At 45.8% G+C, this 60948-nt stretch overlaps 1 protein-coding gene and 2 pseudogenes across 1 annotated transcript; 2 read left to right on the top strand and 1 right to left on the bottom strand.

Annotated features, from left to right (window-relative positions):
* The first annotated feature begins 2704 nt into the window (after positions 1 to 2704).
* On the top strand, positions 2705 to 3646 carry LOC142451506 (glyceraldehyde-3-phosphate dehydrogenase-like; annotated as a pseudogene).
* Positions 3647 to 16964: 13318 nt separating this feature from the next.
* On the top strand, positions 16965 to 30552 carry TMT1A (thiol methyltransferase 1A). The gene is made up of 3 exons (XM_075551683.1): positions 16965 to 17060; positions 17571 to 18073; positions 28856 to 30552. Exons 2-3 carry the CDS (start codon positions 17576 to 17578, stop codon positions 29090 to 29092), a joined length of 735 nt encoding a protein of 244 aa, XP_075407798.1. The 5' UTR covers positions 16965 to 17060; positions 17571 to 17575; the 3' UTR covers positions 29093 to 30552.
* Positions 30553 to 34675: 4123 nt separating this feature from the next.
* LOC142451505 (U11/U12 small nuclear ribonucleoprotein 25 kDa protein pseudogene) lies at positions 34676 to 43484 on the bottom strand (annotated as a pseudogene).
* Positions 43485 to 60948: the final 17464 nt, after the last annotated feature.

Here is a 60948-nt window from a genome sequence, read left to right as displayed (position 1 = left end):
AGTAGCTAAGTCTGCAAAAGACCTTCTACTCTCAAAAAGAGTTACAGTCTTGGAAACCCACAGAAGCAGTTCTACCCTGTTCTAGATGGTCGCTATGAATTGACCTTATTCGATGACAGTGACTTTGTGTGCTTTGTGAAACCTGTAACAAGGTGGCTACCCATACAATGGGATTACTAGTTATTAAAGGTAATGGAAGTACTAGACAATGTTAGAACATAGGTAAACCTCAGGAACATGCTAAATTGAAGCCAGGCATAAAGGAAAATAGGGATAGAGTTAATCTTGACAGGTGATACGGGAAGAACTGAGGTTTCTTTTAGGCGTTGACATCAAAGGCAATTGATCTGCAAAACATTTCTGCTACTTAAAAAATGCCCTTTCTACATTCTCCTCAATGCAAGTAAAATTTTGCTGAAGATCATCCAGCATAAGTTGTATCAATACATTGACAGGAATACCAGAGGATCAGACCAGATTCAGAAGAGGATGTGGAACAAGGGATATCATTGCTGATGTCAGATGGATCTTGGCTGCAAGCAGAGAATATCAGAAAGATGTTTACTTGTGATTTATTGACAATGCAAAGGCATTTGACTGTGTGAATCATAACAAGCTATGGATCACCTCACTGGGCTCATATGGAACCTGTATATGCATCAAGAGGCAGTTGTGGGAACAGAACAAGGGAATGCCGCATGGTTTAAAATCAGAAAAGGTGTGTATCAGGGTTGTATCTTCTCCTTATACTTATGTTCAATTTATATGCTGAGCAAATCCTCAGAGAAGTTGGATTATGTGAAGAGGAATGCAGTATTGGGATTGGAGCAAGTTTATCAACAACCTGCAATATGCAGATGACACAACCTTGTTTGCTGAAAGTGAGAAGGAATTGCAGTACTTGCTGATGAAGGTCAAGAATTGGAGCCTCCAGTATGAATTACAACTCAATATAAAGGAGACCAAAGTCCTTACTGCAAATAGGAGGTAACATCATGATAAATGAAGAAAAGATTGAAGTTGTCAAGGGTTTCATCTTGCTTGGATGCACAATCATTGCGCATGGAAGCAGCAAAGGAGGCATTGCATTGGGTAAATCTGTGGCACACCCCAGTGGGTGAAACACAAAGGGAGTGAAACAGAGCAGCAAGGGGAGCAAAGTGACCCAGTCTCAGAGGATTCCTGAAAATAGACTTGATTTGTGGAACAGGGCTTGGCACCTCAACAGACTTAATCAGAAAAGATGCATAAGGGCTGACCCTTTTTTTTTTCTCCTTGTTTTGTTTTGCTTCCTGGTTTGTTTTTGTTCTTGTTTTTCTTTTGCCCTATGTCTATACATAAGATAGGCAGGATGAACAATCCTGAGGAGAAAACAATGGGGCCAGTGGTTCCAGGGGGACATGGGAGAGGAGGGGGTGAGGAGGGGGAGTGGGGAGCCAACAAAGTCAGGGATAAGGGAACAACAAGCAATCTAAAATTGATGGTGAGGCAGCTGTGTAATACCTGGTGGGGTTTATAATCAAGTGCATTGTATCCGAGAGGAATTACTGAGAGCAGAATGGAGGGTGAGCATGATAGTGGGAGAGGAAGAAGGTGAAAGGAAATAGAGAAAAGAAATAGGAGGCAAAGCTATTTATAGAAGTTTATCTACAGGCATGTAAGTATGTAAATATACTAATTTATAATGAAAGGGATAGAGGCCAATGTACATATATTTATATGTTAAGTATTAAGATAGCAGATGGACTTTGGACCTTTACTCTAGGCCTCCATTAACACAAGAACACTTTGTTCTGAAAACCTGGTACTCTTTGATACTCACCTTCCCAACACCATTGCTGAAGGCAAAATGGGTGCAAATGTGGTGAAGAATGCGGATACCACCCAGCTATCATAAGATACAGCATCTGGGATCTTTAAGGCTTGAGGTTAAACAAGCGGCTATCCATCAGAGAAGCAAATCAGCCCACATGGAAGAAGCACACTAGGAGGGTGATCAGGAGCTGTCCACAGGATCAGTGTCAGGTATCAAAAGACTCAAAACAAACAACTCTATCCATGCAAAGAAAGGGGTTTGGAGTGGAGACCCAAAGCCCATCTGTAGAGAATTGGATATCCCCTCACAGAATCGTTATAAGGAAGCGATGATTCAACCAGGGTGCAGTGTACATCATCCCTCTATTTCCTGAATGCTTCCTCCTCCCCACTACCATGACCCAGTTCTCTTACAATCTGGCTAGAGTGTCTCTTGACACTTGGAATTCAGGACAGATAGACCTCTCAGGAACAATAGTGGGAGTAGCGATAACATGAGGGAAGAGGGATAGTCGGGGAGGGGGGTGGGGAGAAAGGAGGAATCCATCACAAGGATATATAGCACTCCCCCCACCCAAAGAGGACATTTAAATGTGGGTAAAGGGAGACAATGGACAATGTAAGATACGAAATAATAATAACAATATATAATTGATCACGAGGATGGGAGGATAGGGGAGGGAGGGGGAAAAGAGCTGATACCAAGGGCTCAAATAGAAAATGTTTTGGAAATGATGATGGCAACATATGTACAAATATGCTTGACACAGTTGATGTGTGGAATGTTATAAGAGCTGTAAGAGCCTACAATAAGCTCGCTGCTCCTCCTCGTGCGACAGGCAGCCGCCTCTCCCGGTCCGTGCAGTCCCAGCCGCATCCCGGAGACTCGATGGTGAAGGTCGGAGAGAACAGATTCGACCGCACTGGGCGTCCGGTCACCAGGGCTGCTTTCCACTCGGCCAAAGGAGCCATTGTTGCCATCAGTGACTCCTTCATTGACCTGAACTACATGGTTCCTGTATGATTCCACCCACGGCAAGTTCAATGGCACTGTCAAGGCTGAGGATGGGAAGCTTATCGTCGATGGAAAGGTCATCTCCATCTTCCAAGAGCGAGATCCCACCAACATCAAGTGGGGTGAGGCCGGTGCTGAGTATGTCAGAGAGTCCACCGGTGTCTTCACCACCATGGAGAAGGCTGGGACTCACCTGAAGGACGGTGTCCAAAGGGTGATCATTTCTGCCCCTCATGCTGATGCCCCATGTTTGTGATGAGCGTGAACCACGAGAAGTACGACAACTCCCTCAAGATTGTCAGCAATGCCTCCTGCGCCACCAACTGCTTGGCCCCCCTGGCCAAGGTCATCCATGGCAATTTTGGCCTCGTGGAAGGACTCATGACCACAGTCCATGCCATCACTGCCACCCAGAAGACCGTGGACGGCCCCTCTGGGAAACGCTGGCGTGATGGCCGTGGGGCTGCCCAGAACATCATCCCCACATCTTCTGGTGTTGCCAAGGCTGTGGGCAAGGTGGAGAAATCTGCCAAGTACGATGACATCAAGAAGGTGGTGAAGCAGGCATCTGATGGTCCCCTAAAGGGCATCCTGGGCTACACCGAGGACCAGGTTGACTCTGATGACCACAACAGTGACCCCCACTCTTCCACCTTTGAAGCTGGGGCTGGCATTGCCCTCAACGACCACTTTGTCAAGCTCATTTCCTGGTATGACAATGAATTTGGCAACAGCAACAGGGTGGTGGACCTCATGGTCCACATGGCCTCCAAGGAGTCAGAGCCCCCTGAGCCAGCAGCCCAGCAACAGCACTAGGGGAAGAGAGGATCTCAGCTGCTGTGGAGTCTTTGCCCCCAATTCAATCCCCCAACACACTGAAAATATTCCATCCAGATCCCCTGAAGGAAGGGGAGGGGCTTAGAGAGCCCGACTTTGTCAAGCACCATCAATAAAGTATACTGTACCCCTCCCCCAAAGAGCCTCCAATAAAATGACTTACAAAGAAAACACACACACACACACACACACACACAATCAGTGGCAAAAGACCTCTTTAAAGTGTTGAAAAGCAAGGATGTTACTTTAAAAAAAGTCATTTTATTGGGGCTCATACAACTCTTATCACAATCCATAGATACATCCATTGTGTCAAGCACATTTGTACATTTGTTGTCCTCATCATTCACAAAACATTTGCTTTCTACTTGAGCCCTTGGTATCAGCTCCTCAGTTTTCCTCTCCCTTCCTGTTACCCCTCCCTCATGAACCCTTGATAATTTATAAATTATTATTTTATCATATCTTACACTGCCCAATGTCTCCCTTCACCCACTTTTCTGTTGTCCATCCCCCAGAGAGTAGGTTATATGTAGAGCCTTGTAATCAGTTCCCAGCAAGGATGTTACGTTGAGGACTAGGGTGTGCCTGACCCAAGCCATGGTACATTTAACTACCTCGTATGCACGTGAAAGTTAGACATTGAAAAAAGAAGACCAAAAAAATGTGAATTAGGGTGCTGGTGAAGAATACTGAAAGTACCATGGACTTCCAAAAGAACAAACAAATCCTTCTTGAAAGAAGTACAGCCTTAGCTCCTTAGAAGCAAAGATAGTGAGATTTCGCCTCATGTAGCTTGGACATTTTATTAGGAGAGTCCAGTCCCTGAAGAAAGCAGTCATCCTCGGTAAAGAGGAGGAGCAGCGACAAAGGGGAAGACCCTCGGCAAGCAGGATTGACTCGGCGGCTGCAACAAGGGCTCAACCACAAGAACAATCATGGGGATGGCGCTGGACTGGGCAGGGTGTCGTTCCCTTGGACAGAAGGTTGGAACCAATTCTAGCCCCTCACAGCGCACTTCCCTTAAGCAGCGAGGGACACAGTTGTAAGAGCCATAAACTGGAAACAACTCTGTAGTGAATTTGAGGAACTTCAGGGTTGGTGAAGAAAAGAGATATGACCATAAGATAGCAGTGTTGTACAATAAACTATTTTTTGGCGGGGCGGGGGGGGGGGCAGATTCAACACATTGACAGGGGTACAAAAGAGATGACTACCTATAGGGGCAGGTCTTCCAAAAGGAAGGGTCAAAGGGGGTCACCAAAGTGGAAATTGGTGCGACACTCCCCTGGGCCTCTGGAAACTGGAGAAAGGACTGAAGGAGACTCAGTGTCTTCCTGCAGCAACATTGGGAGTCTCTAGATCCAAGTTCCAAAGTCAATGTTGCCTTAAAGGCATTATTGTCTGAGGGGTGTATCTTATCTAGGGGCTAGCAGATGCTGGGTGAAGTTTCCCGGGCTATGTAAAGCAGATCGGCTCTATCTAAGTGGCAAAAAGTACATTTATTTGGGGTATTTTTTTAAAGATCATTTTATTGGGGGCTCTTACAGCTCTTAAAACAATTGTATCATTGTATCAAGTATATTTGTACATATGTTGCCATCATTATTTTTTAAACATTTACTTTCTACTGAGCTCTTGATATAAGCTCCTCTTCCCCACCCCCATGACCCCTTGATAAATTATAAATGATTACATTTTCATCTTATACCAACCACTGTCTCTCTTCCCCCATGGTTTCAAATGTTCATCCCCCTGGTGTGTATGTTGTGTTGTGTGTGTGTGTGTGTGGTTATATGTTGATCATTGCAATCAGCTCCCTCTTCCTCCCCTCCTCTCTCCACCTTCCCTCTACCCTCCTGGTATTGCTATTCCCATTCCTGTTCCTGAATTTCGTGTGTTGTTACCTCCCATGCACTAGCCTGCAGTGAAAGGCAGGACTTGGGTCATGATAGTGGGGGGTGAGGAAGCCTCAAGAAACCAGAATAATATTGTTTCATGGGTGCTATATTGCACTCTGGTTGACTCATTCCTTCCTGTGACCCTTTTATGAGGACATGTCCCATTGTCTAGAGATGAGTTTTAGGTCTCTGCTCCAACCCACCTCGTTGTCAACAATATAGTTTTGTTTATTTGTTTGGTCTTCTGATGCCTGTTACCTGATTCTATTGACATCTCATGAATGCAATGCTGGTGTGCTTCTTCCATGTGGGCTTGTTACTTCTTTGCTAGAAGTCTACTTGTTTAACTTCAAGCCTTCAAGACCCAGATACTATATCTTTTGATAGCCAGGCACCATCCACTTTCTTCACCACATTTGCTTATGCACTCATTTTGTCTTCAGTGATCAGGAAGGTGAGCATCACAGAATGCCAGGTTGTTAGAACAAAGTGTTCTTGCGTTGAGGGAGCACATAAGCAGAGGCCCAAAGGCCATCCACTACCTCAGTGTATTGCCATATGTACAAAGGCCAATACCTCTATTTTTATGAATTAATGTATTTACATATGTACACATCTATGCGTGTACCTTATCCATAGCTTTGCTTCCAAGATCTTTCCCCTGTTTCCTTTTACCTTCCTCCTGCCCCACCATCATGCCTGCCTGTCTTCTGCCTCTTAGTAATTCCCCTCAGCTAGATTGCTGTTGCTCCAACACCCCCAGGATCTATACATCCTCCTCAATGTTGTTTTAATTCCCTAGTTGTTCCCCTGTCTATGGTGTTTGATCACCAAATCCTTCCCCCACCCTTTCCTCCCCCCAAATCCTTCCAGAACTGTTAGTCCATTGTTTTGAGCTTGCTTGCTTCCTATGCCTATCTTATATAAGCAGGCAAACAAACACTAACAAAGACCAAACAAAAAGAAAAAGATTGAATAAAAAGAGAGAAAAATAAAGATGATAACTAGCAACAAGCAAACAAACATAAAGCATACATGATTCCAGGTCTGTCCACTGACCTTTATGACTATCTCCCTACTGGTCCTTGGGGAATTCCAGGAGCTGCCCCTCCTAACTTGAAGTCTGTTTTGGGAGGATCCGCGGGGGCTTTGTGGCTTTGCTTTGCTCCCATTGACGATCTGTTTTGTTTCCTTCTGTGGAGTGTTCAGACTGGACTAACCCCCTTGTGTGTCCCAGTATTGTCCTCTGTTGTGGTGTGCTTCAGTGAGGAGACATCCTGTCTTGAGCTGTTGTCAACCCTCTGTCCTCTCTGTGCCTTAGCAGCTCCTTCATGGACGCCGTCCTCAGGGCTGGTGTGCCAGTATGGGGTCTAGTCCCTCACTCTCTCTTTTTCCTTCCTAGTTTGCTTCCATGTGGGCATGGCAGGCTGGCCCCTCTCCCCAATCAGTGTTGTCCTCTGTAGCACATTCTTCTAGGGAGGGGGTCAGTTTGGCTCAGATTGAGGCTGGCCCTGTATCCCACTTGTTCATGAGCTGCTCCACGTGGTTACGTTGCCCTCAAGGTTTGGCATGCTGTGGTGGGGTCGGCATGCACACTCCCAATTCTGTGGAGACATAACCAATACTCTCCCCCTGAGTGGGTTAGTGCCTCCTCCCCTTGGGCCATCATCCCCCCGTCCCCTTTTCTCCCTCCCTTTTCTCCCCTTCCCCCTTCTTTGTGTTGGAATAACATGTACCTCCTTGGGTTTGGCCTGACCCCCACCAGCTGCCTGTACCTTAACCCGTATAGTGTGAGATAAGTGGATTTTCTTCTATATCTGCTGTGCTGGTTATACTGACCTCAGGGGACTCATGTTGTACTTGTCCTTTTGTGATTGGCTAACTTTGCTTAGCACAATTTCCTCCAACGCTTCCCATGAAACGATGTGCTTCTTGTGATCATCAGTGCTTTTTAGTGATGCATAATATTTATTTATTTTTTTAAAACAACTGGATGCATGCCAATTTGAATTTGTCATGCTGACTTTTTGTAGGTAAGGGGGTTCAACTTGCCATGTAGACATAATTAAAGAGTCAATATATGGAAGTCACTTTTGGACTCATTTTTATAACAAATGCCTATGTTCATTAGCTGGTTAATGGATAAACAAGTTATTATATTAAAGAGAAAACTAAATTTACTGCCATCCAGTGGATGCTGACTCAAAGTGACCCTTCAGGCCAGGATAGAACTGTCCCTGTGAGTTGATGAGACTGTAACTCTGGACTGGAGTAGAAAGCTCTTTTTCCCTTGGAGCAGCTGGTGGCTTCAAATCGCTGACCTTGCAGTTAGTTAGTACCCCACTACGTAACTGCTATCTTACTAGAACTCCATGAATTGGTACAGATGCACACAAGGGAATCGTACTCAGTAATAAAACTGACTGGGCTATTGAAATGTGGAACCGTGAGGGAGAGTCTCAAAAATAATTATGCCGAGAGAAAGAAGCCAGACACTGCCTCCCGAAGTAGATGATCTTACATGCAAATCTAGAAGATGCAAGCTAATCTCTAGTGACAGATCTGTGTTGCCTGGGGATTGGTGATGACAGGTAAAGCAATGACAGGGGTAAACAGAGGCCTTGGAGAGTGATGGAGATGTCACCTGGATTGAGGCGCTAGGTTTTTTTGGATATCTGTGTTTGTCAAAGGTTTTCAAACTGCGTGCTTTAAATATGTATCATTCATTATATGCTAATTCTGCCTAAAGAAAGGTTGTTTGAAAATGGAGTACATAAGATACTCGTTAAAAATATGCAGGCCTAAGAGCGTGAAGCATCAGGATGTTCCCTGTGTTGATCACTTTGTTTTGAAACGTAAATGCTATCACTGTTTGGTTTCTGATGGTTTTTGTTTCTGTAATTAATGTTTCCCTGGTCACGCTACAGTGCAGGCTTTTCTTATCAAAGAGAGATAGCTATAGGGTCGCTACAAGGCAGCATTGGGAGTCATGCCATAGGGTGATGACACATAATGTTCCCTGAAATAAAACGACAGTAATGTCTCTATAATGAACCAGAGACATATATAAGCCATAGATACATGAATGAATTTGGGGCTTGTGCTTGCTTCTAGCCCCAATCTAAGAACAATTAGTTCTTATGACATGGCCCTACTTGATGCTCTCCCTCATGAAGAGATCACTCAAGAAAGGTATGGGTGCTGCAGCAAAGTGTGGTGAAGAAACTAGATGGTGCCCGGCTGTCAGAAGGAATGGCATCTGGGGTCTTAAAGGCTTGTCTAAAACTAACAGCCATCCAAGTGAGGTGTCAACTAAGTCCACATGGAAGAAGCACACCAGCTTGTGCGATTCAAGGATTTTAAATAACAAAACCCAAATCCAACGGCGGGAATACTATCTGAGCTTAAATTGTGAACACCCAGTTTGCAGAAGGCTATGGATGACAGTGGAAGTCCAAAATCCATTTTCATAGTCCATACATGGATTAAGTCTATGGTGAACCCCCTTTGACCATCATTAAGGGATGTGGATAGCCTAATTATTAGACAGAGAGTGTGGGAAACAAAGATTTCTTCCAAATCATCTCCCCCAATACTTAGACTTGGGACATTGCTTGCAGCTAATGGTAAATGATTGTCAAGTTACCTCCCTGAAGGCAGTCAGTTGCCAGACTGGAGCCCACTTCCTGCTGTTAAGGACAATGGGCTACTTCTCCCTAAAGGCTTTTGGTCATTAATCTGGTTCCTGTAGATGGGGTTTACATCCTACTGATAATGGTTTCTATGGAGATCCAGAGAACAGGTCAAACCTGCTCAATGACATCCAAAGTTAGGCTGCCATCCTGAATCTAGGATCCGCCTATCTTGTAACATGTAAACCCCCAATCAATCCCTTCTCTTCCTACTGCATGTATATCCCTAGATTGGCCCCTTCCCATTACTGTATTACCTATAGCACAACCTCTTCCTGTGACGTATGTCCTCACCTGTAATTAGGGGGCTTGCATGTCCCCAGAGAACATAAAAACTTTGGTTAGCAATAAATCTCTCTCTCTCTCTCTCTCTCTCTCTCTCTCTCTCTCTCTCTCTCTCTCTCTCTCTCTCTCTCTCTCTCTCTCTCTCTCTCCAACTGCGCCTATCGGACCTCTGATGAAGTGTTAGGGGCTGGTTATCCTCACATATGGCACTTAATACGTGGGGGCCTAGTAGGAAAAGAACTCCCGTGTAACAATTGTATGACCTCATCGGACAGAGAGGGTAAATTGGGGAAAATGTTTTTTGAGATTATTTTTTTAAGTGTGGTTTTTTAATCTGAGTGAGATATGGGTCGGGCAAAGAGCAAGGATGCAGAGTACAATATGACACTTTGCCACCTCTTGAAGAAGCAAACTGTAGTGGTGGGAATAAGAGAATAAAAGAGTTTCTTCAAGTGGTAAAGAAATTCAATCCTTCTTCTCCAGAGTCAGGAACTTTTGATATGGAGATCTGGGATAAGGTCGCCATTAACTTAAGAAAAGCCCACAGGGAAGGACAGAGCATGCCCATGGAGACCTGGGAGCTGTGGGTGCAGATTAAAGCAGTGCTGGAGCCGCTGCAGGGTGAGAGAACAAAGGAATAAGACAAGCAGGGTAGTGAGAAGCCTCTAAGCTACGCAGACTTAGGTCAGGTGAGCAACAAACAGCATGAGTATCAGGCAGATGAGAAGGTTGGGCATAGCAGAGAAAACGAAGTTTGAATCAGGAGATAGCAGAGTGGAAGCATCTGTGCCACCACCAGGGTAGAGTGTAGGGAATCACAATACTATCAAGCAAGTCAGTGCTGGAGGGAGAAATGAGATTAGATCCAAAGAAATGCAAACGGAAAGGCTTACTATAGAAGGTGAGGCTCAGGAAGTAAAAAGCAAAGAGTCAGGGAGTAGGAAGGCACCTCTGCTCTCACGGGTGGAGGAGAGTATAGCTCAAGAAACAGATTTAGAATTCAGAATGTCTTATCCTATTAGAATTATAGACAGGGAGCCCGACGAGCAGCACCCCGGAGGGAGTCAAGAAAGGCGATATACTGCCTTTCCCTTTAAGCTACCAAAAGATCTCAAACCAGCAGTATCTAGTTATGGTCCAGATTCGCCATTTGTAATTAGTATGGTAAAATCTCTGTCGGAAATGGAATATTGGATCCTATCCTACTGGAAACTGCTGATGAAGCCGTGTCTTTCCCTTTCGGAATCTTTGCAATATCAGATGCTGTGGACTGAAGCGACTCTTGCACGAGCATGCAAACATGCAGAAGAGAGCACAGACACAGGGGCTCATCAGCTGCTAGGAGATGAGAATGACATCACAATTGAGGCACAATTAAACTCTGATGAGCAGACTTTCTCACAGTATTAGAAGTCTGAGAAAATAATACCATCAGGGAGCAGACGGCCAAGTTACACGGCAGCGAAGCAAAGGAGTGATGAGCCTTAGATAGATCTTATATCCAGGTTGCAGGATGCTGTCCACAAGAATGTGACAGTCAAAGGGCAGCGGATAATCTTATTCCTACATTAGCGTTTGAGAACTCGAATACATCATGTCAAGCTGCCAAACGCCCATTCAAGGAACAGAGCACGCTGTTAGATTATATCAGGATATGCAGGGATGTAGGGACAGATGAGCACAGAGCCAACCTCACGGCTGCTCCTTTGGCAAACCACGCCATACCTAAAGGGAGATGCTTTACATGTGGAGCAGAGGGACAAAACCAGAGAGACTGCAGGCAGATGTCACAAAAGAACAGGAAAATTCACAGTGGAAAAGACCCAGGGGAAGAGTCCAAGGAAACTGGACTTTGCCCCTGCTGTGATAGAGGCAGACACTGGGCAGAACATTGTCATTCAAAGTTTAGCAATAGAGGACATTTACCTGGAAATAACACCCAGCCAACAAAACGCACAGTGGAGCATGCTCCGAGCCCCTTTGAATGGAGTGCAGGTAATAGAGGAAGGACCTTGATCCGGGCCCCGCCCAGTAAAACTCAGAAGGCAAAGCCTCTGGCCAACCCAGCAAGAGAATCTTTGATTGACAGAGATGGCAGGTATCCCCCAGCCTCACAGCAGGAGACCAGACCTGGCCAAACTTGCAAAAGCCCAGCCTCTGTCCGCGCTGCAGTAAGTTTAATGAACCAAGTAAAGGCTCAGAAGTCCTCACAACAGTTTGCTTGTTATAAAAAACAGGAGCCTCTTATTAAAAGAGTAATACAGTTTTATCAGAAGGATCTAACCCAAGTGCTCAAGGAATGCAAGTTGATACTGGAGTTGATTAGAGTTGTGAGAAAAAGCCAAAAGCTGTAATTACATCAGGGGGTGCGGGCACCTAACTGGAGCCTTAACCCAGTATACTAGGCCCGACCCTACCTCTCCAACAGAGGCTACCGTGCTGGCCACTTATTTCATAACACAGTCAGCCACCAATTTTAAAAAGAAACTTTAAAAAGCCGAGGATGGCCTTCAGACCCCCAATTGTGACCTGGTAAACATGACATTTAAAGTTTTAACACCCAAGAAGAACAGGTTGAAACAGCTTACGAATCCCGAGCCTACCAAGGGGCAAGCTGGCAAGCCCAGGTCTTGATTGCCCCTGAAGCTGGCTGGAGGGAGGGGTCAAAAGACCTCAGGAAACAGCAACTACAACAGTAAATAACCACCCGCGACTGGGACCCTGCTAAACATGTAGCCAGGAAGGGCACTAGGTTAAGTATTGCCCACATCCCTGGCCACCCACTAAGCCTTGCCCATCGTGAGGTCAGTAGGGCCACTGGAGAAGTGCCTGCCCCTCGGCACCCAGCTGAAGAGGATCAGTCTCTCCAAACCTTGAACCGCCATTAACACTGCTTGAGCTGTCCACTGATGACAACTGACGAAGAAGCCCCTCACTCAGCAACCTCAGTAACATCCCCCCGCCCCCGCTGTGCCCAGGGTAGCGATCGGGGCAGCAGGTAAGCCGGTTTTCTTTTGGTGGAATGGTACAGCTGTCTTTTCAGTCCTCTCTTCCTTCTCAGGCCAAACTTCCCCCTCCCCGGTCTCCGTTATGGGAATTGGCCGTCCCTCCAAGCCTTTAGTCACCCCACCTTTCATGACGCCTTTTTTACCATCCCCCTTAACCCAGGTTGTCAACATTCTTTTGCCTTTACGTGCAGCCTCTCCTAAAACAGTTCTAAAGCAGACACAGCCCAACTCCCTTAACTTCTCTCTGCCTCCAAGACACACTATCTCATTCCGCTGCTGTTTGAGCCTGTGCCCCACCCCCACCACTCAGAGTTCAACTCTAAATAAACACTCAGTCATAAAGAACCCCAACCACTGGCTTTGAGTGAACAAATACGTGACATTAAATCCCCAGTTTCTCCCTTATAAGCAGCCTTCATGAGCTGCAGCCAAAATGACTCCCAGCAGACCTTTAACCCTTTGCTGACACCTGGTTAACACAGTTTCACATTCAGTGAAAAATACGTGAAGGACATAAAGCTGATAGTTCCCCGGGAACACAGGGAAGCGACAAAGCAGACAAGGTCACTAACTCAAACCGGCCACCCCTGCCAGCCCTCTAGACTCTCCCCAATTAATCAAAGCAACCTTTTAACAAACTCCTCCAGTCTCCGCTGTTACATTTACCAAGCCCTGTAAACCTTTCTTTCTCTACATGGATAAAAGGCAGGGTACAGCAGCGGCAGTCCTGACTCAGCCCCTGGGGCCCACCCACTCTCCAGTATCCTGACTCAGCCCCTGGGGCCCACCCACTCTCCAGTAGCTTATCTGTCCCAACAGGTGGATATGACAGTCAGGCTGGCAGCCGTGCCTCTGGGCCCTGGCAGCAGCTGCCGCCCTGACTAAAGAAGCTCTCAAACAACACAGAGCCTATCCAGATGTTATCTACCCACAAACTGCAGAACCTCCTCTCACACCCAGTCCTGTCTTTACTGTCTCCCAACCGCCTACGAAAAATCCACCTCATGTTTATTGAAAACCCTAACATAACCCTGCACCAACCAGGCTCCCTCTCTAAACCCAGCAACTCTCTTGCCTCAGCTCCTGGACTTGCCAGAACCTAGTAGTCACTCCTGCCCATAAGCAATGGAAGAACTAACACTTCCTCGACCTAAACTTTTAAATCAGCCCTATCCTGACCCAGTTCTAACTTTGATTGCTGTTAACAGTTGTGTCCTAGACACCCAGGGACAGCAACGAGCCGCCTATGCTGTAGTTTCACTTGATCCGGTCTGGGAAGCTGCACATCTCCCATGCGGAACCACTTCTCAGACAGCAGAACTCATTGCTCTCACTTGAGCACCTCACTTAACTAAAGAGGATTTCTAACAACCAAAGTGTGCCCCCATCATGAACAGTAAGTGAATAGCTCTCCCCGCCAACCAAGCCGAAGATCTGATCCATCAAGTCCATCGTTCCCTGCATCCAGAGCCCTGCGCTCATCTTCAGCGACTACAGCCTGTGCGTCGTGTCCCAAATCACACACTGTCATTCGCACTCTGTAAGTGGCACTTACATAGTCCGGACAGGCCTTACTCCTCTCGAAAATTTAAAAAGATGAATGGAATTATAAAAGGTCATCTGTCTAAACTAACTCTAAAACCCACCTGCTTCCATTAGCCCTAACTTGAATCCACATCACTCCTCACTCTCCCTCTTTCCTAAGCCCCTTCACGTTGATGTATGGCAGCCTAATTTAATGAACCATACCTTTCCAGTCACACTACCACCACTGGCAAACTGCTTACCCTATAGTTCTCTCAACCTATACCTCTTCAACTCAGAAGACTGTTCTGCTGAAAAATCTCCATCCTTGACCCTTGCAACCCAAGTAAAAAACCGCACATCGTCGTCCTGACAACTCCCAGAGCAACCAAAATCCTCGAAGACCCTAATGGGCACCATCTGACTTGGGTGAAATGAACCCCTAACCCACATCATGACCATTACTCCCCTCAGACGGTGGGCTTACCACCTTATGCTTTACTAAAACTTCTTCTACTTAACTTCTTACTCAATTCTGTTACACCCGATCCCTCCCTAGTCTCAGACACGTACATATAGCAATTCACAGTTCAGGCAACAATCCCTGAGCAAAGCCTGCTAACAGACTGCACAGTTATTATAAAAGCCAAACCAAAGTCATCACTACAGTCTGTCTGTTACTTCACAAATCAGGATGAAAATAGCTTTTCTCTACATAAAGTTTACAAACACAACATAACTGTTAATACAGCAGCTCATTCTTACACTCCTATGTTCACACAACAACTCGTTCTCATGCTCACATTCTCACACTCCTATATCCACTATTCATACATTCATTTACATTCCATGCACATGCCAGACACACTCACACACCCATGTGCTCACTCACACTGATTGGTACAAACCTGCTCACTTATGTTCATGTATCCGCATGCCCACTTCTGCACACTCACCCATTAGGGCACAGCATGCTCCACTCAAGTACTCCCTCAATACAAGGACACTTTGTTCTATTAAACTGGCATTCCATGATGCCCACCTTCCCAACACTATTGCTGAAGAAAAATGGGTGCATAAACAAATGTGGTGAAGAAAGCTGAGGGTGCCTTGCTATCAAAAGATATAGCGTCTGGGGTCTACAAGACTTGAAGGTAACCAAACGGCCATCTAGTTCAGAAGCAACACAGCGCACATAGAGGAAGCACACCAGCTTGTGTGATCATGAGGTGTCGAAGGGATCAGGTATCAGGCATCAGAGAACAAAAAAATCATATCATTGTGAATGAGGGGGAGTGCAGATTGGGGACCCAAAGGCCACCTGTAGGCAAGTGGACATCCCCTTACAGGAGGGTCGCGGGGAGGAGTTAGTGTGCAATGTAGCAACAATGAAACATATCTTTCCTCTAGTTCTTAAATGCTTCCCCATCCTGCCCCTCCCCCGCTATCACGATCCCAATTCTACCTTACAACTCTGGCTAGACCCGAGGATGTACACTGGTACAGATAGGAACTGGAAACACAGGGAATCCAGGGCAGATGATCCTTTCAGGACCAGTGCTGAGAGTGGCGATACCAGGAGGGTGGCGGGAAGGTGGGGTGGAAAGGGGGAAGTGATTACAGGGATCCACATATAATCTTCTCCCTGGGGGATGGACAACAGAAAAGAGGGGGAAGAGAGACATCAGACAGTGTAAGATATAACAAAATAATAATTTATAAATTATCTAAGGTTCATTAGGGATGGGGTGTGGGGAGGGAGGGGAAAAATGAAGAGCTGATGCCGGGGCTTACATGGAGAGCAAATGTTTTGAGAATGATGAGGATAATAAATGTTACTGATGTGCTTTACACAATTGATGCATGTATGGATTGTGATGAGTTATATGAGCCCCCAGTAAAATGATGAAAAAAACAAAACAAAAAAAGAAGGAGCAGAAGCAAGGAGCCAATTTTTGGCCTTAACAAAGCATACCCACACCCACACACACAAATGAGGAACTGATACCAAGGGCTCAAGTAGAAGGCAAATGTTTTGAGAAGGATGAGGGCAATAAATGTACACATGTATTTGACACAATGGATGTATGTATGGATTGTGATAAGAGTTGTATGAGCCCCTAATAAAATGATTTAAAATAAAAAATAATGATGGAAACATATGTGCAATTGATGGATGGATTGTTCCAAGAGCTATAAGAGTCCTCAATAAAATGTTTAATAAAAAATAACACCATGTTGTTTGATCTCTCTTTTGATCCATTTAAAACTTGTTCTAGGTTTCAATATTTCTGAGATATTTATTTGTTTTATTTAATTATTGTTATTAAGTTTTAAAAAAATGTTTTTCTGTATATGAAATCAAGGATAGGTAAATCTGTAGAGACAATAACTGGATTCATGATTCCTCAGGGCTATGGCTGGAGAGGTTGGAGGAAAATGGGAAGCTAGTAACGCCAAGGACAAGAATAAAGATGTTCTAAAATTGAGTGTGGGGTGATTGGACAACTCTTTTTGATGTGATTGAACTGTTGAATTGTACGATATATGAATTACATGCCAACTAAACTGATTAGCAATCCAGCACACAAATGGGTGTTTGTAGCTATTTTCTGAATACTTCACACGTGAAGATGTTGGGACGTGTACTCAGACGCATTGCCACTGAGTGGATCCTGACTCATTGCTTACCTATAGGAGGAAGCCTCATCTTCCTCTGGAAGGGCGGCTGGTACTTTCGAACGTGTGACCTCACAGTTAGCAGCACAAGGAGTAACCACGATGCCACCAGGGGTCCTTAAGTAGTGTAGTAGATAAGCACAATATGCACGTTGAAACTTGCCCTTTAAAAGACAATGACTTTAAAATGATCTTGTTCAGCTAGTTAGGTCTGAGAGCTGCTGCCCGGAATGCCAGAGGATGGTTCTCCAGGACAGGGAGTGACCAGACCGGCATGGACTTTCAGTTTCTACTACAGAAACTGGTGTGTGGGGGGTGGGGGGTGGGGGGGTAGGGTGGGGGGCAGCGGGCACTGACGCGGGGAGGTGGGAAGGAGTGTGCTGTGATAGAACGGACTAGGCAATGGAGTGTGGGCTGAGCAGGCTCCAGGGGCAGATTCTGTTTTCTGTTCCGAGGTCTCAGGACGGGCGGGGCGGGGTCTAAGTGCACTGGGCGAGTAGACAGGGCAGCAGAAAAACAGAAATCGTCCCAAGCCCAGAATAGGCGAAGCGGGAATACAGTTGGGTCTAAAGGGGGTGTAATCAACATTCCCTCTAAGAAAAAGGTGCACAGCTTGTCGTTTCGCTGCACAGAAGTAAGCTCTGTGCCAACTTCCACACAAGCATCTATTACATGGGGGAAGGGGAGGGGCATTGCCCTGCTAGGCAGAGCTGCACCCCTGCCGCTGATTGGCTGCCCAGTGTGGCCTGAAGGCTGCTCCCTGCTACGGAAAGGAGTCCAAAGGAGTCGGGTCGCTGTTGTTTTTCCTCTGCAGGCGCGATGGAGCTTGCCGTCTTCCTTCTCAGGCTGATTCTGGGCATCCTGGCATTCCCCGTGTACCTGCTGCACTTCCTGGGCCTCTGGAGCAGGATATGCAAACAATTCTTTCCCTACTTCATGGTGAGGTTCACTGCGATGTACAACGAGCAAATGGCGAGCAGAAAGCGGGAGCTTTTCAGCAACCTGCAGGAGTTTGCCGGCCCCTCTGGGAAGCTCTCCCTGCTGGAACTGGGCTGTGGCTCGGGGGCCAACTTCAAGTTCTACCCACCCGGATGCAGGGTGACCTGTGTGGACCCCAATCCCAACTTTGAGAAGTTCTTGATCAAAAGCGTCGCTGAGAGCCGTCACCTGCAGTTCGAACGCTTCGTGGTGGCTCCTGGGGAGGACATGCACCAGGTGGCAGATGGCTCTGTGGATGTGGTCGTCTGCACCCTGGTGCTGTGCTCCGTCAAAGACCAGGCGCAGATCCTCAAAGAAGTGCGCAGGGTGCTGAGACCGGTAAGTGGCGGCGGGCGGGGCAAGATGCTCGCTGTGCATAAATTCGGCACAATTTACAGAAAAGCAGGAGTGGGAGTGGAACAAACTTGCTTTCAAAAGCCTTAAGAATAGAAATGGAAAGCTACTGTGGAGTAGAAAATAAGTTATAAAGGGGAAGGCTGATAAATTTGAATTCCTAGACATTTTAACGCCTGTAAAGAAAAAAATTAAAAAAGTTCTATAGACAAAGAGCTGCTCTCATGTTTATCTTACCTTTCTGATCATGTTGGATAGCCTTCGTGTCTCCTAGCGGTTCAATAAATATTTGAATTAACAAAAAAATTCCAGGGCTTTGTTTCCCAAATATGTACATACCAGTTGTACTTTAATATAAATAATTACTTGAATGGAATGTTATGTAAATTAATTTTATATCAACATGAAAAAAAAGATGGTTGGTCTTTAAAAATAAACTTTGACGTCCAAATCTGAAGGAGGGGATAGTCCCAGAGTTTACATTGTGAACACCTGATTTGCAGGGACTGTGGATGACAGTGAGCAGAAGCCTTAAATCCATTTTCAGGGTCCTCACACGGATTAAAGGAGCCCTGGTGGCACAGTGGCTACAAATTGGGCTGGGGTCCCCAAGATTGGTTCAAAACTACCTGCCTGTCTCAGGAGAAAGACAGAGCTTTCCATTCCCATCAGCAGTGCCAGAATCTCACAGGGCGGTTCTCCCTGTCCTCTGGGCTCCTTAAGAGTTGGCAATGACTTGGTGGCAGTGAGTTTGGTTTTGAGTTTACTCGGATTAACCGTCCTGTGAATCCCCTCTGACCGACCACAGGCGAGGGCTGTGGACAGCCTTGCCATCACATTGAGCACTGTGAACTCAATTACGGCAGGTGTAATTGGATTAAAATGTAACACCTGATCACTTAATCTTCCTTTTGACCCATGTTAATTTTTTTCTAGTTTTTAGTATTTCCTGCTTTCTTTTATAATGAGGTTTTTCTCTGGTTTATTTTGTTATTTTAACTTTTAATATTTTAAATCCAGGATTGGTAAATCTGTAGCAACAGTAATAGGATTAATGGTTTATTGAGGGCATGGCAGGCGAGGTTGGAGGAAAATGTGGAATAACAATGAGTACAAGAAGGAAGAAAATGTTCTAGAACTGATTGGAGCGATAATTGTAACGCTCTGTTGACACTGCTGAACTACTGAAGCGTGTGACAAGTAAATTATATATCAATAGAGCTATTTTTTTTAAAGAAAGGGGAATGCATGAGGCTATGTAATAAGCTTCCCCCAACCCCTGCCCCTGTATAACAGAAAGTGAGCAGGATAATTAGAATGAGTAAAAGGGCAAAATAACAACATCTGGCTGGAGTTTAATTTCAGGATCAGCGGCTCATCTAGCTGATGCGATTATTTAATCCAGTGGCTTGTCATTGATTCCAAAATGCAGGTTGGAATAAGGAAAAGAGGAGATACCTTATATACATCTCAAACGATGGTCCCAAAGCGCTTTCATCTTGTTCATGGTTTCATGTGTGTGTTCACTTGTGAAATCCTTTAGGGCTTCTGTGTACACGTTAAGAGCCCTGGTGGAGTAGTGGGTAAAAAGTTGGGCGGCTCCCCACCAGGACAGCAGTTTGAACCACCACCGGCCGGTCCTCTGGAGAAAGATCGGCCATCTCCTCTGGTCATGGCCTGCAGCCTCGGCAGCCCTCAGGAGCAGCTCTGCTCTGGCTTACAAGGGGTTCTTTGTCAGGGCTCACAAGGCGGCAGTTGGGTTTGGGTTTAGAGGTTGAATGTATGGTCTTTTAAAAACTTGCTTTAAAAAAGAAAAACACTCAGTAGAAAAGGCATCCGAAGTGCAGAATATGGTGGAAACTGTAGTCCTGTTTGTGTGGAAGAAAAGGGTCTCCGTGGATAGGTACTAATTACTGACTCCTACACCCACTGATAGAATAAAATATCGAATGCAAAAATGTCGCCATGAATTCAATAGTGCTTTGAGATGAATTTGCATCTTGATTAATTGTAGCATTGAGATAAAAAATACGGGTTTTTAAAATACGAGAATGATACGCAAACTATTAACATGGTTCCCTCCCGAGTCTGGGACTAGATGTCTATAAAGAAAGGAATTTTATATCTTTGTATAGTTTGAAACTTATTCATTTTCACATGCTCTTTTATTGCATATAGTTTAAAAAATTTGCTTTAAATGGTTTTATTCTATAACACATTTAGTTCTTCACAGGTTCTTTATTCCTGGAGCATCAGAAAGAGAAGGAGAGTCCGGAAAAGGAGGAGGCCATGGGCCCCTTGTGGCATAGTGGGTTACGCTTTGGGCTGCTAACTGCAAGGCCAGCAGTTCAAAACCACCCGCAGCTCCAAGGAAGATGACGTGGTCTCCTCTAAGGAATATTTTTAGTCTGGGGAACCCGCAGAGGCAGCTCCACTCTGTCTTGTAGGGCTGCCGTGAGTCAGAATCGACTTACTGGCCAGACATTTGGATTTTTGAGCTAATGTGACGGGCTGCTAACCGTACGGTCAGTAGTTCCAAACCACCAGCTGCTCTGGGGCTTTCTGTCACAGTCTTGGGCATTCAAAGGGGGCAGGTCTGCCTGGCTTATAGGGCATAATGATACGGTGGGGTCACTCTGAGCCTGTATCAACTCCATGACAGTGAGGGGCTTTTGGTGTGTGTGGCTAATGACACAATGTGTTGCCTCCCATTATAACAACTTTTTTTTTTTTGCCATAAGATCAGACAAACTGGATGATGGTGTCTGGCTACCATGCCTGAACTATTTTTTTTAATTAATCATTTTATTGGGGGGCTCTTATGAATCTTATGACAGTCTATCATTTAACTGTATAAAGCACACTTGTACATATATTGCCATCAACATTTCCAAAATATTTTCTTTCTACTTGAGCCCTTGGTATCAGCTCCTCTTTTTCCCCCCCTCTTCCTCCCCCTCCTGAATCCTTGATCAATTATATATTATTGTTGTTATTTTGTGTCTTACCCTGTATGTTGTCTCCCTTCACGCACATTTCTGTTATTTGTCCCCCTGGGGGGTGGCTATATGTCCAACCTTGTGATGGATTCTCCTTTCTTCCCCCTACCCCCCACCTCCACTATCCCTTACCCTCATGATATCTCTCTACTCTCACGACTGTTTCTGAGGGTTTTATCTGTCCTGAATTCCATGTGTCCAGAGCTCTTATCTGTACTAATGTGTGTACTCCTGTCTAGCCAGATTTGTAAGGTAGAGTTGGGTCATGGTAGTGGGGGTGGGGAACAGTCATGAGCTAGAGGAATGATGTGTGTTTTGTCAGTGCTATACTGCATCCTGGTTGAACTGTCCCTTCCTTGTAATCCTTCTGTGGGGGGACGTCCAATTGTCTACAGATGGGCTTTGGGTCACCACTCCAACCCTCCTCATTCACATTGATATAGTTGTTTCTTTTGGATCCTTTGAGTCATGATACCTGATCCCGTCGACACCTCATGATCACACAGGCTGGTGTGCTTCTTCCATGTGGGCTTATTTGCTTCCCTGCTAGATAACTGCTTGTTTAATTTCAAGTCTTTAAGACCCCAGATACTATATCTTTTGATAGCCAGGCACCACCCACTTTCTTCACCACTGTTGCTTATGCACCCGCTTTGTCTTCAGCAATGGTGTTGGGAAGTGAGTGTGAAAGAGTGCCAGGTTATCAGAGCAAAATGTTCTTGTGTTTAGGGAGGTCTTGAGTAGAGAGGTCCAAAGTCTGTGTGCTATCTTAATATTTAATATATAAATATATGTATATCAGCCTTGATCCCTTTCATTATAAATTAATATATTTACTGAACATTTTAATTTAAAATGTTATAGAAGAATCCTCATCAAAAGGGGGGAATTCAGAACAAATTTTCAAAATCTCAAAATGTCCTAGATTGTAGACTCTCTGGCCCTAACAAGACTGAATGAACTTCTAACTAACATTACTGCCCTGAGATCATCTTTAAACTTTAAACCAAAATATTCTCAGAGCATAAAACCCCAAAATAATATAGCCGAACTATAAGGGAACCCTGGTGGCATAGTGGTGGTTATCTGTTGGGCTGTGACCCCCTAGGTTGGGAGCTGACACTGCTAGCCTGCTCCTGCAGGGAGGCGGGTGGGAGGCAGGGCTTTTTAGTCCTGTGAACAGTTACCAATTAGTGTCCCAAGCAGGGACACTTCTACCTTCTTCTATAGGGCCACTATGAATTGGCGTCGACTCATGCCAATGAGTTTGGTTTGGGTTCTGTTTTTTTTCCCTTGAGGAATGAGGTCTCTCACGATCCAGCTACACAGGATCACATTGGCAGCAGCAAGTCGAAAGACTAGAAGGAATCTTCAGGGGCAGTGAGTCTTTGATGAGGAGGAGGAACCACTCTGAAAGGAGGACAGATGGTTGCCCACCTCCACGAGTGTCATCAGTGTCACTGAGTTGTAGACACTGTGAACGCAGTCTGTGCTTTCCCGTGTGTATTCTCTACAAAAATGTTCATTGTACAAGTGAAAGGGAATGTTTCCTTTACAACATGGTTGAACATACCAGAAGTGTGATTAGTTTAACACTGAACCAGACTATTCGGTGGGAAAGGGATGTTCTGCATGCCCCAATTTTCTTTTCTATTTTTCAAAATAAATCATTTTATTGAGGATTCATAGAGCTCTTATCACAATCCATACATCAATTGTATTAAGCACATTTGTATATATGTTGCCATCATCAGTTTCAAAACATTGTCTTTCTACTTGAGCCCTTGGGATCAGTTCCTCTTTTTTTCCCTCCTGTTGGGATCCCTGTTGACCCCTTGATGAGTTATAAATTATTATTTTCATATCTTACTCTGTCAAGTGTCTCCTTTCATCCATGTTTAAGTTGTTTGTCCCCCTTGGGTGGTGTGAGGGGTTATAGGTCGATCATTGCGATTGATTTCCCCTTTCTCCCCCCTCTCCTTCCACCTTCCATGGTATTGCTACTTGCATTATTGTTCCTGAGGGGCCCAGTTTTATTTTCTAACAGAGGAAATCCCTCTGGAAAAAAGGCACTTGGAGATAGGGTTTAGCAACAATGATCTAATCCTGCCTTTGACCTGGAGTCCCTGGGTACTGCCAATGATAGATCTAGTCTTCTGCTAACAGAAAGTTTGTAGGTCTGAGTTCATCTGAGGTGAAAAACCTACAGATCATCTTCCAAAAAGTCAGCTATCGAAAACCTCGTGGAGCATAAACCTGTCCTGACACACACAGGCTCACCAGGAGCCAAGAACGAGTTGCTGTTGACAACTGACTCTCTAGGTTTTGACTGAAGGATGGGAAGATGTCAACATAGTACATGGCAGAAACTGACTCCTGTAGCCAGAAGCTGCCTTCTTGGGTCCTGTGCCCAAGACGGGGCACTAGCTGGACGCAGTGCGATGGTGTGCTTACAGGGTCAATAATTTCACAACACTCCTGCAAAGTAGGTCACGATCATCCCTGTATTTGTGTACTAATCATAATGAGGACACACTGAACTCCTAGGGAGATCGTTTTTCTTGGTAGTCTTTCTTGGTGCCTCTGGAAGAAGGGAACTTGGAGATGGGGTTTCGCAGCAGCTCTCTAACCCTGCCTTCGGCCTGGAGTGTCTATGATCTATGACACAGACACTCCAGGGACTTTATTACATTCTCATTTCACCCCTGCAACAATCCTTTGAAACCTGTGAGATCCAGAACTTGACTGGTGGGTTTTATGATCCTTCAAGAGTGTAGTCTTACTACTTAGCTATTGCTCATTTTAGTAGAATATATTTTGACTTACCCTTCTTGGACAGGCTTTCCCTTCACACAAGTGGTCACCAGTTTGGGTGTATTCTCTTTATGTAAGGAAATTGACTCGGAGAGGGTAAGAGCCATGCCCAAAGTGACACAGCTAGGAGGTCTAACACTCTTTCATGCACATGTGTGGGTATGACACCTCCAGCTTTGTTCGTAGAGGTTTTTAGCCTCTCATCTCTACCTCCCTTGCTGGCTGCTCTCCCTCTGCTCAACTCTAAACACTGGGATTCCTAACTCCGCTCTCATTTCACATGTACACCCTGCATGGGCAATCTCAAACACTCCCCCCCCAAATTACCATGTGTACATGGATGGGGGTCAAATCTCAACATCTAGCCCAGATCTCTCTTCCAACCTCAAACCTTCATACCTGCCACCAGTGACCTGGATCGATAGAAGCCTGGTTGGCTTTAAAACATGCTAGACTGCATGACATCCCACCTTCAAGAGGGTAAAGACCACCCCTTTTTCAAACATTTGGATGAACCTTTATGATGGCCTTGTCAAGTGAAATGCTTCAGAAGTGATGATGCTGAGAGATTTTTGCAGCTGGGTTAGAAAGTACCAAGACCTTTCTAGATGTTCTCTCTGGTTAGCTTCAGTCAGAGTGGGAGAAGCCCGGCTCCCATAAGGCCGCCCTGTGAAAAGACCTTCGAGAACGATAACACAGGAGGCAACGCTCACGGCCCACACCTACCCTTCTTCCTATATCTCCTGCAATGTCCCCAGAATTCTGTTTCTTTCTTCTTTTAATCACAAAATTCTACATTTTCCAGGCTGGAACATGGGTCTACATTTACCCATGTCATTTTAGGAGCCTCGCTCTCTAAGCATTCTGTCTGGGGAAGCCAAGACTAGGGGAGCTAAAGAGTCTGAGGAGAGTGGGACGGTCGCCAAGTGTTTTGGAGGTGGCTGCCGAGGTCCCTTCCTTTCTATCCCCTCAAAGGTGGGAAGCCTCTGGCTTAGCTGCTCCTACTGTGCCTATTCTTGATCTAAATTTACAAGTCGTCCCCGATGTAAGACAGGGTTTCATTTCAGTGGTTGTTAGAATGCAGTTCTTATGGAAGTCAAATACCACTAACTGAGAAACAACAAAGTCAACATGGAAGAAGCACATCAGCTTGTGTGATCACGAGGCTTCGAAGGGATCAGGTATCAGACATCAAAGGACAAAAAAATCTTATCATTGGGAATGAGTGGGAGTGCAGAGTGGAGACCCAAAGCCCATATGTAGGTAACGGGACATCTCCTTACAGAAGTTGAGGGGAGGAGACGAGCCAGTCAGGGTGCAGTGTAGCAACGATGAAACATACAATTTTCTTCTAATTTATTCAATGCTTCCTCCCCCCCCCCCACCCCACTATCATGATCCCAATTCTACCTTACAAATCTGGCTAGACCAGAGGATGTACACTGGTACAGATAGGAACTGGAAACACAGGGAATCCAGGTCAGATGATCCCCTCAGGACCAGTGGTGAGAGTGGCGATACCGGGAGAGTGGAGGGATGGTGGGGTAGAAAGGGGGAACTGACTATAAGGATCTACATATAATCTCCTCCCTGGGGGATGGACAACAGGAAAGTGGGTGAAGGGAGATGTGGGACAGTGTAAGATAGGACAAAATAATAATAATTTATAAATTATCAAGGGTTCATGGGGGAGGGGGAATGGGGAGGGAGGGGGAAAATGAGGAGCTGATACCAAGGGCTCAAGTAGAAAGCAAATGTTTTGAGAATGGTGGCAACAAATGTACAAAAGTGCTTGACACAATGGATGGATGAATGGATTGTGATAAGAGTTGTACAAGCCCCCAATAAAATGATTTAAAACTATATATATATGTATATATATATATATATATATATATATGTATATATATATATATATATATATATATATATATATATATATATAAATTATCAGCACCTTTACAAATCGGTTGTCTTTGGTGGTTGGAAATAGTTCATATAAACTTATAGGTCTACCTGAATACATACTTATATACACAAAAAATTCCCAAATCATTAAAACTCCATTCTGACAATGATGAGAAGTTACTATTTTTTCAGTTGTCATCTTAATTCCACCTGTGGAAGATTCTGCACCATCTGGGTTATCCCTGAAAATGGATCTTTCACAGTCATGTCTAACTACTGCTGGGACCCTCGTATGGGCTTAGCAAAGCAAGCAGCATGTGACTCCATGTATTTGTGAGGTTTCTGGAGTGGGTCCTACCTCGGTTCTTGGCTTCACATGAGAAAGCATTCACATCCAAGCCTGGCTTGTGATTCAAGTGAGCTTTTATGAGGGTCGGGACAAGTTTCAGGTTTCAGTCTCAGAAGAGTACACGCTATTTTCAGGGAAATGTGTCAAACTGCACGGAAGCCACGCTAGGTCCCACATAGGAACAGAGCACCCTCATGGGACTGCGCACCGACCAGTGGTGAACTGAGGCCAGAGAGAGTGCGGCTGGGCCAAGCGGGCACAGGAGCAGGGTCACAAGAGGAAGCGAGAAGGGAGGGAGAGGCTGTGGCCCGGAATAGGCCTGGCCAGGACTGTGTCCCCTTCCTCACCTGCCTCTGACCAGGTGCAGGTAAAAGAGGACGACCGCCCCTCAGGCAGGATATTTAAAGCCTCTGGCTGGGGAGGCGGGGTTGATGGTACTGGTTGACCTCCTTGGCTGAATGAAGCCCACTTGGGTCTAGTTTGGGCCGCCCAGGTGTACCTCCCAGCTGACTCCGAGGCCTGAATTGGAGCATGCCCAGTTCAGGGGTCTTCATGGCTAGCTAATGCTCACCTGCTTCCTTCCCGACTCCCTCTAGGGTTGTAGTTCGCAACCTGTGAGTCGTGACCCGTTTGGGAGTGTAATGACCCTCTCACAGGGGTCCCCCGATTCATAACAGTAGCAAAAGGAACGTGATGAAGTCTATGGTTGGGGGTCCCCACCCCATGAGGCACTGTATGAAAGGGTCGCGGCATGAGGAAGGTGGAGAACCACTGCTCTAGGGGATCTGTACAGGCATGAGAGGGACAACCCCCTGGCCCTGTCTCTAGCTACCTAATGTAGTCAAGCAACTGACACCCTGATTTACTTTAGAAAACAACTTCAGTCAATCCTTTCCCTGAAAAAAAAGTTGACAAGTTCACGTGTTCTTCTTCCTCAGATTTCTTGCCTCTTCACATCCAATCATGCCTAATTTTTCAGTCCCCACCTTAGTGATATGTGAGCGGGTGCACGTGGGAAATCAAGCTCTAAGTTCAGCGCACTTGCCTCATGAACGGCATTCTACTGCGTCTTTCCAACACGTGGTCCAGATCTAACGTTTGGCGAACGTCACGTAGCTCAGCAGGTTTTCTCTATCACAGGTGTGGAAAACGGAACTGGGAAGAGAGTACGTGCCAACAAATTCTATCTATCGATCGATCTAATATATATAACATAAAATAAAAGTAATTAATATTTTAATTTTATTTTATTGGGGATTCTTACACAATCTCTTATCAAAATCCATGCATATGTCCGTTTTGTAAAACACATCTTTACATTGGTTGTCATCATCTTTTTCTTAAATTGTTTTATTGGGGACTCATACAACTCATCACAATCCATACAGACATCAATTGTGTAAAGCACATCTGTACATTCTTTGCCCTCATCATTCTCAAATCATTTGCTCTCCACCTAAGCCCCTGGGTTTGTTAACACTACTACCTTTCTCCCGACCTTTTCCTCTCTCATGTCCCCCCAGAACTGTCGGTCCCATTGTTTTCTCCTCCAGATTGTTCATCCAGCCTATCTTATTTAGACAGACCTGCAGAGATGATAACATGCACAAAAACAAGACAGAGCAAAACCAAACAACAATATACAACAAAACAGCAACAACAACAAACTAATGACCAAAAAACACAACACATCAAGAGAGAAGAGCTTGTAGTTAGTTCAAGGATTGTTTGTTGGTCTTTAGGAGTGTTTTCCAGTCCAGTCTGCTGGGGCACCACACCCTGGCCCCAAAGTCCACCTTCAGCATTCCCTGGGGACCTCACCACTCCATTCCCTTGCTGTTCTGTTACATCCCCTTAGTGTAGAAATACACTTTTAATGGTGAAAAATGATAGATAACCAAAAAGAATGATTAAAGACATGATGGTATCTTCAACAGTGGGAAATACTATGTAAACTTTTTAAAATCGTTTTCAGAATGTTATAATACATAAATTAAAATAAAGCCAGCTACAAACTGAATGTACATGACCATCCAGTTATAGGAAAAACATGCATATCCATGTAAAGTTATGCACAGCAAAACATTAACCATGATTATTCCTAGGCATGGGGTGGTGTTGGTGGTTTTTGCTTTTTGAAAACGTTTCTGTATTTTCCACATTTTCTAAAATAAGCATGTGGGTAGCATGCCAGCTGAGGAGGCAGACTGCTGAGGTTTAACGTGTGGTTTTGACCGTTATAAGCTGTGTGACTCTGGGCAAGTTAACTTCCCCTCTATGGGACTTGTTCTCTCTGTGTCTTCAAGGGTAAACTAAGGAGGATAATTCTAATATTTAGCTATTAAGCTTATTATGAGTAATAGATGACTCCATTCATGATCTGCATTTAAGGACAGCACGCAGCATGCAGTGAATGCTTAAAATTAAGCTATTATTTTGTATGACTTTTATGGTCAATTTATTTCAATTCTTTAAATTGGTCAGAGCTTGGCAGCCACTCTATAAATTCTGATGAGGAATGAAACTCTGACTGATATAATGTCTTGTAAATCTCAACGCATCCCCATCACTGTCTGCTTGTGAAGTCGGCCTGGGCGGTCCCTGAAAAATTGAAACATGAATCATCTGTTCAACCATGTTATCCCCCTGCTCCCCCACCCCCACCCCAAACTGATCAGTCTTGTTTGTCTTTCTCAGGGAGGAGCGTTTTATTTCTTGGAGCATGTCGCTGCTAAGCCTTCCACCTGGAACTACTTCTGGCAGCGGGTCCTGGATCCTGTCTGGTTCCTTCTGTTTGATGGGTGCAACCTGACCCGCCAGAGCTGGAAGTCCCTGGAGCAGGCCGGGTTTTCTCAGCTGCAGCTGCAGCATGTGCAGGCCCCCCTCTCCTGGGAAATGGTGCGCCCCCACATCTTCGGGTTCGCGGTGAAATAGCTTAAAGCTTGCGGTGATGCGGCCCAGTGGCTCAAGGAATGTTAAGTTTTAGCTTTATAATTGTGTAATTTACTAATTGGGAGATGAAAACCTGTTTTTAGTTAAACCATACTGTCATCCTTGAAGATGTTCTGTTATATTCTGTAAAGCTATATTCTATTGTGTCCCAAAGAATTAAAAACAAAAAAGCTTTGAATATTCCCTTGAAAACAAACAAACAAGAAGCTGTCACAATTGAAGTCCATCAATACCCTCGCCTGTACTTTATTCAGCAATGCCAACTCCCTCTGCCTCCCATTTCTATCATTTAAATAGTTAGCCAGCAGATTTCAGATTTTAATTCCATCTCTTCTTTGCAAAAATGGAGCTAATAAACAGTTAAATTGCTCCCCCCACCAAAAAAAGATTTTTTAAGGGACAAGTGAAAAGACCAGAATCATTCACCAAGTGAATAATCACTAAAAGATGGAAAATCCATGTCTACAATGCACGAACTTTAACACTTTCTGGGAAAACACTTGTTTGGCACCCCCCACGCATTAAGGTGATCAGGATGGTTTCCAGTTCTGCCCAGTGTTTTCTGTCTGCATTCCAGGACTCCACCAAAGTGCATTTTTCTGCACTCGAGTCCTCGGTTGTTCAGATAAAGTTTGTACTGGTCGTATTACCTACACCAAACACCAAACACCAGCCCATTGCTGTAGAGCAGAGCCAACTCTCGGCAACCCCATAGCAGCACAGAGCTTCTCCCGTAAATTCTTTTCAATGTTGACCTTCCCATTCGTAGCCCAACTGGCAGCCCGCCGGCCGCCGTGGCAGCAGGGTCCTGGCAGCAATCCTGTGGGGCAGCGCAAGGAGCTGCAGCAGCGCTGTTTGGTCAGACTCGATGTCCCAACGCACAGGATGCCCCCTCTGTCTCCTGTAGGGTGGCTGTTGACTTCAAACTGCCACCCTTTCGGTCGATCACTTACCACTCTGACATAAGGGCTCCTTGCTGGACACGTTAGGCTCTCAATAATGCTAGAGACAAATAAGGTGTAGGGTTCAGTTCCCTTACTGAATTTTGCTGACTGTAGTGGATTGCAGATGAGGATACAATAGGGCCCACGGTAACTGGACAAACCTTGTATAATATACAATGTAAGAGCCATTAAAAACCAGGCAACCTGAGAATATAAAAAGAGGAAGTAGATAAGCACTTTTTGGATTATTCTGATCAAATTACACTTCTATTCCAACATGATTTCTTTGTCCTTTGCAACTATGAAAACCTGCAAAAAATATTTTTAAGTGCACTGAAACAAGGGTTCAGTTAGTTAGTCAGATGGTGTAACCATAGCAGTTTTAAGAATTGTATGTATCTTCATAAATTGGTTTTTTTCTGAGATGATTTTGCAAAGGGATTGTTTTAAGAATCAAATTAATATATTCACATTTATGTTCTGAATGGAAATAAAATAAGTGACTTACATATTTGCAAGTTTGCTTTTTTTCCTCCTTCTGACTGTCTCTAGGGGAGTTTCTCCTTCATGGTGGAAAATTCATCTACAGATTGTTCTTCCTAGAGCGCTCATTACACTCATTGCCATTGAGTTGATTTCCACTCTGTAAACACTCACTCACTGCCATTGAGTTGATTCTGACTCATAGCAATCTTATAGGACAAAGCAGAGCTGCCCCTGTGGGTTTCCCCAGGAGCCCTGGTGACCTAGTGGTTATGGACTGCTAACAGAAAGGTCAACAGTTCAAAACCATCAGTTGCTTCTTGGGAGAAAGATGAGGCTTCTCCCCTAAATAGTTACAGCTTTTGAAGTCCTACAGGTTTACTATGAGTCAAAATTGATGTGATAGTTAGGTTTATTGTGCCAACCTGGTCAATAGGAACATGTGGGTGGAGATTAATTAGGTCACAGTTTGATTGAAGGGCAAAGAGATGAATGGCTCTGAAAGGCCCGCCTTGGTTTCACTTGCTCTCTGGTGAATGGACCAGCGTGCTGCTGCTTTAGCTAGTTCTCTGCCTCATCCTGTGAGTTACAATACCTGTGGAAAAGTCTCTAGAGCTTGTCTAGATCGTGGAGTGTGTCTGTAGAACTCGAGGCTTCTTTGAGACCTGCTTCCCCAAAGATGCTGATGCATACACCTGAGGCTGGTGGGTCCTGTTGCCTCCCATTGCTTGAGTTTCATATCCTATGGGGCCTGCTTCGCTAAGCTCCCCTGCTACTGACTGCTGTTGACAGTTGTTGACCCACCCTGCTGTCTGCTGCTTGTGGGTAGACTCTGCCTGTTTTGCCTGAGGGAAGACTCAGCTGTCTGCTTCCTTGACCTTGGACTGAAGCCTCCTTCATGAGATGGACTTTGAGTACATTAACTGTTCCACAAAAGTGAGTTGAACTGAGTCCTCTGTCCTGCTGTGTGGTCTGATTGTCTGTTACATTCCTTCTTGCTGTATACAGCTATCCATTTATATATATTCATAAATGTCCTGGTTTTGTTTCTCTAGAGAACTCTATCTAACACAATTAACTTTATGGCGATAAATTTGATTTTTTTTCATGGGCTCAGAGATTGAATATTAACAGGAGTAGACAGTCTTATCTTTCTCCCAAGGAGTGACTGGTGAGTTCATACTTCTGACCTTGTGGTTAGCAACTGATGCTAATCCACTAAGTCACCAGAGTTCCTCAATTATACACACAGCTGGTAGATTTTAGAATATGTACTCTTGTAAGAATTAGGATGGGGTTTGAAAAAGTTCAAGTCCCAAAACCCCACTGGTGAAATCCACAGAAGAACAAGAAAGGAAGTATAATTCTTCTAATGACCTCTTTAGAAGGAATCACTGTCCTAACGGCTATTGTTGAAGTTAGGATGCTCCTCTGAGGGTTCCTGAGCTCTGCAGCACAAATCTCCTCCCTCTGCTGTCTCCCAAATGAAGGAACTTCTTCATCTACCCACCTCACTATTAGTTACATCAGCCAAATGCCTGAGAACATGAAAACCCACCAGCTGGCATGGTAGAATATTATCAGAATGTTGGGAAATAGGTAACACTGAAGTACAAAGTCCTAGACACATTCTTATCAAATTCTCATTGTCTTAAGTTATCCTCAGTTTATATAGAGAAGTCTGGAATGAAATTAGTGCTATGTTTTTGTATGTTCTACAAGTTATTGAGCAAGTCTGGAAAGCTCTGATTCTCTGAAGCTCAAAATCTGCTCTGACATCAATCACATCGCATCGATGTCTTCAAAAGGACCAAAGAACATACGTTTATCATCATTCAAAGAGCCTGATGAGCTTATCAAAGCCTATGAAAAATTGAAACAGAAAAGAAAGACATGCCCTGTGTTGATTAGAATTCCTCTGATTGCAAGTGACGGAATTCCCAAACCAAACTGACTGAAATAGAAAAAATACTTGATTGACTCAAATTACTGAGTAGCATGAGACAGGAAGCCTGTGCATGGCATGAGCAGAACTCAGATCATGTCAAGCCTGCCCTCCTCTCTGTCCTACCAGGTGACGGTGAAGCAGAGTTGGTGGCAGTAGCTCCAAGCTCTATGTTTCTAGAGTCTAAGGCAGGAAAAGAGCAAGCCCACTTTTGCAAAAATTCCCATTGTAGTCCTGAATTCAGTTACGTAGGCTCTGATGGATTATTTGGAGTCATGATCCCATCCCTGTAGCAATCACCATGGGAAGAGAAGATGAGAGGGATGGATTGGGCTAACCAACTCAAATGTAGATCACAATTCTTTATCCCAAGGCGGAACCTCCTCAGACCATGTGGGCGTAGATGAGCAGGTTGCATGTCTTCCAAATGAAAATAGGGCCAACTCCTGGAAGAAGACGGGCCAACGTTAGGAAGGCAATACAACAGATGTCCTGCATCAGCCCCTCTGTCTCTCTTCCTACGGGCAATCACAGAGAGTGGTGTTGGGAACACTGCTTCTCAGTGGGATGACTACATGGCACAAGGAACATCTCAGACAACATGAAACACCAGTTTATCAAGGTGATCTAGATCATACACTGCCTGTGCCATTTGTTGACTGTGTAACTTTCAGTAATTAATTACTCATCTAGTCTCAGAGTCCTTGCCTAATAATAGCTACTTAGAGGGTTATTGTGAAGGGAAATGAAATTAAGCACTTAGCACTTGTTTCTGTTGTCTTCATTCAAAAAAATATTCATTGAGTGCTTATTGTGTGCTTCTTTTTGGTGCTTGGCTAGAGGCCCGAGAAGGAGCACGTGGTGAGCCTTCAGAGAACGTACGAGGGCTTTTCAGGAGGCTCATGGAAATTCTCTTTATGTAAAAATATGCATGGAATTCTTTTTTTTGTACCAAAATTAATTTTTCAAAAATAATTTTATCGGGGGCTCATACAACTCTTATCACAATCCATCAATGGTATAAAGCACATTTATACATTGGTTACCCGCATCATTCTCAAAACATTTGCTCTCCATGTAAGCTCCTGGTACCAAAATTAATTTGTACCAACTTGTTGTAGCATGAGCACTCTTCCCAGGGTCTCCTTGGAGGCACTAAAATGGGTAAGATATCCGTTTGGAAAGGAGCGCCTATACAAGTAACAGAAGTTTTGCTAAAATTGGAGCAAAAACAAACACCAAATTTAAGGGAAATCATGGTGGAAATATGGAAATCACTGATGCTTTACGAAAAGTTTACAAAATGCCATTGACTTGTTTCTCTAAACCTCAGATTTCCCTTATGCCCCAAAGAAAGCAAGCATCAGTTTGCAAATGGATAACGCATTTTAAGAAGGGACCAGAGGAAGTGGAAGATAAAATTGCAAGTACGGACTATTCGCATCGAGTTTCAAGGAAAAACATAATCTTGTTCATGTTCTCATTAAAGAGGCCCAACGATCAGCAACAGAAACAGTCGCCAGCGCCATAGACATCTCAAATGGTTCAGCTTATGTATTTCTGACGGGCAGAATTCAAGATGAGCAAACTTTCTGGTCCATAGGTGCCAGAATACTTGCACGTAGATCCGCTGAAGACAAGAACAGAACTTGCGATGGAAATTTGAAACACATGGGATCGAGATCCTGAAGCATTTCTTGGAAGACTTGCAACAGGAGACGAAACACGGCTTTACCAGTGTGATCCTGAAGTCGAAGCACGGTCAAAGCCATGGCTGCCAGTGTGTAGCAGTGGTCGGGTCCGCACAGAAGCGGACGAGTCCAAAGCAAACGTCACAGCTGCAGTTCTTTTGGGTGCTCGGGGAACTTTGCTTGTTGGCTCTCTGGAGGGCTAAATGATAGCATCTGCTTCATGTGACAGTGTTTTCAGAACATAAGCCAAAGTCTTAGCAGGAAAAATGCCTGGGAAAGCTTCACCAGAGCCCTTCCCCTAGACCAGGCTCTTGGCTGTTCTCTTCACAAAGGGCAGCTGTCTGCGCATTCCAATGGGACATCACTAGATTTCTACCTCCTATCCTGACTTCCCCCCTTCTGATTGCCTTTTATTTCTTAGACTTTTTTTTTTTTACTTTAACACCAAAGAAACCTATATAGATTTTTTTGTATACAGGGTATACACAGCCCTGTGGGGTCCACATGTGCCAGGTTTAGGTCTTGGAAGGGGGTGGGGGGCCGGGCCGAGTGAACAAGAGAAGCATGAGGGCTGATTTTGTCAGATGGAGGAGGCAGAGCCTGCAGGGGAGGCTGTAACCTGGTGTCTGAAGGAGGCAGTACCAGGGCAGTGACCCGCTTAGCCCCCACCCCTCTGTTGTCCTGGCAGGGGTTAGGGTGGGGGGGTGTTCATTTTTGCCTCAGTTTTTTGATGAAAGAGACTTCATCCCGATTCGGGATGCCGTAATCTAGGAGCTGCTTCGTGTCCTCCGTGAGCTTCTCTCCTGTGAAGGTCAGGTGGTAGGTTCTCCACACAAAGGACCAGCTGATGTGCCGGATGCCACCTTCTCGCTCCTGGCGGAGCTGCATGTATCTCTGAATGGCCTTCTTCAGGTCCAGGACCGTGGCATTCTGCACCACGACCACAGGCATGACCTCTCCGTCCATCTTGCACACGCGGACTGTCATGGCCTGGCCGTACTCCAGCGCTATCTGGGAGTTGACCTCTTCTAAAGTAACCTCCGAGTGCGGCAGTGCCTCGTCGTTGTCCTCATCGTCCTCGGGCCGCGCCGCGGCCTCTGCCCGCTCCAGGTCCGCGTCTGCCGCCAGGCTCTGGATCCCGGCAGTCTGGGTCCGGGTGCTCCCGCCGGGAAACTGTCTATTTCTTAGACTTTTAAAAAGCTTTAACAGGGACTCATTTTTCTTCGGTTAATGTAAAAAATAGACACCATTGGCATGGCTAAATTCCTAGGACCTTTTTTTTTTTAAGGGATGGACTGAATGGCCGGTATGTGTCATGACCTTGATGGGGCTTATTTTGAGAAATGAAGCTTATATTTTTAAAAAATTTATCTTTTGATTTCATGTTTCCACAGCCTTTCTGAAGCTCCCTCAAACACTTGTGTCACATGCCATCTGAAGGCTTCTCCCTCACAATCTGACCTGGGTTGCTCAATAAGGAAGGCACACATGGGTCCAATTGTACCTTCCCACCAGAGTACAATTTCACCTGTCTCCACCACATCAGAGATGTGTATGTGTGTGTAATTGTTCATCACAGGTCAGCAAGTAAGCACAGTTAACTACACTTACGTTTACCCTGTTCAGTGCAAACCTGTGCACATTACGTTTACTGGTTAATCCACCCTTCTTCATAGCAGGAGGGAATCAGGAGATGTAACCTGTATCTTACCCCGTGGGAAAGAAGATGGGGATGCCAGAGGTTTCCTTGAGTAAGTAACATCTGAGCTGAACTCCAAAATATGAGTAGAGTATCGCAGCCCAATGGACAGCTTGTGCCAAAGCCGAAGAAAGAGTGGGGCACGATATGATTCCATAACTGAAAGTATGTGGCTGATGTACCATTGTGTCTTCCTACTGCTTGTTGCAGATCTTCAGTCAGTGCACCCAGTGCTGATTTTATTGGTGCGCGTGCGTGCGCGCGCACACACACACACACACACACACACACACACACATCCTGTTCCTAATGTTCTAATCCTCAAGCTGTCCCCTTTGAATGCCTACACAGTATGTACTTGAACAGAGAGTGAGGCAAACATTGCATAAGAGCTTTCCTTGCACTCTTGACCCGTCACAAGCCGTTCTCTTGGGTACTGCTATGGAACACAAAGGACTTAACATAACTGAAACTTGATTTTGTTTATCTGCTCGGGTCATTGAAGGCTTGAAAACGCATAGCAGTCTAATGTCAACAAAAGCACAAGAGAAAGCTGCTCAGTAAGTGTCACTTCCACAGTCTCAGTATGAAAACCCAAGGCAAGTAGACTCTGGGAAAGAATGGCGCAAAGACCCTGCTGCTCTGTGGGCTCGGTGCTGGGGCATTCGGGCCAAAGTTCCCGCGAACCGAGGCCCACAATGACTGGAAGGTGACCGACCTGCCTGTTTGCAGCTCAGTTAAAAATACGCAGTAATGTGAAGACCCAGTGAGAGCGCAGTATTTTGGAACTCTTTCTTGTGGTTTAGGTGAAAGTTTACAGATCATATTAGCTTCCCACCAAGGATTCCTTTCCCGAGTTACAATCCCCTCACACTGCCTACTTCCTCCCTGCTTTCCAGTGTTCCACCTCCTGGCCCTTCCCGCTTCTGAACACAGTTTCGGAGCCATTGCTGTCCCTTCGGTCTGTGCGTCCGATTGTTCTAAGGAGCCCACGCCTCCCTGGTGCTGCTGTGCACTGTTTGCCTGAGAGGTGGTCTCTGGGCGTGGGTTCAGCTCCAGTGTGAAGGGTGAGTAAGAGCCATCGTTTCTGGTGCTCCACCGGCCTCCATTGGAGCAGTGCGTCCTTTCTCTAGCAAGGTATTCTTGTGATGCTTCGACTGGGTAACCGCTCCAAGCTCGAACTCTCCATTACTCAATCAGCAAAATTCTGCTGGCCATTCCATAGTTGAGCCAAAGCTCCAACTTGAACAAAAAACCTGTACAGGCTGAGTGTGAGTCACGCATCGAGTTTCACTTTGGACACAAAGGGGTGATACTTCAGGTCCAAGCATCTGGCTCATTCAGACAACGGATATTGCTTGTGCCAGTGGGTGAAAATATTCATCACTGTAGGTTTGTATGGGCTCTGCTTGGGTAAAATATCATAACCACAGCTCAGACAAAAGGTAGTGACACCGGATGTAAAGCTAAGAGTAAAACTGTGACAAAGAACTAAAGCACGTGAAAGGTGAATTCGGCTGTTGCTTGTGTGACTTGGGGCCTACAGACAGCATAGCTAAGCAAGGAGCCCCGGTGGTGTCGTGCTTACGCATTGGGCTGTGGCCTGTATGGTCTGCGGTTCAGAAGCACCAGCAGCTCTGCGGAGGAAGACCGGGCTTTCTACTCCGGTAAACAGTACAGTTGGGAAACCCACGGGGTCCCTGCATCTCCATTGACTCAACGGCCAGTGAGAGTCAGCATCAACTTTGTGTGTGTGTGTGGGCGGGGGGAGGGAGGGCGAGGGCGGGGCCGAGGGTTGTGATTTAAGAGGCTCATGTAGCCCAAGGTGTGTAATTGTTAACCATGAACGCAAGAGCTCAGACCTTCAAAGAGGTAGGCAAGTTACTATGAATTTGGATAAGGCAGAAACCACTGGATGGGGAGAGCGTGCAGCAGACAGTGAGCTGCAGGAAGGTTGAAAGCCTCCTCAGAGAGTTAATGAAAATGGTGGGGGAGGGAGTGCCCAGCAGCCCAAGTGTCCATCCAGCCATGCTGGGGTGAAGCCTTCACCCAGAGGGCAGGCGTGCCCCGTGTAGTGAGGCCCGGAGGGCGGGGCCTTGTCCCATGCCGGAATGGCTGCCTTTGCTGAGTGTGAGGAGGAGGCTGAGGGCTTCGTCCGCAGCAAGCGTTCAACCGCAGGGTAGCCAGGCTTCACTGCGGAAAATGCCCCAAAGGACCTTCGGTAGTAACGTGGAAACGGCATGGCCAGGCCACAGCTGAGGAGAGGCTGGCCCACCCTGTTGTCTGAGGGAAAGCTAGCGGGGATTTTCAAGTGAAGCCCATGGAAATGTGCCCACTGGTTTTTAAACCACAAAGCCTAATGAAAATTAAGCTCATTTATTTACTGCATTGTGTCTTGAGAGTGAATGTGCTTAGATGTTTTAGGGGTATTTCTATAACCTAGGACTGTTAACTTTGTGTTAAAGGCCCGGAAAAACCAAGACATAAGTGTAATTTTGGAGCCTCAGAACCAATGATTTGCTTTTCCATGATTTCTTAGGGGAAAAAATGTTCAGTCCTCCACCTTTTGGGTCTTTGAACATGAATTTGGAATGAATTGAGCTTGACACCTGAGGTATCATTGAATTTTGTAGAAAGCTGTTCATTTACATGAACGTAAGTGAACTTGAAATCTTACTGTTCACAAAAGGAAAAGTAATTCAGGCCTCAGAACCTTCTGCCTGGCTGTATCTTGCTCACTCCGTAAACTGTGTCTGACATGGATATCACCTTATTCTCACAATTATCCTTCATTCTATGACTCTAATAGCTGATACCAAACAAACATAATTACAAACAAACGATCCATTTATTATGCACTTTCATTATGCCAGGCATGAACTTTTTAGACACTACATATAGTTCTCACAGTTCTACAAGACAGGTATGATGGATCTTCATCCAACAAATGTATACACAGCAAGACCATGCACAGCCTCACATGTGGTTTCCCGACTCGGAAGGCGCCCTGCAGGGTCAGGACTTAAACACTCAGATGTTAGCCAAGAAGTCTCTGTAGGAGAGAAACATAGCCGTCCACCTGTGTAAAGATCACAGCCCTGGAACCCCAGAGGGCAGTTCTACTCTGTCCTGCACGGTCCTTCTAAGTCGAAATCCACTGTGGCAATGGATTTGGTTTGGGGTTTGGATTCACCTGACTCTGATGCCCAGACCTCCCTACTATGTGCAATGAGACCAGATGCAAAGGGTGCCTTTAATGATGAGCCTCATAGCCTCTGCATGTGAGACCTCATTCTGGTCCAGACTCACCTCCTTAGATATTTGTGAGAGGAGAATGAAATGTATTTTTTCCACCAGGCAAATTATTTTAGCTCCATAAATACAGTCCTCAAAATGCTCACCCTCTGGTTATTACGCACTGTAAGTTTTCTGGCAATTTTGGTCTATTTTAAATCCATTTGAAAGAAAATGCTTTGGCAAAACTCTCAGCTTTGCCACTGAACAGAAGGAAAGCCAGCACTCTAGTGAGATCCACTTACTCTGCTGCTAGAAATAACTCCTGGACAGGGTTCGTGTGAGTCCGCATACAGCTTCCTAAATCCCTGTCTCTGTCCTGGTTGCCTGTCCAGCTAAGCAGCTCACGTTAGGACTGTGAAAAGAGACGGCCCCCAGTTAGAATTCCATCCCGCCTCTCAGGTTATGGGAACCGATGCTTAACTGTGGTCCCAGAGGATGAACCTCTTCAGCTTCATTGTCACCAACGCTTAGCAATAAAGAAATGGGAAATCCTTTGGTTGAAAACACAAGGGCTGCGATCGTACTTGTTTTTGAGCACAGATGAATGGTGCCAGCTGACTGACCAGTGCAGCCAGTCCCATCTGTGCAATTTGTTTGAACAAGAGGAAACACTGGCGAAATAAAGTCGGCTACTAATACAAGGACTTAACCTGTCAGCCCACATTTTTGCTATCGTGGTCTTACTCCTCCCCCCTCCCCCGCCACCACGCACCAACACACACACACACACACACACACACACACTTTATAGTTTGGAGGTGGCCTCATGTGACCGTGGTTATGCATTGGGCTCCAACATGTGAGGTTAGCAGTTCACAACCATTAGCCATTCCGCAGAAGAAAGACAAGGCTGTCTCCTCCGATAAAGAGCTACAGTCTAGACACCAATGGGAGCCGTTCTAGCCTGTCGTATAGGGTTGCTCTGAGTCAGCATGGACTCAAGGGCATTTGGGGTTTTATAATCTGGGGAAGAACCCCGGGGCACAGTGGGTAAGTTCTCCCTGCTGTCGGAGGTTGGAGTGTACCAGCTGCTCTGTGGGAGAAGACGTGGTAATCTGTTTCCATGAAGAGGACACTCTTGGGAATGAGAGGGTTCAGTACCACTGTGTACCATGAGTCCAATCCACGAGTCTGAATGGACAGGACGGCAACAGTGTTGGTGTTGCTGTTAAGTGTTGGATGGGATGTAAAGCCTCCCGAGTTCCTAAGGAAAATTTGTAAAAGAAATATTTGCCATAAAGCCACAGAGCACTTGGAAGAGTGTGCCGCTTAGTGCCAACCAGACCTTTTATGGAATCATGAACCAACTGCCATTGGGCTGAGTCCAGCTCGTAGCAGCTGTATGGGACAGGGTAGCGCTGCCCCATCGGGTTTCCAAGGCCCCTTTCACGGGGTCATATCAAAACTCAAAACCTGCTGCCATCAAATCCAGGACAGAGGAGAACTGCCCCTGCTGGTTTTCTTTCTTTCTTTCTTTCTTTCTTTCTTTCTTTCTTTCTTTCTTTCTTTCTTTCTTTCTTTCTTTCTCTCTTTCTCTTCTTTCTTTCTTTCTTTCTCTCTTTCTCTTCTTTCTTTCTGTTTTGATGGCAGTGTTTTCTTCTTTTTTAATTTACTTTATTTCTACTATTTATTTATTTTAAATGTTTTATTAGGGGCTCATACAACTCTTATCACAATCCATACATACATCAATTGTGTAAAGCACATCTGTACATTCATTGCCCTCATCATTTTCAAAGCATTTGCTCTCCACTTAAACCCTTGGCACCAGGTCCTCTTTTTAATTCCCTCCCTCCCCGCTCTCCCCTGCCCCATGAGCCCTTGATAATTTATCGATTATTATTTTGTCATATCTTGCCCTGGCCGATGTCTCCCCTCACCCACTTTTCTGTTGTCCGTCCCCCAGGGAGGAGGTCACATGTAGATCCTTGTAATTGGTTCCCTCTTTCCAACCCACTCTCTCTCTACCCTCCCAGTATCGCCCCTCACACCCCTGGTCCTGAAGGTATCATCCACCCTGGATTCTCTGTGCCTCCAACTCCTATCTGTACCAGTGTACAACCTCTGATCTAGCCAGACTTGCAAAGTAGAATTTGGATCAAGATAGTGGGAGTGGGGGTGGAGGGGGGAAGCATTTAGGAACTATAGGAAAGTTGTATTTTTCATTGGTGCTTTATCGCACCTTGACTGGCTCATCTCCTCCCCTAGACCCCTCTGCAAGGGAATCTCCAGTGACCAACAAATGAGCTTTGGTTCTCCACTCTGCACTACCCCCTTCATTCACTATGATAAGATTTTTTTGTTCTGATGATGCCTTATAAACCGGATCCCTTCGACACCTCGTGATCACACAGGCTGGTGTGCTTCTTCCATGTGGGCTTTGTTTCTTCTGAGCTAGATGGCTGCTTATTTTCCTTCAAGCCTTTAAGACCCCAGACGCTATACCTTTTGATAGTCGGATACCATCAGCTTTCTTCGCCACATTTGCTTATGCACCCGTTTGTCCTCAGCGATCATACCATGGAGGTGTGTACCCAATGATATGATTTTTTGTTCCTTGATGCCTTATAACTGTTCCCTTCAGAACCTCGTGATCACACAGGCTGGTGTGTTCTTCCACGTGGGCTTTGTTGCTTCTGAGTTAGATGGCCACTTGTTTATCTTCAAGCCTTTAGGACTCCAGACATTATCTCTTTTGATAGCCGGGCACCATTAGCTTTCTTCACCACATTTGCTTATTCACTCACTTTGTCTTGAGCAGTTTTGTCGGGAAGGTGAGTGTCATAGAATGCCAATTTAATAGAAGAAAGTATTCTTGCATTGAGGGAGTACTTGAGTGGAGGCCCAATGTCCTTCTGCTACCTTAATACTAAACCTATAAATATAGGCACATAGATCTATTTCCCCATCCTTATATATAAATACATTTGCATATGTATATGCTTTATCTAGACCTCTATAAATGTCCTTTGCCTCCCAGCTATTTCTTCTATTTCCCTTGACTTTCCTCCTGTCCCAATATCATGCTCTGTCCCCACCTGGGTTACAGTTATACCTCTTCATTATCTTACCCTTGATCATGCCCTACCAGGCCTCCCACACCCACCTCACCACCAATTTAGATCACGTGTTGTTCATTGTCCCTGGGTTTGTTAACACTACTTCCTTTCCCCCCACCTCCCCCTGTCCCATTTCCCCCTGGAACTGTAGGTCCCATTGTTTTCCCTCCAGATAGTCCACCCAGCCTATCTTATTTAGACAGACCTGCGGAGATAATAACATGCACAAAAACAAGACAGAGCAAAACCAAGCAGCAATATACAACAAAAAACAACAACAAACCCACTGACAAAGAACAAAACAAAACACAATAAGAAAGAAAAGGTTGTAGTTAGTTCAAGGATCATTTGTTGGCCTTTAGGAGTGTTTTCCAGTCCAGTCTGTTGGGGCACCACGCCCTGGCCCCAAAGGCCACCTTCAGCATTCCCTGGGGTCCTTGCCACTCCATTCCCTTGCTGTTCTGCTGCACTCCCCCAGAAGCCACATAGTTTCAATCACTTCATATGCATGGGAAAGTTGGACTTTGTATAAGGAAGACCAAAGAAAAGTAAGTGCATTTGAATTATGGTGCTGGCAACGAATAATGATAGTGCTATGGACTGCTGAGATGGTTAAGGTTTATGGTGCCAACCTGGCCGATAAACACACGTGGGGTTAATTGGAGGGTAGAGAGATAAATGGCTGGGTGAGCCTCGCCTTTCTAGTTCTTGGGTCTCTTGCTTTCTGATGGTCAGGCCAGCATGCAGTTGCCTTAGCCAGTTCCCTGCTTCATCTGGCAAGGCTCACTTCCTGCAAGACATCCCTGAAGAGAAGTCATATGGACCTACCCCGATGAAGCCCTGGGTGCTGGAACAGCCGTGTGGAGACCCCTGCCAGTGCCGAGATGCTCACACACTCACTGATTCCACTTTCCTCCTGCAGTCGGCATCATTGCATGCATTTTGTGAGATGGAGGAGGACTTGGTAGATTGGTTCGGACATAAGGACTAATGTTGGACTTATGGGGCTTGGACAGCACTTCGTTGGGATGCTTCCTTAATGCACACTTACCTTTTATATAAAACTCTCGCTTACACATATCTGAGTTTCTGTGGACTTGTTTCCCTAGCTTGCCCAGACTAACCCAGCTGCCCAAGGAACCAACAAATCTGTCCTGGAAGGAGCACAGCCAGAACCGTCCTTGGAAGGTGAGAGTTTGTCTCAAGCACTTTGGGTACGTGGTCAGCTGAGGCAAGGCCCTGCAGAAGGACGCCATGTTTGCTAGAGGGTAGCCAAAAAGAGGGCTGTGACACAGTGGCTGTGACAATGGCCGCAGACATCAGAATAAACGTGGGGCTGGCGCAAGTTGTGCAGTGCTTTATTCTGTTGTACGCAGGGTCACTATGAGTCAGGACTGGCCCAAGGACACCTAACAGCAGCAGCAGCAGCAGGAAATAAGCCATTCTTCCAGGAAGAAAATGCACGCAAAGTGCTTTTGTAGGCGTGTGGTCAGCACCGCCATATTAGCTTCCTAACTTTTGCCTGGCCCAGTCAACCTGTTCTTCAACTTAGAGACCTCTGGTCCCTCCAGCCTGCTTTCCTCTCCGGCTAGCCATGGCATCGATGCCCTCCGTATGCAGGCTGAACTGCAGAGTGAAATAATTCACTATCACCCCCAGCCCCTGTGGCCCTAAAGATCTGCTAATATCTCCTGAGGGAGTCTCCATTCTCCCTAGCCTGGGCAGTTTTTAATGTCGCGAACAGCAAAACCAAGCAAAAAGATAGGCTGGGGGGGTTGGGGGCTACATCTGATCTCTGGCTTCACAAAGAGGAGGTAGAATCAAACTCAACATCAGCTCAAGGCCAGTCCTCTGAGGTCAGCCTTACATCCACCCTCCAACCTTCATTAGCAGTTCTGATGTTAACCATCTGTTGCATGGCACTCTGTACTTCTCTGCTGGAGTCAGTGATCCAAGGCCATGGCTACACAGAACTCCCGGACAGTACTCATGATTAGGGGGTTTCAGATCAGGAATGATCAGGAGCCAGTTCTTGGGTCAGGACAGCGTCCTCTCAGTCATGCTTGCAGACATGTTCAGGTCTTCAAGCCCCTGACTTGTTGGGCAAGTGCTGTGAACCTCTTTTGCTCCTCAATCCGTGGCCCTTTGGTTTCTCTCCTGCTTGAGCAAGAGTGACTGCACACAGTAAGTGCCATCTCCTCCAGGAAGACACATCTGAAGCTGCTCACCTCTAGCTCTTGGCCATATCTCCGAGGCTTCTTACTGTCTCTGGTGTCTCCTGGTTCAGGAGGTCAACACAGGGATCTCGGGATGCACAGGACCAGGTCCATTCCTGGTTCTTCTTTCTTGATGGTAGTGAAAGCCCCTTTGCACTTTTGAGGTGGCTCATTTGAAATTTACTGGGATGTCACAATGGTCCATGTTAGGGCTTCATACATCCTATTTGCATGTTCCCACCCTCAAGATGCCATGTACCTTACTACGACTACCAGCAAGCTATCCAATCCCCTAACCTCCACCTGTGCGTAGTGCTACTCAGTCCTGCAGTCGGGATTACAAAGGCTATAGCTACTAGAGCCATTTCAAGTAACTCACTGCACCATAATCATCTACATGGTCAATCAAGCACTCTCTATCTACCATTGCAGGGTGAGGGGGTCCCCACAGTTTAACGGGTCCACAGGTGTGATGTTGCGATTGTGGAAAATAGTAAAGACAGGTAGACAGTGGGGCACAGGGCTTCTTGTTCTTATGTGAGGACCAAGAGAGAGAATGTAGTTTCCAAAGGACATTTATAATAATGTGGCTTGCGGGTCTTTCCAAAGGTTTACACAGCAAACAGTCAGCACATTACATAGTCAGTGTGCAATATCATAAGTACATAACATAATAAACAGACAATGCAAAGACTCAGCGACTTGACCTAGTGCTAGTTGACCTCAGGTATCCCTGAGCGCTCCCCAGGGACAGTCATGGCTGATCAGTATCAGGAAGAGATGTCAAAACAGAGTTTATTATATTTTACCATTGGTTGGCTATAGAATCTGATTGTTCTTATCTACAAATAACCTCCAGCCATAGTGGAGTAGCCAGACGCAGGGATGGTTGATCTATTAGGGTGGCTCCTTTATGACTGCTCCTTAAAGGTGAGTGGGTGAGGGCGCATTTTCAGCCTGAAGAATGTGCATTTGAAAACATTGCTATCCCACAACAATGGAGAGCTTCCTCAAAATAGGTTTTGAGACCAGATTGCCAGTTCTGTGGTTGCTAGCGTAGAAATATGGCCAAGTACACCTTACCTTGTCTTCAGCGGACCACAGTTCTCCCCATTGGATCATGTAAGATATGACAAAATAATAATTTCTAAATGATCAAGGGTTCATGAGGGAGCGGGAGTGAGGAGGGAGGGGGAAAAGTGAGGAGGTGATGTCAGGGGCTTAAGTGGAAAGCAAATGTTTTGAGAATGATGAGGGCAATGAATGTACAAGTGTGCTTTACACAATTGATGTATGTATGGATTGTGATAAGAGTTGTATGAGCCCCTAATAAAATGATTCTTTTTTAATTCGAAAGGACTGCATAAGGACATGGCTTTTACTTTACACTCCGAAGCTTTCTGCAGAAATAACAAGTGGTTGCAAAGATCGAAATGGTAACAATAAACAAAAAAGTTAATCTGGAGTTTAGCCTATGTCAGAGACTTTGGATTCAGCCTTAAGCATAGGAGATCTCCTTTTTTAGCTGTTTGATATCTAATGAGATGTTTCCCTTAAAACCCTGCAAATGGTTTCTAATTAATGACCAAGCAGGTAAGCTTTCATGATACTATTAAGGCAGTGGTTCTCCACCTTCCTCATGCTGCGAACCTTTCATACAGTTCCTCATGTGGTAGTGACCCCCCAACCATAAACTTATTTTTGTTGCTACTTCATCACTGTCATTTTGCTACTGTTATGAATCAAGCGACCCCTGTGAAAAGGACATTCAAACCCCAAAGGGGTCGCGACCCACAGGTTGAGAACCACTGTGTAAAGGGGTCACACAGAAATCAGTAATATTCCTGTCACATTTCAGCATCAATTGCTGCTGCAAATCCATGATTGGAGCTCCTAAACAGTGGATGGTTTGTTGCAGCTTGGCCATCTTCCCCTCCGGGTTATTGTCCACCTTCCCCTGAGTTGCCTAGAGTAGATAAGACTACGAATAAACTCATTTGATAGAGGCCTAGAGTGTCTTTATGGTGGCAGGAGCAGTGGCAGAAATTGTAAGTTTCAGAAAGGCAACAATGGCCATGCTCACAAGTCTTTCTGAAATGTCTGTGCATTAGTCTGGGTGGATTAGAGAAACAAATTCATAAACACTCATATGTGTATAAGAAAGAGTTTTATATACAAGAGCAGTTGAATATTGAGAAAACATCCCAGCCCAGTCAAGATCAAGTCCATAAATCCAATATTAGGCCACATGTCTGATACTAATCTATAAAGTCCTCTGCAGACTCACGAAACACATGCAATGATGCCAAATGCAGGAAGATCACAGGCCAGTGGGTGGGAAGTCTTGTGGATCCAGTGGTGGTGTAAGCTTCTCAGCACTGGCAGGGGTCTCTATGTGGTTCCTCAAGCTCAGGGCACTAGGTAGCTCCATGTGTCTTATCAGTTGCAATGTCTCCCAGAGAGTGAGTCAAGAGAGAGATAATGCTATAAATGCTTCCAAGGAGGAATACAGGAATTCCCAGAATCCTTAGGAGAAGGCCATGCCCACACAGAGGTCTCATTGGCTATGACCTGATTGACAGGCTAGACTCCACCCCTTCACTCTTAATCCTCAAATAGACAACAGATTCTGTAACTACTACAGTCTGCAACAGGAGGCAGGGTCTTTTTGAGGTTTCTGTCAACATCTGCCCCTCAAGGTCTCTGGGTCCTCTCTCCACTCCCCATGCCACACCAGTGGTTGTCATGTCTTTCTTCCTGAAGAGAGTTCCATTTGCATTCTCTTTCACCTGAGAAGACAGGAGCAAACAGCCCCTCCCTTTGGGCTGTTAGAACCAGGGGACAGAATTCTTGCTAAAGGGATTCTGAAGTTTCTTCTTTACCTTGGCTACATTTGCTGGGGAGGTCCATCTCTACTCTCCTGCCTCTGTGAAAACATGAGCATCCCCTTCCCTTTGGCCTGCTAAGAAACCCAAATCCCAAATGTCAGCTATTTTTCTCCTTCAACCAAATCTTTTAAAAAAATCATTTTATTTGGGACTCGTACGACTCTTATCACAATCCATGTATACATTCATGTGTCAAGCACATTTGTTGCCATCATCGTTCTCAAAACATTTTCTTTCTACTTCAGCCCTTGATATCAGCTCCTCATTTCCCCCTTTTCACCCCCCACTCTCCCTCCCTCATAAACCCTTGACAATTTATAAATTGATATTAGTTTTTCATGTCTTACACTGTCTGATGTCTCCTTTCCCCCACCTTTCTGTTGTCTCTCCCCCAGGGTGGGGTTATATGTAGATCATTGTGATTGGTTCCCCTTTTCTCCCCCACCTTCTCACCCTCCTGGTATTGCTACTCTCATTCTGAAGGGATCATTTGTCCTGGAATATCTGTATTTTTCAGTTCCTATCTGTACCAGTGTACATTCTCTGGTCTAGCCATCTTTGTAAGATAGAATTGGGATCATGATAGTGTGTGGGGAAGAAGCATTAAAGAATTAGAGGAAAGTTGTATGTTTTATCGGTGCTATACTGCACCCTAACTGACTGGTCTCTTCCCCACATCTCTTCTGTAAAGGGGATGTCCAGTTGCCTACAGATGGGCTTTGGGTCTCCACTCTGCACTCCCCCTCATTCACAATGATATGATTTTTTGTTCTTTGATGCCTGATACCTGATCCTATCGACACCTCATGATCACACAGGCTGGTGTAAATCTTCCATGTGGGCTTTGTTGTTTCTCAGCTAGATGACCGCTTGTTTGTCTTCAAGCCTTTAAGATCCCAGACACTATATCTTTTGATAGCCTGGCACTATCAGCTTTCTTCACCACATTTGCTTGTGCACCTGCTTTGTCTTCATTGTGTTGGGAAGGTGAGTGTTTGGGCCAGGTCTGGACCATGCAGTCACTTCCCCCAGCTCTCCCGAAAGATAGCCTCCTGGACTGTGCAACCCCTTCCCCCCACCTATCAAGGCCAGAGCTGGACTGTGCAGTCCCTGCCTCCAGCATTCCCAAGAGCTTATCTCTCTGGGCCGGGTCTGTACAGCCCCTTCCCTCAGTGTTCCGGGATGACTTACTCACAGACCACATCCTGACTCAGACCCTGCAACTGCAGCCCCAGAGGTCCTTCTTCCCCTTATCATCAGTGCACACGTCCTTGGTTCAAGCCCTGTATATGTCCTACTGCCTCCCCGCCAGGCACGATTTTCCTGACCTAACTCGTTGGGTCTTGGTACCCGCCCGGGGGTTCAAGATACCCCATCCCTTTCTCTGCTCTCCTTTTCCTCCTGGGAATTCTTTCCCTGCCTCAATAAAATCTTCCTCAACTTCACATTCCTAGCTAAATTCTTTCTCTGTTCTGTGCCTCCATCTCCAACCTCTCAGTGAGCATCATGGAATGCCAGGTTAAAGAACAAAGTCTTCTTGCATTGAGGGAGTACTTGAGTGGAGGCCCAGTGTCCATCTGCTACCTTAATACTGAACCTAAAAATATATGCACATTGATCTATTTCCTCACTTGTTGTATATAAATATATTTACATATGTACATGCCAGTATTTAGACCCCTGTAAATGCCCTTTGCCTCCTAGTTCTTTCCTCTATTTCCTTTTACTTCCCTCTTGTCCCACTATCAAGTTCAGCCTTTATCTGGGTTTTAGTAATTCCTCTTGGTTACATTTCCCTTGATCAAGCCCTACCAGGCCTCCTACACCTTCCTCACCATCGATTTTAGGTCACTGTTCCCTTGTCCCTGGGTTTGTTAGCACCCACTTCCTTTCCCCCACCATCCCCTCTCCCATGTCACCCTGGAACTGTTAGGCAGTTTAGCCTAGGGAATTGGGAAGTCCATTTACCCATGCCCAGGAGACCCAGCATAGGAAAGCTGGATTTTCCCGCTGGTGGGCTCGGATGGGCGTTACACCTGGAGCGGCCCACCTGGGCCAGGTGATTGCAATTCAGCCAATGGGAGCGACCTGGGGTCATTCACCACGCCTCCCCTGGGAACCCTTGAAAAGGCAGGGACCGGAAGGGAGAGGGTCTTGCTTGGCAGGTCTGGTAGTCTTTGTGGGAGGAGAGAGATCCTTGCGTAACCTGGGGCAGTCTCTGCCAGTCCGCATGATCAAAGGAATCCTATGGGTGCCGCGTAAAACCTGAAACTTCTTTTAACTCTCATTAAATTCACTTGGATCACGAGCCCGGCTTCGGCATGAAATCTTTCTCGTGTGGTGCCAAGGACCAAGGTTGGAATCTAGCCCGGAGAGAGATCAGTTTTTTTCTGTAGGGTTGGAAAGGTATGCTTTTGCTAGATATTTTAAAATATTTTCTTAGAAAAATTTTGGGGTAAAGAGAGCTGAATGAAGTTTGTCAAACATAGTCTCCCCTTCATCTCCCCCTTCTGTTTTAGTAATTGAAGTTTTTAAAATGCCATAATTGTGACAGTTTGATGCAAAACCAGTTGAACTGCTTAGGTAGTTTACATAGTTATGGAAATTCAGAAGCGCTGCTCTCTGAGAAATGACCCAACTCAGTACCTGTGGAGTCAGCCCATAAAAAGCTGACACCTAACGGCACTGTTGAGGTTCCTTGGCACACACAGGTGACTTACAGGGGCCGAGAACCATTTTAATGTGGCCATTTTTGTGTGTGGGGGGGGGCGGGGGAAGGCTTTTTCTGATTTAATTTAGGTAACCAATCTCTTTCCCATCAGTTTGTAGGATTGAGAGTGAGTAGAGGCTTAATTGAACCATACTGCTCTGTTGGCTCTCTGCACTGTAGGATGCTTCCACCTGGCCATGTCTTTCTTGGCTAACTTATTTTATTCCCGCCACGTGGAAACCAGGGGGGGCTAGCGGCCTGGCCTTGGGCAACTGTTGAGGACTAGTGATGCCAGCTCCTGAATGGAAGCATCTTCAAGACCATAGAGGCATTTCTGTTTATCCAGAACAGCAGTCCCAAATGCTCCATGACCCCTGGGCAAATCTGATTCCTGGGACACTCTCCTGAGTGATGCCTGTTTTGTCAATAGAAATGTAAGGACAGAAGAGTAGCTAGTCTGTGTGATCTCGCTTGTTTATGACCCAGGGGTTTTCAGATTTAATCACAGCCCTACATTCTCTTTCATAATTTTGATGAATCACTCCGAACAGTTTGAATATCTTGAGAATAAGGTTAGAGTTGTCTCATATCAGACCTACTGTTCCCTATGATAGAATTTTTCCAGACACTGGGCTTAATGATGGGGGGGGGTCCCTCTGGACCTGTTGAGCTTAGATCTAACCAGCTGGTTCCATCTACTGTTGCATTCCATCTGCTGGTGGCACTGAGTGAGAGGAGAGTGTGTCCAGTTGGGCTGGAACTTTGCATTCTGGGCTCCATTGGGCAGGGCTCACAGCATGCCCAGCACCTCATTTCCCATCTGGGAAGTGTTCACTAGTGGAGCCCTTTGCTATTAATTTTCGAACGACATTGGCTCACCTGGTGCTTCCCCTTTTTACAGCAGAAACAGAGGCCAGGTTCTTGGTAACCCATGGTCCTGGGTCATTTCCTGTTGTTGAGTTCAATGACGGCATTTGTTAGGTAGCTTAGCCTAGGGAATTGGGAAGTCCATTTACGCATGCCCAGGAAAGCCAGCAAAGAACAAAAGCTGGATTTTCCCCGCCGGTGGGCCCGGATGGGCCTTACACCTGGAGCAGCCCACCTGGGCCGGGTGATTGCAATTCAGCCAATGGGATCAACCTGGGGTCGTTCACCACGTCTCCCCCGGGAACCCTTGAAAAGGCAGGGACCAGAAGGGAGAGGGTCTCTTGGTCTTGTCTTGCTTGGGTGGTCTGGTCCTCTCCGTGGGAAGGGAGAGATTCTTGCGTATCCTGGAGCAGTCTCTGCCAGGCCGCATGGTCAAAGGAATCCTATGGGTGCCGCGTAAAACCTGATGCTTCTTTGAACTTTCATTAAATTCACTTGGATCACGAGCCCGGCTTCGGCGTGAAATCTTTCTCACGTGGAGCCAAGGACTGAGGCTGAGATTTAGGCCGGAGAGAGAAACCTAACACATTCTCTTTGGAAATGTGCCACCTTCCTGCTGTTAACATATTTTCCCTTTGGTTTAGTATAATTTGCCATGACTGCTTAAAAAAAATTTTTTTTTTACATCTTTTAATACCTTGAAGGGAAAAGCACTCTAATGACTCATACCTATAAGGTTTCTCAAGTGGCTAATACCTGGGTTGTTGGCTTTACATGAGAAAGAATTCACACTGAAGCCTGTTTTATAATCCAAGTGGGTTTTTGTGAAGGACAGGAGAAGTTTCAGGTTTTACAGTCTCGAAAAAGTACACACTATTTCAGGAAAGTGAGCCAAGCTGCGAGGAAGCCAAGCTGGGACTCACAATGGGGCACGCCCAGGCAGGGGCTATTTGTGAAATCCACCCTCCTACCTGCCTCTGTCCAAGAGCAGCGTGGTAGAAATGCCTAAGAGGAAGTCCCAGAGTGTGCTTCCTACCTTTATCCTAGCCCACCCCCTGGCTGGGGCAGGCATGCTTGAAGCTATTGCTTGCCTCCATTGGCTTAAGCCCACCTAGGTGATGTCATGAGCCTGGACCACCCAGGTGTATTTTCTACCTAGTTGGGGGTTTGAATATGAGCATGCTCAGAGTTTTCACAGGTGTCTAATGGTCACCTGATTTCTTTCCAACTTCCTTTGTGGGGGCCTTGGCAGGCATGGGAAGGACGACCCCCTAGTCCCTGACCTAGATACCTAACATATCCTGTGGGTTGCATCGGGTGGCCTTTCCACCACGCAGACAGGGAAAGCCAGTCTGGTGTCCAGATCCCCTTGTTCTGAAATCCCCTTCTTCATCCTTGAAAGTCAGGGTGATTTTCTGCTTTGTTCAGTTGTCTGCCTTTTATCTTTATGATAATCTCTCTAAAGCTTTATTGCCTCTGGATTCCCAGGTGGTGCACTCCCCTGGGTGCAGAGGCTTTGGCCCTAAAGCTTTGTTTCTTGTAGACTCCTGATCTTCTAGTTTCGTCTAATGCAGGCCTGTCAAACCCAGTTAAAACGCGGGCCATTTGGTGCAACAGGCAAGATTCACATGGGCCACATCATGTTTACAGATCTTGTTAGATTTATATTTTGAAGTGACAATTCAGGAATATGGATGGTATAATTAAAACTCTATATAATTGTTTTTATTTAAACATTTATTTAATTTAATGTATTTATAAAACTAAAATTATTCTTTTTTTCCCAAAACTTGCCAGCGCTTTCCTCCTACTAGTTTTCACTTACCTCTTATGTTGTGACAGAAAATATAACAAAGTAACATAAAAAACACAAAATGTGGCATAATGTGTGGCTTAAAATCAGGAAAGGTGTGTGTGTCAGAGTTGTTATGCTTCTACTATATTTATTCATTCTGTATACTGAGCAAATAATCTGACAAACTGGAGCACATGGAGAAGAGAGGGTTCAAGATCAGATAAAGGTTTATTAATAACATGTTGAAACTCAAGAGAACTTGAAGTATGAAATAATTAAGGTTTATTGTGCCAATCTGGCTGATAAACACATGTGGGATTAATTGAAGAGCGGAGAGATAAATGGCTTGGAGAGCTTTGCCTTTCTAATTCTCAGATCCTTGCTTTCTGATGACCGGACCAGGGTGCAGCTGCCTTAGCAGTTCCCAGCCTCAGCTGGCAAGGCTCACTTCCTGCTAGACATCCCTGAGAAGCTACATGAACCTACCCTGATGCAGCCCTACCCTGCCAGCGCTGAGATGCTTACATGCTCACTGATTCGGTTTTCCTCCTGCAGTCGGCGTGTGAGATGGAGGAGGACTTTGTAGATCAGTGTTGGACATATGGGTTAATGTTGGACTTAGGAGCTTGGGCAGCACTGGGTTGGGATGCTTTCTTAATGTACACTTACCCTTTATATAAAACTCTCTCTTATCTATTAAAAAAACACCAAATGTTGGACAGCTAACAAACATGATGCACAATCGTAATGGCTTCCCTCTGAAAATGTTAACTAGCACTGCTGCTAATTATGATTCATAACAGCACAACCCAGAGGGCACTTTTTAACCTTTTCGTTATTGGGATCTGTTCACATTATGTGACACCGAGAGTGACAGACATCTCGCTTCCAAATGTTGCTGAAACTGAGCCAGCGCGTTTACACACGTCCACAGACCCCCAGGAAAGGCACTGGGCCACGTGTAGACTTGTCTTCAGTAGTTAAAGGGTTAGCGAGGGAATATTGTGTATACGGGATTGCCTTGATCTCCCCTAGCGCTATTTTCTTCATAACAATTTTTGCTATTTTCGTTTTATTTCAGAGCGTCACGGGCCACAAAAAATTACCTCGGGGGCTGCATACAGCCCATGGGCCGTCAGTTTGACACCCCTGGTCTAATACATCCTGTTTGTTCCGAGATTTTAGCCTGTTTTTGTAATTTTGGATAGTTTATCCAAAGACTTTTGACTGCACCGATATCCTCTTTCTTTCGTTCTTCTGTCTGAAGTTTCTGAAATCATCTTAACTTGTGCCCCTGGAGACCAGGTTTTAATGTGGATATTCTCCCTTCTCTGTAAACTTTAAAGAAATTTGTCGTGACCTTTTCCAGGTCTCTAGATCGAAGACTCCTTACTCAGGGAACAATGCATTGTATCTTTTCGCTCTGTGTAGAAATCCTTTCACTGGTCTTTTCCTGTTGCCACACATGGTTGTTTTAACAGATGGGTGAGCAAAACATAGAACTTTCAGACTCAGACGCACTCTTACTTTGCATATATATATATATGTATACCTCACCTGCATTCTCACTTCAAAACAATCCCCCAACTCTCACCTATCCTGGGGAAGTGGGGCAGGTTGTCACCAAGCCATTGTGTGGGGCTCTTGATGGAGCTCTTTCATTGAAGTCCCACTTCAGGGCACAGGTTTTGGAGTGAGTGGATCTCCACTGTCAAATGGGTCCTCAGGAGGGACTTTGCAATTGTGGAAAATATTAAGATAGACAGACCCCCGAGCACAGGGGCTCCTTGTATCTATGTCAGGACCAAGAGAGAGAATGTATTTTCCAAAGGACAGATCTTTCGAAAGGTATACATGCAAGCAGCAAACATATTACATAGTTAATAGGTAATGTCACAAGTGGGTAACATAGCAGACCTAGTGCTAGCTGGCCTCAGACATCCCCAGGGACAGAAATGGCTGATCAGTATCAGGAAGAGAGTTTGTGACATTTTACCTTGGGTTGACTACAGAACCTGATTGTTCTTATCAACAAGTATCCTCCAGCCATAGTGAAGTAGACAGACAAAGGACTGATTGATCTTTTATGGTAGTTCTCTGGTGACTGCTCCTTAATGGAGGGATATTGGGGGGAGGGGGATTGAGGCACATTTTCTGCCAGGAGAACATGTATTTGAAAAGATTTCTTCTATCTAAAAAAAAAGAGGACATCTTTCTCAAAACAGGGCTAGTTTTCCATGCCCATGGTTGGAAGTGTAGAAATAAGATGAAATACACTCTACCAAGCCCTTAGTTTACCACATGCCATCCTACATCCGGTCTGTCACTGCGCCTTCCTTTCCCCCCATTGTCCTGCCACATTACTTCCTGCTTGGACTGAAGGCCTCCTGCCTACTCTCCTTGCAACCAGCCTGCATGCTCCTAGCAGAATCCAATCTAAATCCCCCCTGCCTGAAACCCTTAGAACAGTGGTTCTCAACCGTCCTAATGCTGGCCCTTTCATACAGTTCCTCATGTGGTGGTGGTCCCCCAACCATAACATTATTTTTGTGGCTACTTCATAACTTTTATTATTGTTATGAATCAGCCGACCCCTGTGAAAGGGTCGGTCGACCCCCAAAGGGGTTGTGACCCACAGGTTGAGAACCACTGCCTTACAGCTTTCAGTTTAAAGTTCCAAATCCATGGCTTATCAGGAAAATGTTGATAAAGATGTGAAGAAAATTTGAACTTTGGTACATTGTTTCTAGGAACGTACAGCACCAGAGGTGCTAGAGAGAACAATTTACAAGTTACTAAAAAAAGAAAAATCAACATGGAATTACCACACCACTCAGCAATTCTATTCTTGCAAAGACTTGAAAGCAGAAATGCAAACAGTAAGCGCGCAGTAATGCTCCTGTCAGCATTCGTCACAGTAGCCCAAAGGTGAAAACGCCCAGTGTGTGCTTCAGTGGATGAATAGGAATTAAAAATGTGCTGTACATATAGAATGGGACATAATTCAACATACATAGAAGGCAAGCTCTGATACATGCTAGAGCATGGACCAAGCTGGAACAAACTGCTGCCGGAAGTAAGTCAGACATCAGAGGGCAAATAGTGTATGATTAACTTATGTCAGATGATTAGAATAAGATAATGCCTATAGAAAAAAAGGTTATTAGTGGTTACAGGAAGCTGGGTGTAGAGCGGGGAGGCATTGCTAGGTAGCAAGATTGGGGTTTGTTCTTCTCCATGCCTAGGGGCCCTGACAGGAAGTTGGAAGTCCATAAAGGCTAAGGGGTATGCACAAATTCACGCCCTGGAGCCAGGGAGGCAGTACACCTGGGTGGGCCCCAAACTAGGCCAGGTGGGCCTAATTCAGCCAATGGGACAGCCAGGACCGCTGACCATGCCTCCCAGCCAAAAGACCCAACGAGGCCTGAACCGGGAGACCACCCTCTCTTTTCCAGTTGCTCCTCTATGGTTCCGCTCAGCCAGGCCACAGTTCTGCCCCACTGGCCACGGTCTCGCTCTCTCTCTCTCTCTCTCTGGCCTCAGGCCACCATGCATGGGTGTGCAGTGCCATGAGGACGCTCGAAGCTTCTGTCGTTTTTAGAAACCCACTTGGATCACCAACCAGGCTTTAACATGAATTCTTTCTTGTGTGACGCCGAGGACTGAGGTAGTTCTCACCTGAGGAATCTAACATATTCTGGTGCCGTGATTGGATATACAATACAAGCTGGCTCTGGTTATTTTCCTGGAGCGGGCCCTCATTTCAGCCTCACTGACTTTCTGGGCACCTTCCGGACTTTCGTGTGTACTTGGAAAGGATGCCAGTCTGGACATTTCCTGCTAAGAAAGGGCTGTGGATGTTCTCGGGACCTGCTCTATGGGGCCATGCGTGTAATGTGCGGCAGGAGTCCCGTCCCTGTCTGTCTGTCTAACTACACTCCATATTTATATGGGGTTGTGGGTCTGCCTGCCTGTGTTTCCAGAGACTTGCATGTTCTTCCCAGTCTAGCTTCCTGGAATGGGCTGGAAACACAGCAGCCTGCAGTGTTGGGGAATTTCGGTTCCAAAAGTCTTTTTGAATTTCAGTGGTCTGCTTTGCATCCCGGCCATCTAGCTGGCTGGGTGCACATGCATACACATTGTTGGTTTCTGAAGGACTCTAATTCCTGTCGCTGGGCTCCCCCTGACTCTTGACCGGATGCAACGACTGCCATTCTCCTGGCCACATGACTCTCTGCTTTCTGGCAAGATGGTACCACCCAGTGGCTGCCACCATTTTTTGCAGGGCACCTGAGCAAGTGACCCTGGCCAAGATGGCGCCCAGCCCTCCAACAATGTGTGTGTGTGTGTGGGGGGGGGGCAGAACTTAGTGGGCTGGCTAGCCTTACCTAGTCCTGGTGGGTGGATGCTCCCTTCCCTGTCCCTTCCCTTTTGTTTGCTCCTGGTTTCACAAACAAGCTGCTTTGGCATTCTGTCAGCATGCTAGTTTGCTTTTTTTGCCCTACCAACTGGTTTTCTGTTGCTGAAGCCTCGGCCAGAGGCGTTCAGAAGCCAAGTCTTGAGTAACTGCTAGATCCTCTCCAAAGGCCTTTCGGCAATCCTGGTACGGCTCCACTGGGAAAGTATGTGTCCAACCAAAGATCCCAGTTTCCTTAGAATGTTCCCTGAGCCAATTGACGGGGCTCTCCTCCTCTTCACAGGTTTGGAAGAATGCTCATGCCAGTGGTCAGCTTTGAAGGCTATTGGAAGGCCATCCCAGGCAGTGGTCTTGCCTTTGGAGGTCTGGTTTCCTCTGTAGGCCCTGTATGATCATCCGAGCTGGTGGCCATTGCTTGCTGTCTAGAAAAAAGTAGGGGCCCAGTTTGCTGGCAGAGACTGGGTTCCCCAACCCCTCCCTCAGGCAGGAACACCTGCTTGAGGCCCCAGTTTCACTGCACCCTAGTGGCATGTGTTGGAACTGCAGTCACTGACTTTGGGCCATCAAGCTCTTGTGACTTTTCTGCTGATTTTGTTTTCTAAATGGTTATTGAAGGATCTGTCTCCCATTATATCCTGTCCTTACTTTCTTCCCTGGACCCTGGGTACCATTCACAGGTGAAACCATGGGAGCTGTTACACCCAGACCCCTCAGAAGCAGAGTGTACAGATATAGGCACCCCTGAGAGCAGTTGGGGGTGTTTCACCACTACCCCAGGACAGATAAATGCTCCACAGAAACTCTACTTCAGATCCATCACAGTCTTTCAGTCAGTAAGGTTTTCACACCATTCCTGTGTTTAAAGTGAAATGGCTCCCGTGCCTGTCAGCCCTAAGATTTCCTCTTTTTAAAAAACTTCCCATGACCCTAATCCACATCTCCAAGGGCACTGCCGTCTCATAGCTTTACCCCCGTCTCACCTAAACTGTCCACCTGTTTTGTTTCTTCCAGAAGTTCTGAGGTTACCAATGTCCCTGAACCAAATGTGCCAGCTCCAGGATCACCAGCTCCTGGGTCACCCCAACCTCATCCATCATGGGTCCTGAGTGGACAAGCCCTCCCAACAGAGTCGGAAGGGTGTGGACCCAAAGCCCCACTCCGTGCCCTTTTTTAACAGCAGGAAGCAGCTAGAGATGTCTTTGCCCAGTACCCCAAAGATTTGGGTCCATAATCCTTCAGTGGGGAAATGCTAGGTAGCAAGATTGGGGTTTGTTCTTCTCCATGCCTAGGGGCCCCTACAGGAAGTTGGAAGCCCATAAAGGCTAAGGGGTATGCACAAATTCAGGCCCTGGAGCCAGGAAGGCAGTACACCTGGGTGGGCCCCAAGCTAGACCAGGTGGGCCTAATTCAGCCAATGGGACAGCCAGTACTGCTGACCATGCCTCCCAGCCAAAAGGCCCAAAGAGGCCTGAACCGGGAGACCGCCCTCTCTTTTCCAGTTGCTCCTCTATAGTTCTGCTCAGCCGGGTCGCAGTTCTGCCCCAGTTCTGCCCCAGTGGCCAGTCTCTCTCTCTCTCTCTCTCTCTCTCTCAATCAATCTCTCTCTCTCTCAATCAATCTCTCTCTCTCTCTCTCAATCAATCTCTCTCTCTCTCAATCAATCTCTCTCTCTCTCTCTCTCTCTCTCTTTCTCTCTCTCTCTCTCTCTCTCTCCCACCTCAGGCCACCCCATGTGGTGTGCAGTGCCCTGAGGGTGACAGTGTTCAGTTACTGTAATGCCTGAAGCTTCTTTATAAAACCCACTTGGATCACCAACCAGGCTTTGACGTGAGTTCTTTCTTGTGTGACGCCGAGGACCGAGGTATTTCTCACACAAGGAGTCTAAGCAGCATTGGTGACAGGGTGCTGGATGTAGAGTGAGGCAGCATGGCAGGATGGGACTTAGTTTCTGAAACAACTTTGGGACCAGTTAGTGTTGGTGGTTGTGCGACACAGTTCATGGAAGCATCACCTTTGAACTAAACACTTAAAAATAGTTACAAAGGCAAATGTTTGCTATATATATTTACCATATAATTTAATTAGTTAATTAAATTTCAAGGAAGGGTCTTGTGATCTGGCTCTGCTGGCTCTGTCATTGCCTCTTCTAAAGCCCTGTTTTCACACATTATTTTCTTCACATCACTGGCCCCTGCCTTTCCACAGGATGTGCCTTGTGTTAGGCCGGCTTGACTAGAGAAACAAATCTAGGGACACTCATATATCGGTAAGAGGCAAATTGATATCAAACAGCAATTGTGTATCAAGAAAACATCCCAATCTAGTCCAGATCACGGCCTTAAGTCTGATGTGAGCCCATAAATCTGATACTAGTCCATAAATCTCTCTTCAGACTCTCACAGCCATATGCGATGATGCAGAAAGCAGGGAGATCACAGGCCAGTGGGTGAAAAGTCTTGTGGATCCAATAGTGGAGAAAGCAACACAGGGCTGGTCTAAGTCTCTGCTGCATGGCTTGTTCAGGTCTGAAGGTGACTCCACGTGGCTTGTCAACAGGAAGGTGAAGCAGTGAGAGAGGCTGTCACAGGTCTCAGAAAGTTAACAGGGAGACTTGTCAACAGGAAGTTCAAGACACAGAGACAGAGTGTGGCTTATCTCCAAGGAGAAAGAGAAGAAATTCCCAGAATCCTCATGAGAAATCCATGCCCACAAGGAAGCATCTTGAGGCTGTGACCTGATTAGCAGGCTAGACTTCCTACACTTATTTTTCAAGTTGACATGAATTTATGAAACTGCCACTTGCCCCTTGTCTGGAACACCTGCCATCCTTTCTTCATCTAAATTTTTCTAAAAATCACCTCATTGCCACAGAGTCAATTCTGACTCATGTTGCCCCTGGAACACAGGGTAGAACTGCCCCTGTGGATTTCTGAGACTGCAACTTTTTATGGAAGTAGAAAGCCTCATGTTGCCCCTCTGTAGCCACTGGTGGTTTCGAAATGCTAACCTTGCCATTGGCAGCCCAGCAGGGAACCACCACACCACCGGGGCTCCTAAATACTCACAGCCTTTGACTTGATTCCAGTGCACAGTGGCTGTACAGGACAGAGGAGAATTGCCCCCGTGGGATCCATCACTGCAACTCTTTTTTTTTTCTTTTTTTAAACAAAAGGGAAGAAATCTATTGGAGCCCATACATGAAGCCCTAGAGGGGCCCAGCATCCCCTACTGTGTAGCATGTCCAGCAAAGGGTCACACCATTCACTGCACCCCCCTGTCCCAGAGGGACTCCCCTTGAGCCAAGCCCCAAAGCTCCAGGGCTGGCTGGGGGTGGGGATGTACACTGCAACTCTTGATAGGAGTAGAAAGCCTTATCTTTGTCCCGCAGGGACTGGTGGTTTTGAGCTGCACACCTTGTACTTAACAGTCCCCCATGCAATTCTCTACACCACCAGGGCTCCTCAGATTTTACTAGTTCTCTGAAACAGCCCAGAAACCAGCTTCTCCAATAACCTCTAATTCTCCAGTTTGGTTTTTAGGTCTTTTAGCTATGTTCCTGCTTTAATTTTCTAGTCCTGCCATCGCAGACATATCACAAATAGGTCGCTTTGAGGAACAGAAGTGGGTTCTTTATCTCTCAAAATTTGTGAGTGTAGAAGTCTGAAGGCCGGGCACCTGCTTTAGGGGAAGGCTTTTTGTTCTATTGGCTCTGAGAGAAGGTCCTTGTCTTTCTGCGGCTTCCGTTTCTTGACTCCTGGGTCACCTCCAGGTGGCATGGCACATTGCCCCCCCTTCCCTACTTGTTCTTCTGCCTGGTCTGCTCTTTG

The sequence above is a fragment of the Tenrec ecaudatus genome, chromosome 6 (assembly GCF_050624435.1).
Source record: "Tenrec ecaudatus isolate mTenEca1 chromosome 6, mTenEca1.hap1, whole genome shotgun sequence".
Classification (NCBI taxonomy): Eukaryota; Metazoa; Chordata; class Mammalia; order Afrosoricida; family Tenrecidae; genus Tenrec; species Tenrec ecaudatus.
Note: the sequence above shows the minus strand (reverse complement) of the source record. Positions and strands in the feature narration are given on the sequence as shown.

Excerpts from the sequence above, each read along its gene's own strand:
- TMT1A (XM_075551683.1), top strand. The coding sequence starts at position 17,576 with ATGGAGCTTGCCGTCTTCCTTCTCAGGCTGATTCTGGGCATCCTGGCA. Across the intron at positions 18,074-28,855 it reads TGCGCAGGGTGCTGAGACCG|GGAGGAGCGTTTTATTTCTT; the intron begins GTAAGTGGCGGC and ends TGTCTTTCTCAG.